The following is a 72,089-nucleotide window of genomic DNA, read 5'->3' as shown; positions in this document are numbered from 1 at the left end:
AAGAATTTAATTTTGTTGGTCTTACAATTATACAGAAATAGAATGCTGTGATTTGTTGGTGTAAATATTGACTGTGATGGTATTATGTTGTGTACGTTGTTGATGTTACAGTTATACAGAAATATATGTGCACAAAAATTTTGGTACTCGTTATCAATGTGGTTTGGATGTTTTCTGTTTGTGACTGTTTTTATTTACTGTGTAATCAATAGCATGCTTGTTTACATACCTCTTAAACCACAGTGTTTGTGATTTTTTAGATGAAGAAAAAAACCAAAACCACAATTCTTGTCTCAGTTGCATCTGTCCTCCTTGTGGGGGTTGCATTGTTAAGGGAATTGCGGCGTAGACGTAGATGGCTGCCTAGGGTGCCTTATGTTAATCATGCAGCCGAGAGAGAGGAATACATAAATAGTATTCTACATGGAAGTGAGAGACATTGTGTGAATCAAATTAGGATGATGCCTATAGCTTTCCACCACTTATGTCACATCCTCACTGAGGGGGAGCACGTACGCCCGACTATTCACATGTCTGTTACGGAGCAAGTGTTCATTTTCTTACACATTATTGGTCATAATGTGAGGTTTCGTGTAATGGGTAGTCGGATCTATAGATCAACTGAGACTGTTCATAGATACTTCAAGGTTGTCCTTAAGGGGGTCCTAAAATTATATAGAGCTCTAATAAGACTGCGTAATGAAGATACACCCCCAGAGATAAGGAATAGCAGAAGGTTCTACCCATATTTTAAGGTAAATATTGCGACTTGTGTATTTTTGTAAATTGTGAAGATTTGTGTAATTTTAAACCATTATGTCTGTCAAAAATTAGTATTTTGTTGGAGTAATAGATGGTACACATGTTCATGCATCTGTGCCACCTGAAATACAAGGAAGATTTCGTGGTCGCAAATATGGAACCATGCAAAATGTGTAAGCTGTCATTAATTTTGACTTAAAGTTCACTTATGTATTGGCTGGATGGGAAGGCAGTGCACATGATTCACGTGTGTTAAATGATGCATTTGGTAAGCCAAGGGGATTTTCAATTCCCGAAGGTATTATACGATTACTTCACCTTTTAGGTTTATTAGTTTAATAAATATTGTGCGTTTTCCTAAGCATAGTAGTGATTTGGTTTTATTTTTGAATATATGTAGGTAAATATTATCTTGGTGATGTTGGATATGGTAATAAAAATGGAATATTGTCACCTTATTGGAGTGTGTGGTATCACTTGAAATAGTTTAGTGATCGTCCTCCTGAGAATGAGCAAGAATTGTTCAACCTCCTACACTCTTCATTGAGAACTATCATTGAGCGAGGGTTTGGAGTGTTGAAGAAACGTTTTCGAGTATTGGATGCAGAACCATTTTGGTCTTTTGAAACCCAAGTGAAAGTAGTGTTAGCATGTTGTGTGGTTCATAATCACATTATGGGGGTTGAACCAAATGACCATATTATGGAAGATGCAATGAACCAAGTAGAGTCTAGTGACCCCCAACAAGAAACACAGTCACGTCGGGAGTCCATTGAAGACAGTGGACTGTGGAATGCTAAGAGAGATGAGATATGCCGAGCTATGTGGTCTGATTATACGAGGAGTGGAGAGTAGTACTTTATTTAGATTTCTATGATTGTAATATGTGTTTTTTTTTTTTTTTTTTTTTATAAAGACAATGTATTTACTATAGACTTCTGGTGGTGTAATGAAAAAGTATTTTTAGCATTACATTGTTATTTGATGGTATTACATTGTTATTTCCAGTGTTAGCATGTTTCATTATGTTGTGCACATCTATAAGCGTGGTTGTATGTGCGTTTGATTTGTTGCTCATATTCCAAGCAATGTGGTTGTATGTGCGTTTGATTTGTTGCTCATATTCCAAGCGTAATTGCTAAATGCTACTCTCATTTTTAAATGCTACTCTCACTATACAATTTTCATATGTAGTAATGTCAAAGGGCAAAAAGAAGGTGAGCAGCAACAAGCAGTTCAGGTGGCTGCTATCCATGCACTTAATGATGCTTAGGATACTTGTGCAGGAGGCTGCAAAAGGCAACAAGCCGTCTAGCACTTTCAAGGCAGGCTTCTTTGCACTTGTAACGAAGGAGATAACTACCCAATTTGGGGTTGAGTGCCACCCCTCTTATGTTGAAAATCGGATGCAGACTCTAAGGACTATGTGGTCCACTATTCAGACTATTAGAAAGAAGAATGGCTTTGGCTGGGATGATAACCTAAAAATGATAACATACGATGCGAAGACATACCAAGAAGAAATCATGGTATGGCTTCCAACTATATTTTCTTAATATAAATGATAATATATGTTTTTGCCTTTTATAATCTATGAATTGAGAACAAAACAAGGCTGCTCAAGTACCTTCTTTATATGAAATTTTATAGTGTCATTCTTTTTAGGATTCCATTGCTTTTATAAGGTTTTTCAAATATAACTTTCATGTGTGGATCTATTGTAAAATCTAGTCTTAGCATTTGTACATTGTATTTTCTGTTGTACTTTGATGGGCCACAAACTGAATAACCCCTTGTGATAGAAATTAATTAATTAATTAGCCAAGTTATTAATTAATCAATTTATCATGCAAATGCGTGGTAGCACAAAAAAATCACCAACAAACTAAATATGCAACAGAAAATAAATAACACGGTGATTTGTTTACGAATAGGGAAAACCTAATGGCAAAAACCCCACCGGGTGATTTTCAGGTCACCACTCTTGAAACTCCACTATTATCACAACAAGCGGTTACAAGTAAAGGAATCTAAGTACTTTACCAACTTACAGTTGAACTCTTACCCCAATACCCAATTGGACTTGTTCTGTAGTGACAGTTCCCCTTTCGATACACAACTCCCAGTACGTGACTAACCAATTGCGCGGATCCTAGTATGCGACTTCAATCACCAACTAAGAAGGTTGTTGGTTGCAAAGTTCTTCAGTTCATCCACACGATGAAGATTAAAAAGATGCTTGGTCACAAAACCCTACGGTGCACATACACAACAACTTCTTCAAAAGAAGGAGATGAACTAGGGCAAGAACTTAGTCTCCGGTCACAATTTGCTTGAACAGATTTTGCTCAAAACTTGTGCAACTTGTGAACACTTTGACGGCCCTTAAACCGATCCTCTTATATGTCTAGGGTTAGGAGAAAAGAAAGCCCAAAGACACATTCATGGATCCCAAGAAAATCATATTGGAATTCTGACAATCTTAAATCTCGATAGATAGCAGCTGTCGAGCACACCGAATGAATAACAGCTTCCTTAAGCTCGATAGATGCAGCTGTCAAGCTTTAATGATTTTGCACTCTGAACTTGTTTTCTTGAACAGATTTGAAGGCTTCAATACTTGATCTTGAAATAAGGTTTCTTGAAGTATTTAAAACGTCCTAGATCTACCCAAATACAAGTAAAGTGCGTTTTGTCAAAGGATAAGCCAATTACATAAAATCATGACATATGTTCTTAACATGTGAAACACATATGTCCTAACAATCTCCCCCTTTGGCAATCCGTGACAAAACCACAACAAACAAATGAACATATGAGAGAAGTCATAAATCACTCAACTCATATTCACTTGAAATCTATCCTAGCACAAACTCTTGAAAAACTTTGCTAGAAAAGAGTTTATGGCAAGTAGACTTTGACAACTTGTATTTCTGAAACATTTTAAACAAAACACATCAAGGTATCATTGTGTGAAACAGAAATAATAGATTGCATACAAGTATAAGAAACATGTGTTTAAAGGGAGAAAAGAAACAACACATGAAGGGGTAGGTGAAAGAAAAATATACATCAATATAAAGAAAGAGATAAGTACAATGTATATCTATAAATGGTCACAAGACCTTATGTACAAGAGTAATGTATCTAAAAAGAAAGAAAAGAAAAGATACATACTATCCTCACTACATCCCTCAAAAAGTATCAACACTCCCCCTAACAAAATGGCCCTATACTAACTCTCCCCCTAAGATGGACTACTCTCATACCAAAACTACTCCCCCTTTTTGTCACGAATGACAAAGGGTAAGAGTGTCAAGTAGACATCTCATCGGTAGAGCTATCATCTCCATCAGCATCATCGAAAGCATCATCGTCATCACCATCATCATCATCATCATCCTCAGAAGCAGAAGCCACGGGAAAAGGTGGTGAAGGAGTAGCCTCAGGAGCAAAACCACCCATGGACGCCTGTCATCGTGCAATACGACCAACACGAACGTTCACCTGATACAACTCCGTAGAGAGTGTATCGAGGCGAGCATCCATGCGCTGCAGCTGCGCCATGATATCTCCTAAAGACACATCGCCCGAAGAAGAAAGAGGAGTCAATGTCGATGGAGCCGAACGGGATGGAGTTGAACGGGAGGAAGAAGCTGCTAAATCCAACTGTCGCGACCAAAGGTGGGCCTCACTACGTTTAACGGTAGCGTAATCTATGGCACACATGACGGTAAAATGGTAGAAAGAGGGAAAAGGAACGGAAAAATGGCATAGAATCCTCGTGATAGTGGAAGGAAAGATAAACTTATCACGAGACGCCGAATCTAGATGAACATCTATAATAGATAAAATGAAATGAGAAGGAAAGTCTATGGTAAGATGCTCAAGAAGAGACAACAAAAATCGAGCATGAGGCTCTGTGATGGAGTTATAGTGAGAGAGTGGATGCAAAACAAAAGTCATCACCATGTTCATGAATCTAGGACCTTTAGCAAAAGGTCGACATGGTGTAAAAAGACGCTCACCCCAAGTAGAAGGGCGCTCACAGAAAGCAGACATGAGCTCATCCCTCGACACAGTCCTCAGACACTCATAACTAGGATAATCAGGAAACTCTATCCTAGGAACCCGAAGCACATCCCAACAAGTTGCGGTGTGATAGGAATGTGCATACCTCGAACGCGAGTGAAGAAAAGAGGTACTAACCGATCAATCTCGTGCATGTTGGAGTAGAATTCCTAGATAAGCACGAGAGGACAGGTGACCGGGACGTCACACAGTAACTCCCATCCCCTACTTTGAATGACAAAGGGAAGGTCGGTGTTTGCAAAATCCGTCAAAATGACTTGGCGTTCCGAATGAATGCCTCGTCTAGAAAAGTTCTCCGAAAATGCCTTAAAGACATCATCATCATGGAATCGGATATGAGATAAGGTAGGATCAAACGAAGAAGAAGCACCGGAACGAAGAAGGTTCTGGGCTAGAGTGGATTTACACTTAGGTGCCATAGGCACGACTAATGTAAACTAACAAAGAGGGAGAAAAAGAATGATAATCAGAAAAGTCCCAAACAGTTTCAAATATATCAAATATATTGAAAAGAAGTACGTATGCATGGAAAATGCATGGACATGTGACATACAAAGGAAATTGTATCATGGGCTCAGCCCAATCCAAACCTATCAGCACACAAACATATAGCACACATCTAAATGCATGGCAATACCATTATAATGCTAATGTGATGCAATGTATGAGGTCTTAAACACATTTAAGTGAAAACCCAACCCAAAATTTCAATGAAAGCTCATCAATTTTGGAAAACCCCAAAAATTTTCAAAAACCCCAAATCCTAGGTTTCAAAACATGAAATGCATGAATGAGAAAGGATTAGAAGCTTACCAAGTGAAGAAAAACTTGAAAAACCTTGTAAAATCCTTGAGAACCAAGATTGGAGTGTTTTTGGGAGAGAAACAGAGAAGTATCGAGAGAGAGATTGATGGAAATGAGAATCGGATCGTGCAGAGGCCTTATATAGGAAAGCCAGTAAATCTCGACAGATGCAGGTATCGAGAGGTATCGAGCGATCTGTCGAGGAGGTGTCAAGGAAATGCTCGTCGACAGCTGAGGTGTCGAGGAGGTATCGAGGATCAACTCATCAAAATTAAGAATAGAAGCTCGATCGATCCACCAGGTGTAGAGAAGCTATCGAGCATACCGACCCAATCTCAATCGATCCACCAGGTATCGAGGTGCAGGCGAGATTGCGATAAGAAAAAGCTTTAGGAAGCTCGACAGATAGCCAGCTATCGAGGAGGTATCGAGGAGGTGTCGAGTCAGCTTTTAAAAACAGTTTTTCGAGATGTGAAAAACACAAACATGAATGCAATTCAACATGCAACTCAACCAGCGATCCAATCAACATATTAAGATCTCAAATGAAAATTTAAGCACATGGATCTTCAAAAACACACACACACACTAAACAAGTCTAACCAATTTTATATTTCAAAAGCAAGTCAAAACAGTTTAGTGAGCATACATTAATACATGTAAAACCTCGTGATGGCCAAATCACATTGTTACCTGCACATGTATCAAGAATAGCAAAGAATATTGTGTGTTGTGTGTGAAAAAAAAAACATCGCAAGATTGCATAAGTGTATGCATGTTATAACGATTTGAGATATGAGAAAATCTTTAACTCACACACAATCATAACTGCTCGATGGGGACTATCACCTTTGAGGTACATCCTATAACTCCCACATCTCCTAGAATACACGCTTGCAATCATATTTAAAGCATTTTTGATCTTTTTGCTTTTGATTTTTCTTTGCATATTTTTCTTTTAAGCATATCATGCATGGGCATATTAGAGAGAGAAAAGAAATACCCAATGATATTTGACATTCTAATTTTGCTATGCCTAAGCACACAAATGTCATTGACAATGCACTTTTGCTATGCCGAAGCATACATGTGTCTTATTATGATTGGCGGACAACAGTGGTGAGATGGTTATTTATGCCTTTCTCTCAGGATTTTTTAGTCTTTCCCGTCAAAAAGAGTGATATGAGTGTTAAGTATAAGAGACAACTTAATCTTACTCATCACAAACAAGAACCACAAAGCTCATTTACTTAGTTGTGCATAGAGATGCTCATCTAAACTACAAACGATACAAAGCTTAGAAGGCTTTGTTTCAATGGCCATCCAAGGTACACAAGTACCAAAATATACAAAACACACACTGTTTTTGTATTTTTTCTGATTTTTCAATTTTTTAAAAAAATTTTATAAAGAAAAACAAAACAAAGCAAAAATTGAAAAATAACCAAACAAAAACATGTTAAACAAACAAAGCATAAAAACTAGACTGACTCAAAACATGAAAGCAAAACACATAAGTAATGCACACACAAAAACAAGGAGAGAGAGAGAAAAGTGACAGAATCACTTGGAGCCCTTTTCCTTCCACACCTTGGAAGAACCTTTCCGTCTAGCAAACCCTTGAACCGACGGTGAAAGGGAAGAATTAAAACCGTTCAAGTTCGAAAGGAACATGAGGGCTTTGAGAAGATCACCAAGAGGAGCGAGAGAGGATTAAAGCTGATTCTAGTTCCTAGATACTATCATGTCATTGCTCTGTTGACTGGCAAGCCACTTGTAGCAATTTGGTCGAGTATGACCAGCAGCTCCACAATGATGACAGAGATGCTGCTTCTTTTGTTTAGGCTTTTGAGAGTTAGCCTTCTTAGCCCTAGGCTTTTTAACATCTTTCTTCTCAAACTTAGGGGGTGTTCCTAAGATAGATTTACCCTTGTCTAAATTCTCACTAGCTAATTCAGTTTTAATCTTATTGTTCTTAGTTTTAACATTATTAGCAAGAGGAACAAAAATAATAGTACAAGAAGAAACAATATTAGAGGAAGAAAGACCATACCCTAAGCCTGTTCGATCTGAAGCAGATTTCTGAATGCTTAGCATTTCAACCAGCTTTGCACTTGAAGTCCTTTCCAGTTAAGCTCTGACTTGACATAGCTCTGCTTCAAGTTTCTTAGTCTTCTCAGCTAAGAAATTGTTCTCAAACCTCAGTGCCCCAATAGTCTGATTAGCCTCATCAAACTTTGTGGAAAGCTCCCCACGGTCAAGTTCCACATCACTAAGCTTTTTGGTGGTTAGCCTATACAGTTTTTCATGCTTCTCAGAAAGCTTGTACAGTTTCTCATAGGCTGTATGGATGTCATCTTGATCGTCCATCTTCTCAAATTTGGATTCCACCAGTTCCTCTTCTTCAACCACATCTTCAACAATCACATTAGTAGGATTAGCCGTGGTCGTGAAGGCATTTAAGATTCCGTCATCCTCATTGTCGAAATCATCCTCAGGCTCAGTGTTGCTCAAGGTAACAGCAAGTGCCTTGCTCTTCCCAATGCTCTTGAGGTATGTAGGACACTCATGCTTCATGTGACCGAAGCCTTGACACCCAAAGCACTTAGGTCCTGAGGGAACAGTGTACTGACCACCTTCCTTAGCATCCTCCTTCCCTTTGTCTTGGCCTTTAAACTGAGAAGAACTGGATTGCCTGCGGTCCTTGTCGAAACCCTTCCCATTGGCGTTCTTCATAAACTTCTTGAACTGCCTAGTAATGTAGTACTTCATCTTGGAATCTTCATCATCAGAAGATTCATCTGTTTCACTGCTCTTGGCCTTTAGTGCCATGCTCTTGCTTTTACCTGACTTGCCTATTCTTGTCAACCCTAACTCGTAGGTCTGCAAGTTTCCAACCAGCTCAATCAGAGGAATCTTGTCAATATCCTTTGATTCCTCTATTGCTGTAATCTTGGCATGAAATCTCTCGGGCAGAGATCTGAGTACTTTCCTCACAATCTTGGGTTCAGGAATGGTTTCCCCAAGATTGAAGGCAGAGTTCACTATGTCCTTTAGCTTGGCATAGAACTCATCGAAAGACTCATCCTCCTCCATCTTTATCTTTTCAAAGCTTGTAGTGAGCCTCTGAAACTTTGAGTCCTTGACAGCCTTAGTACCCTCATAAGTTGTTTGGACAATGGTCCAAGCCTTCTTGGCAATTTCAGTTGAGGATATCTTTTTGAACTCCTCAGTGGTGACAGCACTGAATAATGCATTTAATGCTCTGCTGTTGAAGTTTTCCGCCTTAATCTTGGCATCATCCCAGTCGGCTAGTGCTTCTGTAGGCTTAGTCCAGCCTATCTCCACAGCTTACCACACTTTCTCATCTAAAGACTGCAAGAAAGCTCTCATGCGTATTTTCTAGTATGCACAGTTAGTGTCATCAAATAAAGGAGGTATGATTAATGACTGTCCTCTATCCATGACAAACAGGGGTCAATGGATCAACACAGAAAGATTAAACTCTAATCAGAGTGTGTCTGTTCTGATACCACTGGATAGGCCACAAACTAAATGACCCCTTGTGATAGAAATTAATTAATTAATTAGCCAAGTTATTAATTAATCAATTTATCATGCAAACACGTTGTAGCACAAACAAATCACCAACAAACTAAATATGCAGCGAAAAATAAATAACACGGTGATTTGTTTACGAATGAGGAAAACCTAACGGCAAAAACCCCATCGGGTGATTTTCATGTCACCACTCCTGAAACTCCACTATTATCACAACAAGCGGTTACAAGTAAGGGAATCTAAGTACCTTACCAACCTACAGTTGAACCCTTACCCCAATACCCAATTGGACTTGTTCTGTAGTGACAGTTCCCCTTTCGATGCACGACTCTTAGTACGTGACTAACCAATTGCGCGGATCCTAGTACGCGACTTCAATCACCAACTAAGAAGGTTGTTGGTTGCAAAGTTCTTCAATTCATCCACACGATGAAGATCAAGAAGATGTTTGGTCACAAAACCCTACGGTGCACATACACAACAACTTCTTCAAGAGAAAAAGATGAATTGGGGCAAGAACTTCGTCTCCGGTCACAATTTGCTTAAACAGATTTTGCTCAAAGCTTGTGCAAATTGTGAATACTTTGATGGCCCTTAAACTGATCCTTTTATATGTCTAGGGTTAGGAGAAAAGAAAGCCTAAAGACACATTCATGGATCCCAAGAAAATCATATTGGAATTCTGACAATCTTAAATCTCGACAGATAGCAGGTGTCGAGTAGCTGTTGAGCACACCAAATGAAGAACAGCTTCCTTAAGCTCGATAGATGCAGCTGTCGAACTTTAATGATTTTGCACTCTAAACTTGTTTTCTTGAACAGACTTGAAGGCTTCAATACTTAATCTTGAAACAAGGTTTCTTAAAGTATTTAAAACATCCTAGATCTACCCAAATATAAGTAAAGTACGTTTTGTCAAAGGATAAGCCAATTACATAAAATCATAACATATGTTCTTAACATGTGAAACACATATGTCCTAACATACTTATCTTCAAAATCATGGGTTATGTTTCCTGTTCCCTAACAGATTTTTTTGTTTATCATTGACCTAAATCATTCAATGACATCTATATTGAATTGAATATTGAATTTATGAGTGAAGTGATTATTGCATTGTTATTATACTTTCCTTTCTCCCTTACAGGCGCATCGAAAGCATGTCGAGTAACAAAAAAATTGAGATATATGATGAATTAGCTATTGTTGTGGGGAAGGGCACTGCCACGGGTGGCTTTTCTAAGTCCTATGTGGATATTGAGAATGAACCAGACAATGGGGACAATGCTAAGTTTGTTGTAGACAATGTGGAGGAAGGTGTGGTCGAGAAAGGGAAGAATGCAGTTGAGTCATCCAACACTAGGTTGGGAATTTCCAAGTCCCGCAAAAGAGGGCGTGCACCTTCTAATGCTGATGATAGTGTGCTAACTGATCTGTCTGATCAGTTGAAGGAAATAGCTGTGGCTCTGAAACAAATCAACTGGAGCCCGATGGATTACATAGCTCTTTACAATGAGGTCATGGCTATGATGACGGATGGATATAGCGAAGACATGCTCACAACTGCGTTTGACCATCTTTGTGAAAATGAGAAGGTAGCACGGGGATTTCTAGCCAAGAATGCTAGACTAAGAAAGCTGTGGTTGGATGGTTTTTTGTTCTCACAACTTTGACTTGTCTGTTTCATGTTGACTGTGATGGTAGCTTTAGGAATTAACTTTTGTTGTAGTACTGGTATTGACCTACCATTGTATTATATATGTAGTCTTTTGTATTATTGGGATGATATAATTGCCCAAATTATGTATTTGTACTGTTCAGATACCACGAGTAGGTATCATTTTTGTACACCATAGAGGTGTAATGCCAATGGTGAACGATTGATGTGACTGTTTTTATATAAATATTATGGGTATATTCAAATGATTATTTTTGATGTTGAAGTGGATGATTATTTTTGTACTGTTACAGATATGTCTAGACAATGCAGGTGCTTGAATTTGGATGATTATTTTTGATGTTGAAGTGGATGATTAGTTTTGTACTGTTACAGGTTTGTCTAGGTAATACAAGTGCTTGAATTTGTAAGGCATTTCATATTTTCCGTAAAATGATCTACAAACCAAACATGGGAATTGATTTTCCGTAAAAATCGAATTCCATTTTTCATAAAATGTTTGACCGAACCAAATATGGGAATTGATTTTCCGTAAAACGGAAAGCATTTTCCGTAAAATGTTTGAATGAACCAAACACCAGAATTGATTTTCTGTAAAACGAATTCCAAGGTAGCCAAACAGCCTAAATACATTTTCCTTTCCCGAAAATAGCATTTCTAAAAAATATTTATTTTCCGGAAAATATTTTACATGAACCAAACATAGCCTAGGTGACGAAGTTTTGCGTCACCGATTTTTTTTTATTTTAATTTCAATAGATCAAGTGACAATTTAATTTCTGCTATAGTCAGATATGGCGACGAAAATTATCTTCCCCAATTTTATTTTTTTATTAATATTCTTTACATTTACTTGCCATTACATTAACCTATTCATTTCTAACCAAATCTGTAAAAGAAAAAGAAAAAAAATCCATTCATTTCTAACCAAATCAAAAAAAAAAAAAAAAACATCATTGCAATCTAAAATGCAATAAAGATGTTCACAAAGTAATTACAACCATTAATATACAAATGATGTCTTAGCTTCCAAACTTTATAGAAAATATTTTTGAATTCAAGTAGTCCCACAAAAGCTATCTTTTTGCCACCAATCCCATATCTGCATAAGTATAAAGGATAATATCATCAATAACAAACTAGACTGAAAACCTATATCCCTGATAAGATGTACTACAACAAATAAAGATTATTATTAGTAAGAATGCAAAAAATGTCCACAGAATACCCAATAAAAAACTAGACAAAATAATCATAATACAACATCATATGAAGCCAAACTATCAAAGAAAGAAAACCCACAACATTCTCATCAAATAAAAACCAAACCCACATTACAAACCATGGAGAAATCATAAAGAATGCTGAAAAATCTCAATTTAAAACAAAACAAATAAAGTGAAATCCAAAACAAAAACCCAGCCACCATCATAAACACAAACCCAACCACCACAACAAATAAAAAATCCAGCCAACACTATTAAAAAAAAAAAACTAGCCACCACCATTTAAACAAAACCCAGCCACCACCAAAAACAAAAACCCACCACCACCATTAAACAAAACCACAGCCACCACCATTTAACAAAAAAACCCACCACCACCATTTAACAAAAAACACAGCCACCACTATTAACACAAAAACCCAGCCACTACCATAAACAAAAAACCTAGCCATTGCTTATTAGGCAAAAAAATAAAATACTAACCAAGGTGTGCTCTAGTTAGTAGATGAGCTCCTCCCACTACCACAAATGTCATTGAAACCCTTGCTCCTCAAAAATTTTATGATGCCAGCTATTTGAGTATTTTGCAAGTCTAATTTCTCCTCCTACCTTATTTTTGCATCCATGAGCTCATCTATCTTCTTCCTCTGCCTTAAGTTTGTATCTTGGAGCTCATCTATCTTCTCCACCTGCCTTAGAATATACAACACTCAAAATGAAAGACAATCTAGAGAGAGGAAAGGGATATCAAGACCAAAGGTGGAATAGAATAGTAAAGGATATAGGGACTAGTTAAATGTGACACTACCTGCTATCCTACTGGGACCAAGGCTGCACAAATCTAGTCCATGACCAAGTTAGATTTAAAAATCTCCCCTTAAACATCCATATTGGGTTGAAAAAAAAAAATACTTTTCTCTGAACCTTATGAAAAAGAAAACTAATATGCATTTAAATATATCCTTAAGAAAATACCTTAAAGAATTCAAACATTGTGAAGCAAAATGAGAGAGAAACTCTAAACCTTTCTAGCTTGGGCACTCAAATAGTCAAACCCAATTTTACCCTCAGCCCCAACCAACCCTCTTCACCACACCTAACTCATAACCTCATCCCTATAAAAATTAAAAAAAAAAAAAAAAAAAATCTCTGACTACAATATTATTATATTGTTGTCCATTAACAATTATTTTCAACTTTATCATATTACATAACTACCTCTTAATTTTTGAAAGATTAATTTAACATATCCAAAACCAAAAACCTCAACGTTAATTGAACCCCGTGCACATCATATTCTACCTTTACACCAGCTCTTAACCTTAATTTCTCAGATGGTGATTAATAGTTTTCTGTCCAAAACCATTCTTGTGCATACAACATCTAAATAACTCCTTTCCTATTCTAGCAATAACCCATCACCTTTAAGGAATCAAAAGCCAACCCACCCACCTTAATTCATGTAGGATTCAATTCAACGAGTATTGTTTGGCAACAAAATGAGAATATCTAAAGCCATTTAAACAGCCCCTATCCTATTTACCATTAACCCATCACCTTAAAGTAATGTAAAGCCATCCCACCAACCTTATGTCATGGATGATTGATTCAATTAAACAGATATTTTTTGGCAACACAGTGAGAACATAGTTCCAGCCAGGAACTAAAGTACAACAAGAATATTTAATGAAGTCTATCAAAGCAATGACAAGCCATGAACAGAAGAGCCAAAAGCCAGTACTATCCGCTCAATTCACGTGAACCATAAGAGGAGATACAAAATCAGAACACACATTTAAATCCTCTAGAATTGAAATAAAATGACCTGTCATCCTCCTTTTTTCTCAAATCTACCTTGAACAGCCCTATTTCCACTTTCCTTCAGTTACAAAATAAATTCCCTTTCCACACAAATCATGTGTGCCACTGCTATTTTGTGGTAATCAAATAGGAAGCAAGGTGAAGCAAAACCCACATTAACTTCATAGATTTTATAATGCATCTATTTATGAACTTTTGGATTGGAAGTTGTTTGATAGAGTAAACATAGCCATTCAGAAAAGAAATATATGCTAATATATTATAATATATAACGCAAGGGCTTGAGATGATCAACATACTAAATCCATCTAGGGAAGCAAGCACAATCTCCCTTGGTAGGAGGCCAAAAAACTTCTTGCCCACTCTTGAATTTGCCACTGAGCCTGTTAAAAATCCAGAGACTTTGACAACCCCAGAGAGGATCCCAGTTGCAACTTTCTCTATCATTTTGGTCAGCCTCTAAACCCTACATAAACAATCAAAGCCAAAAAAAAAAAAAAAATCTTTAAAGTTTTAATCAATACTTAGCTACTACACCCAGAGAGAGGAGAGCATCACAATTTTGCTCTTTCCAAAATCCCAATAGAATTACGTCAAACAATATGAAATTTTTAACTTCATTTTTTGGCAGTGTGTTTGAAGTAAAAGGAACATAGACCAGATTAAAATCTATAACACTTCCAAAATAAATTTTCAACTGAACTGTTTCAAAACTTTACCACCTATCTGTTACATAGCTCCCATTTTCATTTCAACAACACACACACATATATATTTATATATATTTCTACATAAAACACAATTGATCCTCTTAATTTCATAACATGACATCTAAACATGCCCTTAACCAATTAAAAAACACCAAAACAAAATTTTCATTAACCACCACAGACAATTTATTGTTGATTTGTTCTGTTCTCATTCCCATGCCTATTTATCCGCTTCAAGGTTAGGGGACTGATCTTGGAATTGGAACCCAGACCCGACCTTTTCTTCATAATCTCATTCCCAACCTCAACCTCTCTATCGTGACATCCCCGTACCACAAGATCCCCTTGATCAATTTTCATGAGAGAGAGAGAGAGCATACAAGTCTTTGTGGGAGGCTGAGAGGAGAGGAGAAAGAGGGAAAGTAATAGGGTTTTGTTTTACACAAATTTAAAAAATGGAAAAAATGTTGGGTACTAAAAAATATTTAGTGCGCGCCAAAATTTTGGCACTGCGCAAAAAGAAATCAAAAAAATTTAGTACCGCACTTTTTTTTTTCTTTTTTCAAAAATTTCAGTAAGTAGGGATGGCCATTCATATTGAGTAACGGATATCCAACTCTACCTGATTCAAATATTTTGTATAATATCCAATTCTTAATGGGTAGAGGGCTAAATTGCATGGGTACGGATATGGATATCGGTATGGATACAGATACGGAGATACAACGTTTCTTGAAAATCTTAAGATACGATACATCAAGGATACGTGTATTAATTACTTATTAAATATATATTTTATATATTGCTAAGCATTTATTTTTAATATATTGTTAAGCACATATCAATTTTTAAAAAAATAATGGATATAAAGTGAATCTATGAACATTAAATGTTGTGTAGAATATAAACCAAGATCCAAAAGAGTATATAAAATATAGGATAAATTGCAAATTACACTCCTAAAGTTTGGAGGTGATTGGATTTTACACATTGAAATTTAAGAATTTGGATTTTACCCCTTAAAATTTGGGGTGTTTAGATTTTATACCCTGACGTTTCAGAACTTGAATTTTACCCCTTAAAGTTTGGGGGTTTTTACATTTTACACCCCCAAATTTTGAAACTTTAGGGTGTAAAATCCAAACACCTCAAAACTTTAGGAAGTAAAATCCAAACACTTCTAACATATAAGGGATAAAGTCCAAATTCTGAAACCTCAGGGTGTAAAATCCAAATATCACCAAATTACAAGAGATAAAATCCAAATTCTGAAACTTGAGGATATAAAAAATCCAATCACTCCCAAATTTTAGAGGTGTAATTTGCAATGTATCCTAAAATATAATTAAATAAGTATTCAATATTGAAACCAATCTATAAAGCATATAAATAAAAATTCTTTCAAGTTTGGGCTATCTCTCACTATCGAGATTGGGTTACAGTGGTATCTAAGTCATATTAGAGATGCATCCTAGATGTATTGGCACTTTAAAAATAAAAAATAAATAAAAAATTGATCGGCCAAGTATCTTAGAGGTCTTCGGTATGATACATATTAGATATGGGTATGTGGACAAAAAATGGAGTATACGTGCATTAGAGGTAGAAGGTAATTGGATAGGGTTTGGATATTATCCAAATTTTTCTGGTAGGGTTTCAATATTACCCATTTTCCCATTAATACCCATTTAACTAATTAAATCTAACCCAAACCTAACTCAACCAAATTATTATGGGTAAACCCCAATCCAGCCAATTACCCAATAATCAAAATTATAAAATTGCCCCTAAAATTTGAAAATGACCAAAGTACTCCTAAAGTCCTCTAAAATTGCCGAAATGCACCTTAAACCTACAAAATGACCGAAATACCCCTGAAACCTTGAAAATTACCAAAATACCCCTAAAACTTAAAAGAGAAACAAAATATCCCTGAAACCTAGAAAATTACCAAAATACCCCCAAACCTAAAAAATTATTGAAATATCTCCAAAACCTTTAAATTACCAAAATCCCCCCCTAAACTTAAAAAAAATGACCGAAATACTCCAAAACATAAAATTACCAAAACAACCCTAAAACCTAAAAATGACCAAACTATCTCAGAAACTAAAAAATTATGAAAATACCTTCCTAAACCTAAAAAATAACCAAAATATCATCGAAACCTTAAAATGACCAAAATACCTCTAAAAGTTAAAAAATGTCCAAAATATCCCTAAAACCTAAAAATTTACCAAAATACCCCTAAACCTAAAAAATAATCGAAATATCCACGAAACCTAAAAAATGACTGAAATACCCCTGAAACCTAAAAATTACCAAAATACCCCTACACCTAAAAAAATGACCAAAATACCCCAAAACCTAAAAATTTCCAAAATACCCCTAAAACCTAAATATGATCAACATGTCATGGAAACTAAAAAATTACTTTAATGACTAATCTTGTGCTTAAGTCTTGTATTATTTGTATTGAGGATAGAGAGTTATTCGCTGATTTGGTGTTGTTAGATATGCATGATTTTGATGTCATTTTGGGCATGGATTGGTTGGCTTCTTATTGTGCTAGTGTGCATTGCTTTGAGAAAGAGGTGGTGTTTAGGCCTCCAGGTGAATCAAAATTTTTATTTAAGGCTTCATGTTTGCCTTTTATACCTCATGTGATATCATGCATACAAGCAAACCGCTTGCTTAGAAAGGGATGCCAAGGATTCCTTGCTAGTGTAGTGGATTTACAAAGTAGAGAATTGGAGATAGGAGACATTCCCATTGTGAGGGAAATTTCGGATGTTTTTCCTAATGACCTACCTAGTTTTCCCCCAGATCATGAGATCGAGTTCTCTATTGATCTCCTTCCAAGTATTGCACCTATTTCTAAGGCACCATATAGAATGGCACGCATAAAGTTGAAAGAACTTAAGGAGCAATTGGTAGAATTGCTGGACAAGGGGTTTATTCGCCCTAGTGCCTTACCTGGGGAGCTCCAATTTTATTTGTCAAGAAAAAGGATTGTTCTATGAAGTTATGTATTGATTACCGTGAGCTTAATAGAGTCACCATTAAGAATAAATCTCCTTTGCCTCGTATCGATGACCTATTTGATCAATTGCAAGGAGCACAAGTCTTTTCTAAGATTGATCTTCGTTTTGGTTACCATCGGTTGAAGATTAAGGGTGAGGTTATTCCAAAGACGGCCTTTCGGACTAGATATGGTCATTATGAATTTTTGGTGATGTCGTTTGGATTAACTAATGCCCTTGCTGTTTTATGGATTTGATGAATAGGGTATTTCATGAGTACTTGGATCGATTTGTCATTGTGTTCATTGATGATATTTTGATTTATTCTAAGAGTCAAGAAGAGCATAAAGAACACTTGAGGATTGTTTTACAGATTCTAAGAGAAAGGAAGATGTATGCTAAGCTGAAGAATTGTGAATTTTGGTTGAATCAAGTAGTGTTCTTAGGTCATGTGATATCTAAGGATGGAATTACAGTAGATCCTAATAAGATAGAAGCGGTGGTTAATTAGGATAGGCCCACAAATGCAAGTGAAGTTAGAAGTTTCTTAGGCCTTGCTGGTTACTATAGAAGATTTGTTGAGGGATTTTCCCGTATTACAGCTCCTTTGACACAATTAACTCGGAAGAATGTTAAATTCGAGTGGAACTAAGAATGTGAGAAAAGCTTCGAAGAGCTAAAGAGGAGAGTGGTCACAACTCTAGTGTTAATTATCCCTTCAGGTACAGGGGGTTTTGTCATTTATAGTAATGCTTCTCATAAGGGACTGGGTTGTTTGTTGATGCAAAATTAGAAGATTGTGGCTTATGCCTCTCGTCAGTTAAAAAAATTATGAGAAAAATTACCCCACTCATGACTTGGAGTTGGCTGCAGTTGTTTTTGCTTTGAAAATTTGGAGACATTACTTGTATGGGGAAATATGCGAGATTTTCACTGATCATAAAAGTTTAAAGTATTTCTTTACCCAAAAGGAGTTAAATATAAGGCAACGGAGATGGTTTGAATTGGTTAGGGATTATGATTGCTCTATTAACTATCATCCTGGTAAGGTTAATGTTGTAGCTGATGCTCTTAGTAGAAAGCCTTCAAGTTTTTCTGCTGTTTTGCTAACCACTTGAAAGGAAATTATTCGAGATCGTGAAAGGATGGAGATTGAGGTTGTTATTGGCCATTTTGAGGCCTACCTGGCTAGTTTGAGTGTTCAACCAACTTTGGTGGAAAGAATAAAACTGTCACAGGCCGATGACCCACATTTAAAGAAAATTATGGATAAGGTGCGTAGTGGAAAGAAATCTGAATTTTCTATCTCTAAGGATGGAGTTTTGAGATTTGGGAGTAGACTTCGTGTGCCAAATGATCCATTGATTAAAAAGGAGATTCTAGAGGAGGCTCACTACTCCCCATATACAATACATCCGGGTAGTACAAAGATGTACCATGATCTTCGTGAAAACTTTTGGTGGAATAATATGAAAAGGGAGATTGCCCACTTTGTAGAGCAATGTTTGACTTGTCAGCAGGTTAAGGTGTTGCACCAATGACCCTCGAGTTTGTTGTAACCATTTCCTATTCCCCAATGGAAGTGGGAGAAAATTACTATGGATTTGGTTTCAGGATTGCCAAGGTCTCCTAAGGGTCATGATGCTATTTGGGTGATTGTTGATAGAATGACAAAATCAGCTCGTTTTCTCCCTATTCAAATGAACTACTCCCTTGATCAGTTAGCTTAGCTCTATGGTGATGAGATTGTGAGGCTTCATGGAGTATCTACTTCTATTGTTTTAGATAGAGATCCAAGGTTTACTTCTCATTTTTGGGGTGGTGTGCAAAAGGCCTTGGGTACTAGATTGAATATTAGCACAGCTTTCCACCCTCAGACAGATGGATAGTTTGAAATGACTATTCAAACTCTAGAAGATGTGTTGAGAGCATGTGTTTTGGATTTTAAAGGGAGTTGGGCTAGTCACTTAACTTTGGTGGAGTTTGCTTATAGTAATAGTTACCATTCAAGTATTAAAGCAGCACCTTATGAGGCTTTGTATGGGAGAAAGTGTAGATCCCCAATCTGTTGGGATGAGGTTGGAGAATGAAAAATCTTGGGGCTAGAGATTATTCAGAGGACTTGTGAGAAGGTAAATATGATTCGTGATCGATTACGAGCAGCCCAAAGTAGACAAAAGAGTTATTATGACATTAAAAGGAAGGCTTTAGAACTTGAAATTGGAGATAAAGTTTTCCTATGGGTTGCACCAATGAAAGGTGTAATGAGATTTGGCAAAAAAGGTAAGTTAAGCCCTAGGTTTGTAGGGTCTTTTGAGGTCTTGGAGAGAGTGGGCGAAGTTGCATATAGAATTGCCCTACCACCGGCCCTGTTGGAATTCATAATGTTTTCCATGAGTCTATGCTAAGGAAATACATCCTTGAGCCTTCACATGTTTTGAGCTATGAGCCTCTTCAGATTAGAGATGATTTATCATATGAAGAAGTTCCGGTAAAGATTTTGGATCGTAAGGAGCAAGTGCTACGCAATCGAACAATATCATGGGTAAAGGTGCTTTGGAAGAATCTTTCACTGAAAGAGGCATCTTAAGAGCGTGAGAATGATATGTTGTCGAGATACCCAAGCCTTTTTCAAGATCAAGGTACATAAAATTTCGAGGACGAAATTTTTATAAAAGGGGAAGAATGTAACGTCCCAGTCAACGAAAAATAAAAAATAAAAAAAAGGGAGAGAAGTCAGATTTTATGGGTCACATGTGCCTCCCAACTACCCCACCTACCCCACCCATTCCCATCACACATTTCACTCCACCTTATCTCCCCTCTTTGGCCAGCTCATTCACTTCACTGCTTTTCTATTTTTTCATTTTCTCTCATACACTCCTCTTTACTCTTTTATCCTCTCTCACCGGTACTTCCACACCACCATCACCACCATTTCTACCATCATTTTCCGGCGAGATCACTGGAAAATTCTTTGAGAACCTATAAACACCTTCACATCCTTTTTTGAGGTAAAAATCTCTAATCTTTGGTGGGTTTTACACTTTTGCTTGATGTTATTTTTATCTAAGCTTTAATAATGATACCCATGTGATTTATGAGTATTGAAAGTGATATTTATGTGTTTGTAGGTATGAGTTTTGTATTGGTGGAATTATTTGATGAGTGGGTATATGGTTTGTGCTAGTGATGACTACTTAAGGTTTATGTATGGTGGGAAATTTAGGGGTTTTGAGTTATAACATGTGATGGTTGGTAATCTAATTTTTTCATTGTCATTGGATTTATTTGGAGTTAGTTGAAGTCCTAAATTTCTTGTCTTGGAGGATATTTTGATTTTGCTTTCATGGGTTTCTTAATGATGTAGTGTAAATTTTATGGAAGCTAGTCATGGTGTTGGAGATGATATTAAATGGGTTAAATTTATAAATTGGAGTTTATGCCTTGTGAATCAATTTGTTGAGAAACTATGGAAGTGGAATATATTATTATTAATGAGGTTAAATACTAGGCTTGCTTAATTAAGTGCTCATTTGGCAATTCCTAAATTGTAGCTAGATACAATTTCAAGCTCTATGCTTATTGTGATAGGTTTACTTGAATTGTTTAGGTTCTAGTTAATCTCCTTGGAGCTTGGAGAATTAGGCTTTTGTAGTTGCGAGGTAAGTAGCTTTGTAATGGGATTTTTGAAAAATAAACATGTTGCATAAATGATGTTTTTGGGTTAGACACACTTTTGGAAACTACCTATGAAAATTATATTTTCCTAAAAACTATTGTGTCATAACCTTAATATATGTATGATTACATATGAAAATGCATCATATTTGGTATTGCATTTGGGGAAATGCATGAATTTTTGATACAGAAAAATGAGCATCTTTTATTTAATCTTTGATAAGGAAATCTTGGAATTCATGGTATATTAGAAAATTTAAAGATACTTATCTTGTCTTGTTATGTGGGAAATTGATAGAAAATCTTTTGTTAAGAATGAAGTTGAAAACCTTACAAACTTTGGGGAAGTTAAATTATTTAAGGTTTTTCTAAAACTATTTGGATATAAACTATGTGTTTCAAAGTAATGTAACCTGTGAGCTTTATGTGGTTTTGACACCGTGCTATGTGTGATTTCCTGGTGATCACCCGATTTGGTCTCCGTAGTCTTTGTGACAATGGAATCAAATCCAGGTCAATACCCTTTCACTTTGGATGATGCATTCTTCCCTGCTGCCCATGAGGGGAAGAGGTTCCTTGATTATGTGTGGGTGAGGCTATTGCCTTTGGGGCCAAGAGAACACATGCAAGAGAGGTCCTATTTGACACGCTCTCTTTGTTGCCCATGGGGGGAGAGAAAAACCTCGAGGGTATGGGTGAGGCTGCTGTCCATGGGGCCAAGAGTCTGCATACTTGAGAGGACAATATCATACTAGTTGTGAATTGGTGGATCCCCTGACCAGTCTATATGGTAGTGTGGTATATTTATGATAATTTACCTTATGTTAGATATTATGATTTTGGAAATTATATTGTTGGTGCTCACAGATTCTAGTATATAGTTTCAAAGTATTTACTTTGAGAAACTTTGTGTTTCATTATTCAATCATTCTTGTCATATCATATTACTATTATTAAAAATGGAACTTGCATTTCCGCCACCCCCATTAATTATGCTACTTACTAGGCTTTGTCTCATTCCATTATTTTATAAATTTTTAAGAGTAGGCAACAATCTTTTGAGACAGCTTTTTGGTGGCTAACAGTAGTTAGACTAACTACTGATGGAGGCTGAATTTTTGTAATAGAGATATTAAATGATGTACATCTTAGAATAGGCTTGACACATTTTTTTGTATATTATAGTGGTTGTGAGTTTATTCCCACTGATGGGACAAATTGATGTTATATAATTATTTATTCAGACCTCTATTCTTTTATGGCCAGTGGTCCTTGTAATTATTGCTTAGAGCTCTGACTTGTTTTGAGAGTATATTCAATGGAATTATCATGATAATTCTTGATATTGGGAGGAAAATCTACAGGTACTTTGAGATGTCTTTCTCATGCTTTGTACCCTTTGGGGTTTGGGGCATGACAATATGTGTGTGTGTTTTTAGAAGATCTCATTGTGGTGCACCAATTTCATTATTTTTCCTAACCTAAGGTGGTTGTGTAAGAGTGTGTGAGAGATGCAGCCACATAAACTAGAAGAAAAAGTAGCTTCTTTGTCTTGTGATTTTAAGAGAGAGAGAGAGAGAGAGAGGGGTAATAATATTTTTTTGGGGTTTGCATTTAGAGAGAAAGTCTTTATGCCACCATTGTAATATCTTTATTTTAAAAGTGAAAATTTGTCCTTGTCATCATTTGTGGATGCAACTATATTACCAAACTATGTAAATTCTTGTATTATATCAATGAATGCTTACTATTTATTTTGTCTTTAATGTTATTTGAATCTTGTGCACTATTTGCCGAACAACCTATTTGAGAATATGACCTTTACATAACATTCCAGATCAAAATTTGTAAGGTTGAATTTTATCAATCATCTTGTTGGCTTTATTCCGTGTCAAATTTGCTTGTATTTTAGCAATTAGTAACCCTGTATTTAGGTGGGAATCATGTAAGGGTAGTGAGTGAGAGAGTGTGAAGAAATGATCAAGATTGTGCAAGGATGCAGAGACTCGCGGGTGACTCGCGACTGGCAAGTCGCCAAAGTTGGCACACTTGTGGAGCATGCAGGGGAGCTGAAGAGTCATGCCAGCTGTTGCACTACAGGACAAAAGTCCCAGGCTGGCCAGGCCGTTAGCTCGCGGTTTGAGCTCGCGACTCAGCCCAGTCGCAAGGTCAAGTCGCCAGACCACCTTGTTTGGGAAAAACTGACTTTTTATATTCCTTCTCACCCTACCATATATATACCCTTATACCCACGATATTCAGAGAGCTTCCAGAGAGAATTTTGAGAGAGAAACCCTAGAGAAAAATAAGATTGATTCATCCACAATCTTCACATAGAGACTCTTCAAATTTCTCTACTCTCTTCCTCTCCATTGTCAAATCCTTGAGAGACACATTACCAAAACATTTTCTCACCATACCAATATTTGTGAGAAGGCCATTTGGTGTTTGGGAAGTAGTTAAGAAGGGACTAATTTCATATTGGTTGATGCTATGGTTAAGTAGCGGAATCCGGTAAGTTAAAGAAGAAATAGGTTCGGCGTAACCTCGTTGGAGTAGGAGCTTAGAAGGCTTAGGTACGTTAGGTAGATTAGGCTTGGAGGGTCTTCTGCTGTTCATGTATCCCAACTACATTCTTTAGTGGATTGTTTACCGCTTGGAGGGCGACGGAGAGGTTTTACACCAAGGGCTTTGGTTTTCTTTGATAACACATCGAGTATTGTTCTTGTGTTTGCATCTCTCTTTCCTTAATCTTTTCCATCTAATTTCTGCTGTGGATGTGATTTTATTTGGTTTACATTGTTTATTAATTTTGTTTTAAGCTTATGTTTATATTCCGCACATTAATTGTTTGACTTTAAGCTTGAATTGGTAATTTGTATATTGGGAGTCTAAACGTTCATAGTGTTTTATATATTAATTGAACTTTCAAAATTTAACTATTTAATTACTCATGGAGGTATGACCCAACAACCAATCAATAAAATAAATGTGAAAACAAGAAGTATTTAGATGTTTCCTAATACATGTTAAAGGGCACAAGAATTTCAGTACATAAATTATAGTTCTCCAAGCCAGTCATCAAAGCTTTAGCACCATTCCAATGTGGCAATATCAACTACAAGCCAGAACCTTGCAAGTTCTGACTCAACTGAGCAAGAGACTCCAAGGATCATTCAAGTCATTCCTTGTCTCTAGATGAAACAATTGAACAAATTATTGGAGGTTTTGGGTGGTCTCAGTTCATGCAAGCCATCCTCGTATCAGTGCGATCGTTCTTTGATGCATAACAAACATTCATCAGCATCTATACTGATGCTCAACCAAAATGGCATTGCACTACCTTTGATACAGCATGCAACTCAAGCTCCAATATTTGCCAACTCCCAAAAAGTTCTTGGTCTTGGGATGCACCTTCTCACAATAAAATCATATCAGAATGGAGTCTCCAATGTGCTACTTCGTTCATCACAACCCTTCCTGCTTCCTCATTCCTCATAGGCAACCTTATTGGTGGATTCATTCTTGCTACACTTGGTGACTTATGTCTTGGTAGGAAGAACTTGCTTTACCTTTCATGTCTAATAATGTCTTTTGCATCACTTATCACAGCTTTCTCGACGAATGTTTGGATGTACTCGAGCTTGAGACTCGTAAGCAGGTTTGGTTGTGCATCAATTCTAACATGCTCTCTGGTTTTGTTAACTGAGAGAGTAGGAAAACAATTGCGTGTCCAAATAGGGACGACAACATTGTTTTTGTTTCCACTCGGGTTATTAGGCTTACCAGCTATAGCCTATTTGAGCAGAGGTTCTTCATGGAGAATAATTTATCTTTGGACTTCCATTCCATCAATCTTGTATTGTATTATAGCATATTTCTTTTTGTATGAGTATTCTAGATGGCTTTTTATGCAAGGGCGTGACACAGAAGCCATAGCAGTATTGAAAAGTATTTCATGTATAAAAGGCAGGAGTCTAGGCTCATACCTATCCAGCATTCACCATAGGCAGGGAATATCAAAGGCCAATCCTGGCAAATTAATTGAACTATCTAAGAGAAGATGGGCTTTGCAACGGATATTGGCAACTATGGTACTCGGTTTTGGCATTGGAGTGGCATTCTTTGGCATGTTATTTGGGGAGGGAAATTTGTGTTTCAACGTCTATTTGAGTGTCATATTTATTGCCTCATTATTATTACCTACAAATTTACTAACCTTGTTCTTTATAGCAAGGTGGAAAAGTAAAGTCTCATTGTTTTCCTTTTGTATAATAAGTGGCATATGCAGTATAATATGTGTTGTTATAGGCAGTGGTAGAGAAGGCATGCAGATTTGGCTAGAACTGGCATCCTTCTTTTGCTCATGTTTGGCATACAAGGTGTTGATGAATTTTACAATTGAGTTGTATCCAACAAGTGTGAGGAACTTGACCACATCACTTGCTAGGCAAGGTTTTGCATTTGGTTCAGTGTTTGCTCCAATATTGACTTCAACAGGGAGGAGAAATGAGTTCCTATCATTTGGGATTGTTGGATTGACAATATTATTATGTGGGTTTTTTGCTATCATTTTGCCAGAGACAAGGGAAAAAAATCTTTGTAACACGATTGATGGACAAGAGCGTAAGGATAGCATAATTGAGTGAACTTATCTTACAGTACATATAAATGTATAACAACATGGAGACACGGCCTATTTTACATGTATACATTGTTTCTTTATATTTTCCACTACTAAAACAATAACATAAACAACAAAACCCTTGTTTTTACTAAAACTTTTTTCTTTTTATACTCTCTCTCTATCTCTTTTCGAGGGAAAATACGGAAGAAAAAAAAATACACAAGTGGTTCCTAAACTCTAGTCCATGGGTAATTTTAATCTATGAAGATTAAAAGTCACTTTTAGCCAGCAAAAAAACTTAAAAGTGATCACTTTTGTTCCTTTAGTTAACATATATGAATATCTCAATTCCAACAAGGATGTGGCCTAACTAAAAATTGACAGATAATCACTCCATTAGACACAATAGGAAGTAAAAGTGATAAAGTTAAGTTTGTTAGGGATGAAAATTGATCCTTAAAATTTTGGGAACTAAAAATCACTCATCCACTAATGTTTACAGGCAAATAATGTATTTTAACTGTAAAGTTGTGATTTACAACTATTTTGTGTTGGCTTTAATTCCGTGTCAAATTTGATTGTAATTATGTTCAATCTTATGTACCCTGTATTTTATGTGGAATTTCTTTGTAAGGGTTGTGTGTGAGAGAGAGTGTGAAAACTCAAGGCAAAATGAAGAGCAAAGAAGTTTTCGCAGTGTCTCGCAAGTAAGGCCTTCTCGCGAGATACCTGCGAAACATTTTGTTTTGCCAATTTGTCATATTTGATACACCAGGTCTCTACACACACTATATATACCCATATTACCCACATATTGGAATAGTGCTTTTTAGAGAGAAAACCCTAGCCACAACCTTTGAGAGTTAGAGATTATTATACCTACAATCCTCTACACAATCCATTGTGGTTTTTCTCAACTCCTACCTCTCCATTTCCAAATCCTTGATATGTTGATAGCCTAAACACTCACCACACCCATTCTGAGTGTAAAGTAAGGTTTTGGTGCTGCTGGGAAGCATTGAAAGAAGCCATTTGTTTGGTGGATGCAATCGAGCTGAATTGCATGATTCAGAGAGCTAAAGAAGACAAGCCTTGACGAAGTCAGTTGGTAGCAGAAGTTTGGAGGGCTCAAATACATGGGATAGACTAAACTTTGAGGGTCTTTTGTTATTCATGTACTCCAACTTATTATCTAGTGGATCAATTTACCACTTGGAGGGCGGCGGAGAGGTTTTTCGCCGAGTTCTTCGATTTCCTCTTCGATAACACATTGGCGTGTTATCTTGTATTTGTATTCTTCTTCCCTACTCTTTTAGCTTTCATTTTACTGTTGTGATTTGATGAATATGGCTTAGAGTAGTTATTTTGTTTATTCGCTCGCATTTACTCTATTCCGCACTTAGTTTAAGTTAGAGTAAAATCAACTGAGTCGTAATTTTATTTTGGGGCTCTAAACAACTCTTGTGTTTTTACACAAATTCGAGCTTTCATTAACCAATAAAAATCTAGTAGACATATACTCTGTAACACACTAAAAATTCTCTTTTATCAATTCTCACCATTTTTTTTTCCAAAAAAAGAAGACATTGAAAAGTAATTGAATGAAAAAAGAAAAATGAATTTTGAAAAAAAAAAAAAAAAGATAAAGATAAAGATTTTTTTTTTTTTTTTTTTTTTCCTTAAGGCACCATAACCATTCGATCATGTTAAAGATATGAATACTGAATTATTGGTTAAAGGCTTAAAACTCTTCTATAACTTTATTCCAATTTCATTAATTGTATCTAATCTTATTTAGAGTGTAAGGAAAATAATCATAATCCTATCTATTATGATATTCTTGAGAGTTTGACCTAAAATACTCCATTATACCATTTATAAATATCCTTCCACGAGTTTATTGCAATACATTGAATTTGATAGTATTATTAATATTCTATTGTGAATGTAAACCTTTAAGGCTGAACCATGTTAACTCCCTTTATTCTCTCACTCTTGCTACTAGTCACATTATAGGCTCATCATGTTTTATTCCTTGTCGTGGATAATGTTGAGGTTCACTCTAAGCCATTCTATTTGCTCATCATGACATATTCCTTACCATGACCTGTATGCATCTTGACAACACCATAAGCATCTTTCTCATATCTTATATATGTTCCGATTTGAATTTCTAGCGGGACTGTTTTCCACAAGACAACACTCCATAGCTTAAATTTTTGGATCAATAGTACGTAGCAGTAAATTTCTCAAAATAATCACTTCTTGGTTGGTTAAGTAGCTCAGCTTTCAGTTGTGATTTTGGGCCAAGCCAACGGGTCCTGTTAATCCATTTAACTTTAACTGAAGGGCCACGGAAGCTATGACTATATATGCATGTAAATTTAAATATTTATTGCAAAAATAAAACTATACCCATCTAAGAATATTTCCTGGATTGGCAAAAATTTGCACTATGAAAGATTTAAAAACCAAACTCAATTAAATTTAACATAATTATATTTCAGTAAATTTAGGTATAAGATAGGAGATTCTCAAAAAAAAAAAAAAAAAAAAAAAGTATACCAAAGGAAAAATATATTTCTCATAATAGACTTTACATTTTAGAACGTATTTACAAGAATGCATTCCGTTAAAATACATTTCTACCTGTGTAGTTACCCAAATGCCACTTTAGGTAAAGTGTTATTTGGCCTACCGTAAATGTTCCACTTTTATGCTCCTCCAATCCAATCATAGTATTTCATGTGTCTCAATTTTTTTTTCATATTAAATTTTTTCTATTTAATAGAAATATAAATGTATTGTGTGGAAGGTTGTAATTGATGGAATATAAATTATTGTGTACAAAATGGGACAAAAAAAAAAATTATTTTGTAAGGCAATAATGGCAACCAAATAAACTCTTTTATAACTCCAGTCTAACAAAGGTTGAGTCCTTTTGTAGTTGTACTCTAATTAAATAATGTATTATAAATCCGGTTAAAAATACTAATATTACTATTTTTGTGTATATTCTAATAAATATTATTGTTTACTCAAAAAAAAAAAAAAAATCTTTTGTATCATTTTGAGTGTTCCATTTTATATCCACCAATCACAACGTATTACATTTTTTTCTTCCATTATAAAATAATTAAAGCTTAAAATGGAAACAAATCAGAGACATGACATATTGCAGTTGGTGGCGCATAAAGCGGAACCTGAAAAGTAGAACAAAGGTTTCCATTCAATAACAACCAATATTTAAGGTATAGAAAATTTTCTATCTCAAAATTATTCGCTTTTATAAGAAGAATCCTCCTCCTATCATGGAGGGGGGGGGGGGGGGGGTGTGAATCCTACCATGTGTCCCATGCAAAGACCCACACTTCTTGTGAGAGAAAAGAGGACTCCTTCCATAGGAGGGAATAATTTCTTGCAGGTGTTCTATTTTATTCACTTCAAATTGCACCTTGTCACATATCATTTTTCCTTTCATTATTAGTCGGCAAGGTTTACTATGAAAAAAAAAAAAAACAAAACGATACATGATATCTTGTAGCATTTATTTTATTTTATTTTATTTTTTAGAATCCCATAATGTGTCAGTTGAAATTATTCCTTTTACGGGAGGAGACCTCCTTCCTCTCTCAACAACATATAACTTGTCACATTTGTTGTAAATATTAGGATAATATAGTGGAAATATACTATCATATATCTTTAATGCTACATAGTACATATAAGAATTTTTTTATTATTTATTTATGGGATACGTTAGGATAAATGTGTTCAATAAAGAATTTTTGAGTCCGTAAATTATTGAAAAAAATTGAACACATATAAAAAAATAATAATAATAATTGTGAAGGGCAGTACCTAGCTATGGTTTCATAACTTCGTTCATTTGGAAAATTTGGGGGGTATTGGAATGAATTGAGGTCAGGACCTTGTACCCTATTTAGAGAGAGCATTGTGCCTCTTCATGGAGAGAGAGATCTTTGTGAAGAGTTGTTCCTCATAAAACCAATGCAAGTCGTTATTGAGGGTTCAATATATAGCTTCGCTAATCAGATTTCTTACATATGATTTTCACCATCGCGGGATTTCATTTCTCTGGGAGAACAACACTTATTTGGCACTGAAACTAAAAGGACAAAATAAAATAAACAAAAAAAAAAGATTACTTTGTTTATGCAATGAGTTGCTCTCTATGTATTGGTGTCATGCACCATTCGTTATATCCCTTACTCTCCTTATTTGCAGCTGAAACTAGATAGAAACAACAACTACAACAACAAAACAACCCAAAGAAGAAGAAAAGAAACAAATAAGCTGCTCTATATATAGCTCCGAGGTGCCATGCATTATATGTTTATATAAATCACACCATCGTACTATCTTTGCTTTCTTGTTCATCCATGGTGTTGCAAAGAGCTTTACCCCTTGTCTCTGGCAAAACGATCACAAAGAACCCACACAACAATATTGTCAATCCAAAAATCCCAAAAGATAGAAACTCATTTCTCCTCCCTATTGAAATTAATACCGGATCAAACACTGAACCAAGCGCAACAGCTTGCCTAGCCAACGATGTGGCTGAGTTCCTCACACTTGTTGGAAACAACTCAATTGTGAATATTATCAACACATTAAATGCCAAACTTGAGCTAAAGAAAGATGCTAGTTCTAGCCCAATTTGTATGCCTTTTCTACCTTTGCCTACAATGACACAGACTATGCTGCATATGCCACTTATTGTACAAAAGGCAAACAATGAACTTTTCCTTTTCCATCTTGATATAAAGAACAAGGTCAGTAAATTTGAAGGTATTAACAATGAGGCATTAAATATGACACTCAAATAAATGCTGAAATCCAAATTTCCTACCCCAAGTAACATGCCAAAGTATACCACTCCAACGCCAAAACCAATTACCATAGCTGCTAATATCCTTTTCAAAGCCCATTTTCTCTTAAATAAGTCCTTCATGGACTTATAAGGATGAACCTTTGGTATTTCTTGCCTGTGGTGAATGTTGGATAGGTATGAGTCCAAAATTCTGTCTTCTATGGATGCAATTCTTTTCAATATTGCAATGGCTTCTTTGTCACGCCCTTGCATGAAAAGCCATCTAGGAGACTCATAGACAAAGAAATAAGTTATGATATAGTAAAAGATTGCTGGAATGGAAGTGTAGAGAAAGAGGATTCTCCATGATGAACCTCTATTAGTATATGCTACAGCTGGTAAGGATAATAACCCAAGAGCATAAGAGAAAAAGGCCGTTGTCCCTACTTGGCTACGCAGCCTTTTTCCAATTCTTTCTGTTATCAAAATAAGAGTGCATGTTATAACTGATGAACGGCTAAGTCCACTTACAAATCTCAAGCTCGAGTACATCCAAATGTTTGTTGAGAAGGCTGAGAGAAGCGCGGTCACGGACATTATTAGGCTTGAGAGGTAAAGCAAATTCTTTCTACCAAGACAAAAGTCACCAAGTATAGCAAGAGTGAAGCCACCAATTAGGCTGCCAATGTAGAAGGATGAAGCAGGAAGGGATGTGATGAATGAACTAGCACATTCAAGACCCCAGTCTGATATGATTGAGTAATGAGAAGGTTCATCCCAAGACCAAGAATTTCTTGGGAGTTTACAAATATTGGATTTTGGGTTGCATGATGTATCAAAGGTATTGCAATGCCATTTTGGTACAGCATCAGCATAGATGCTAATGAATGTTTGTTGTGCATCAAAAAACGCTGGTACTGATACGAGGATAGCTTGCATGAACTGTGAACACCCAAAACGTCCTATAATTTGTTCAATTGTTTCATCTAGAGACATTGAGGGGAGGACTACTTGGTTAGAATTTGACACTTCCATATTGGAATAGTTGTGCTAATGCTTAGATGACTATTGCATGCAGAAATATCGTTTAAGTACTGGTGGTCTTAAGCCCTTAACTTCTAGGCTTCTAGCAGTCTGTATTTGAATGACTGGTTGCTAGGCCTGCGTGCATAGTAAGCAGTAGAGAAGAGTTATGCTTTTTAGTTAGAAAATAAGGAAGCGTGAGAATACTATTAGCTCAAAGAAAAGAAATCCGGTCCTGTCTGTCCCCCAATTTGACAGAATTCTCCACAGTTTATGAAAATAAGAGGAGGGGTGAAAGCCACCGTCCATTTGTGCAGAATATTTTCACTGTTGAACTACAAACTATGAAGGACCTAAAAGAATGGCCAAATATATGAGTAAAGCAAGAAAGAATAATACAATTTTTTTTTTTTTGTTTAATTTGCACCTTTTCAAATCTAAATATTTTATATAATATCATAATCATTACTTACATTTTTTTTCTTTCCTATTTTTCTTTGAGCATAAGTTTATTGTTCTTTAAATAATAGTTTAAGATTGGTGTGGACCGAAAACAAATGACACCAGAGTGTCCCATGATCAAGAAAATAACTTGATAAAAAACCTTACCATTTTTAATTCATTTTCTAACTTAATTCTAGAATTATCTCAAAAAATATTAAAGGGAAAGTTATATATATATATATATATATATATATATGAGGAACAAACGCATACACATACAAAAGAGAGAGAAAGGAGTTATAATACAAAGACATAACACAATTCCACTCAAAAGCCATGGTAACTTTTAAGGGAAGGTGAGTCAAGTTATACTATACACAATACAATATGTTAAGCAACGTATCTAAATGTTTACAATTTAAAATATCTAGAAGAAGCTAGTTATGGTCATTTTACAATAGATTATCAGCACTAATTGAATGCACTCGAATAAATAGTGAATTATGGATTCTCTAACATGGAACCGCCACCTGTATATGGAAATATTAAGAAAAAAATAACATTTTTTGGGGTATGACATAGATAGATATGATTAATGATTTTTCTTGGGTCATTACACATACAAATTTTGTCTAAGATAAATACATGTTTTCCACAAATGGAGCCAAATGAAGATTCAGACGATTATAGGTCCAAACTCGATTAAGGCACCTACAAAGAGTGAAAGAAAGAAAATCTAAAACAGAAGCTTCTGTTTTCTAGGTTTTATTTTGGGCAGACTAAATATTGGGCTCAACATGACAAGTGGAACATGTCTTAATTTGATGGCCTGCTCAGCCCATCCCTAACAAATCCATCAAATCTCTTTTCTTTCTTTTTCCCTGGTGACCAAAAGACACAGTTCTCTTACCAATTGCAATCTATTGAGTCTATCTTGAAGATTACAGGATATAAAGTAAAAGAGACCTCTCTTCCCTAACACCCTAACATTTGGGAGTGCTCTTTAGTCGTTACTTTAATACTTTAGTAATTTCCAAATAAATGCAAAGCAAGTATGAGAAAATACACTATAATGATGTGAAAGGCTCACTCCATAGGAATGACATTTTCAAAATGTTAATTATTGTTGCACACAGTTTTTGAAATCGAGATTGTGTTTGGAAAAAAAAATTTCAGTGATAATTGTAGATCAGTGAAATAGTGTTTTGTGTTTTGAAAATACGATTTTAATTTGTACGTAAATACTATGTTGGATAATCATTATACTTTTAAAAATTCATGTTCATCTCGATGGCAAATGTGCTTACTAGTTTTCATTCCACCAAGGTTAAGTTGTTTGTTGAGTTATATATTGATCCTAGTTAATTAATTCAATTACCAAAAATTGATTAATTAGTCAAATTACATGCAAATTAGATTAAGGCACAAGCAAATCACCAAACTAAATTAAGTGAAGTAGAAAATAAGCTTGACACGGCAATTTGATCATGATGGGGAAAACCCTTGTAGGCAAAAAACTCACCAAGTGAATTTCAGGTTACCACTCCTGAAGAATCTACTAATCAAGAAACAAGTGGTTACAAGTGCAAGGAATTTTACCCCAACTAAATTGTCCCAAAGTATCAACCTATAGTAGAACCTACTGACCTATGCCAGTATCAACTCCAATGCCCAATTCAACTTGTTTTTGTACAGATTTCTCATTTGCACAGATTCGAGTACGTGACTAACACCACAACAATTGTTGCTTGTTGTAGTTTAGCAGAGTTGTTCAATCCATGCTTAAAGATCTAGAAGTATCCGGCACAAAACCCTAAGGCGCACAAAAAGTCGCAACAACTCCTATTAAAAGTGTATGTCTCTCTGTGTATGTATATGATGACGATTATAAAATAGCTTTTTTATGCTCTAGAACCCCAATACATGAAACCCTAATACACGAAACCCTAGGAAGCCTTGTCATCATGGGTAGAAAATTGATATTGGAATTTAAAATAATCGAAACTCGATAGATCAAGAGGTGTCGAACTATCTATCGAGGTTCATTAAATCTTGATAGAACGGTAGCTATCAAGGAGGTATTGAGATGTGTAGTTCTAGCTTTTCTTGAGTAGTTCTTTGAGTGTTCTTGTATCTTTAATAATACCTCTTGTAGAATAACTTCTTGATTTTCTTGAACACACTAAAAATTAAGACTCAAATAGATAAAAAGTGTGTTTTAATCTCAAATATACTTAACACATAAAAATAGGACCCTTACATTGTTTATACAATTCCAGCTAATAATTTTATTTATTATGTTCTCTTCAACTTTACACACATATCGTTACCATGGTGATTACGGTTTCAATATATTGCTACTACAATAATGGGTGGCTCTGACTGAGAGTGAGTGCCATCTTTAAGAAAATGTCAAACGTTTTGTGTCATTCCAAATATTTCTATTTTCTTTTATTAAATACTTTAAGGATTTGTTTGATTTTCCACTCTTTCAGAAACTATTCGGTCCTCCATAGGAATTTACTTAACAAAAATGCGTGTCATTTAATGGATAACACTTATAAGCATCGCACTTGGGGGTTTGGTTAGTTAATATTTTCAGCTTGTTTGGACGGAGGGGTAATAAAAGGGAGTAAATAAGAGTTAGCTGAAGTATAATGTAATCAACAACAACAACAACAACAACAACAACAACAAAAAAAAAAAAAAAGAAGAGACAAACTATCATAGGATAATTAGTTGGTACTCCAAATCAATGAATAAGTATAATGTAATCAACAAAAACAAAAACTTTAGTAGCACCATATCTATACGTTGTTCATTTATATATTCACATTTTAAAGGCCTTTTGACATGAGGGAAATTAAAATAAAATTCTTCCCATTCATATTTTTATTTTTTCCTTGGGCATGAATCACACCAGTCGGCAGAAAATGATTCATGACAAAGCTGGCATGGTATAAAGGGAAGTCCAAATTTGATCCGCCGCTAAAAAACCTTAGTTAGGAATATTTGCCAGCCCATTTTCAAATTCATGAATGTATTGGGAACATTTTATTTAATATTTTGTTGAAAACTTTTTGTTCAAAATACTTTAAATAAAAATTAAAAGTTGAATAAAATATTATTTATTATCGATTAATGCCTTAGTCAAATAATAAATAATATTTTAAAGTACTATAGCAACATAAAAGTAAATTGGGACCTGCAATAGGCAAAAAGCATCCTTCTTTGTACAAGAATCATAAGGTAGGATTCCCAAACAGTTACTTTACCTAACTTGTTGGACAAAAAGAAAAAGGTTATACCGACATTAAGACTCACAAATCCGTATTTACGTAAGACTTACAAATAATACATAATTTAAGCAATAAGCCAACTGATAACTACTAGCTCCCAAACGCAAATTTACGATTCTAGCAAGGGATAGAGACAAGTTGCTTTCTTAAATTCAATATTTAATCAATCTAGCCTCTGGGATTTCTTTGGCGCACATGCTACTCGCTCGAAAACAAAAAACAAAGTCGTGAGTCACAGTTATGCAAAGACTGATAATATTCTCCCTTTCATTTCTTTTTACATATATATATATATATATATATATTTTTTTTTTTTTTACTTTTCAATATAAATATATATATTTTAAAGGGAAATACTAATGAATATCCTTAAGACATTGGTTAACAATCTATTTTTAGAAAAAATTTATAGAAAAAAAAAGTAATTAATGTTTTGATAGTTTTTTTCATTTTTCACAAAAATGATGTTAAAATTTTCTTAAAATGAATTGTTAACCATTACCTTAAGGGCATTCGTTAATATGACAATTTTTTTTAATCCCACAATCTTTTCCCCCACTATTTAACTATAAAAAATGATATTAAAAAAGAAAAAGTGGTGTAGATAAGAGCAAATATATTAAACGGCTTTGGTTTTTATTTATTTTTATTTATAAACAATTCCGAAAAAAAAAAAAAAAAAATGCTTTAAGCTAGTAAAATGTATATGAGGAAATTGAGGATTTACAAATCAATCCTGTGTAACTCTCTTTCATATATATATATATATATATATATAATTCCTTAAGCTAGTGGCTAAACAGCAATGATTAGCTTACCACTGCATATTTGGCAACAGATCTTTGAATTCCGTAGTTTCCACAAGATTTAGTTCTTCCTACTAATTTATTTATAAAAATAAATAAGAATATTTACTTACCTATAAGTTACAATCCTGTATGTGTTTTATTTCTTTTGAAAAAATAAATATATGGATCCTACAATGATAATATAATTGAGCAGCACCAACATATAGTCCTAAAGTACCCAAAACAGAATAATAATGACCAATATGCAGTCCTTACTCCTCACAATAATTTGAGAGGATTTACAACAACAAAAATTTCCAAATGGTACCAAAGCCAGATTTTTAAGTCTGTGTTTTAACTTTACTAGCTTATCTTAACAAATATTATAACTCGATGGGGATTTTTAAATAATGACTAAGCCCCCCTGTTCCTAATTTCAGGTCATTTAAAAATTTTAAATAATATCCCTCAAAAATTATTTAAATGATATGATATTTTGTACACTGTTAAATCTAATAAATAAAATTTTAATCATGAAATGAATCTTTTGAAATGGAGAATATCCTATATTGTAAGTAGGACTGTCCAAACACATCCGAAAATCCGACCCACCTAAAGAAATCAACCAAATCCGATCCGACTACTCCGGTGGTCAGTGGCAGGCCTTCACCGCTAGAAAACCACTCCAGCAAGTTGGTTTTGGTTTCCCTCCCACAAAACCCAAAAAACCCAAACTGATCGAAAAATATCTAGATTCTGGTGAAAAAAATTTCCAAATCCAAGCAAAAAAACCTAGATTCCAGTGAGATATCAGGTAGATCCGATGAGATTTTGACTAGATCTGGCAAAATCTCATCAAATCCGATGAGATTTTCACTAGATTTGGGTTTTCCTCATCATTTTCTCTGAACAATAACTCTGACTAACCCGTCCACCACCTGCTGAAGGTTTGATCTACCCAATCCAACCAGTCCATCGGTCGACAATGGGTGAGATTTTCGGCCACCCAATTCCGTCGGGTAGTTACGGGTTGGGCACAAACCTGACCCAGACCGACCCATGGACAACCTTAATTGCAAGAGTCATTACTAACTCTAACAAGATAACGATGCTCTGTTCTTGAAGTAATTTGCAAATTTGTTATTATGTGTGTTAACGTGTAATAGGGCTGTGGGCTTTAGGCCTACCTTGTTTGCTTGTATAGTACACATACTTGTACTACACACATACTTGTATTACATACTCTGCCTCCTATATAAAGACACTCATGTATATTTTATTCTTTGAGAAATACAATAATATTCATTCAGTATTTCTAACATGGTATTAGAGCCACTGCTCTAATCCTCTAGTGTGCCGCTCTAAAGCAGTCTTGTCTTCTTGGGTGTCATCCACTACAGTCGTCGTTGTCAACGCTGCCTCCACTGCGACTACAGTACATCAAAGACCACTGCCTTGCCGCTACCACCGCTTTTGCTTCTCCGATCAAACCATAGATTGCACCATCAGAAAGTACTCTCTTCGATCTGCTCGCTTGTGAAAAATTGTCTTCGTCGGACTTGTCATGCACCTCCACTTGCCCCTACAAGTCTTGGTGGTACCATCATATGCCTCCACGAGCTTGCACGTGCCAAAACCCTATCTACTGACGTCATCGATTATGTCATCTATGCCACGTCAGCCTTAGTAATGTCATCAAGCCACGTCATCACTGCCACATCATCATCATTTAGTCCGCTTACATCAGCATTAGTCACCTGCTTGCGTCATCTTGTTGATGTCAACACCGTTGACTTCGTTGACCACACCGTTGATCGTTGACTTTGATTTTTTGCAGTCCAAGTGCTCTTTACCCAGTTTTTTGTGTAGATTTCATTTTCGTATATTTTTCTTCTAAATGAAGAATAAGGACAAATCTTCTTTTTTATTACAACAATCGTTGTTGATAATCCAACAAACAATTTTTACAATTTTTGCAAATGTTTTGGCCATAATATTGAAACTTGCTATCAACGCAACAAATTAGCTATTTCCATTTCTACTACTACTATTGCTAACACTGAGCATATGCAACTAATGGCTCCCATCTCCACAAAGTCCAAGTCTTCCAGATCCACTATCACCATTTCCACAGTTGACCTTCAAAACATCATTGCTAATACCGTTCGTATGATTGGTAACGCATCTTATTCCTCTTCTCTCTCAGTTTCATCTAGTATGTCTCCTTCCTCTTGGCTTATGGATTATGTTTGTTGCAACCGCATTACACCTCACTCATCCTTATTTTCTTAACTTAACATGCACCTGCTTGCTCACTCCCAAGTGCAAGAGATCGTAGCAATATAATTCTCGGAGTACCGAGATCGAACCATAAGGAGTAGGGTAAATTCAAAGACAATATAATTAAATAACAATTTGGATGAAGAAGAAAAATATTTTTTCTTGGTTATTGTTAACAAGAATAATAATAAATACTGATTTAAATCAATAATGTAAATACTAGGGCATTGGGGTGTTTCCCTATATTGATATGAAATTCTTTGTGATCTAAGAAAATATCTATTTCATAATTGATTGTTCTTATACAATTAAAAACTTATGATTCGGTTGAACTGAGATAATTCAAGAATGCATGATAACCTCGATTAATAATGCAGTTAGAAAAGTTTTCAGAAAAACCCATTCACTTTAAAACTTGATTTCTATTTGAAACTATTAGAAATTCATCTAAACAATAAGAAAAACATGATTGAACTTATTGAAAGTATGGAAGAACTAATACATCAAAAGAAATCAAGTTTTAAAGTGAATGGGTTTTTCTGAAAACTTTTCTAACCGCATTATTAATCGAGGTTATCATGTGTTCTTGAATTGTCTCAGTTCAACCGAATCATAAGTTTTTAATTGTATAAGAACAATCAATTATGAAATAGATATTTTCTTAGATCACAAAGAATTTCATATCAATATAAGGAAACACCTTGATGCCCTAGTATTTACATTATTGATTTAAATAAGTTTTTATTATTATTCTTGTTAACAATAACCAAAAAAAAGTATTTTTCTTCTTCATCCAAATTGTTATTTAATTATATTGTCTTTGAATTTACCCTGCTCCTTGGTTCGACCTCGGTACTCCGAGAATTATATTGCTACGATCTCCTACACTTGGGAGTGAGCAAGCAATTTTGGCGCCGTTGCCGGGGAGCTACTGTGTGTTCAGAGGCAATTTTTGGGAGCAAAGCACAACCAGTGGAAATTCTTCTATTGGTAACTTCGTTCCATTTTTTCCCCTTTTTTTATTTTATTTTTTTATTTTTCTGTTTGTTTTTAATTTATTTTATTTGATTGGCATTCATTGTTGCATGAGCATTTGGGTTAGAAACAAGAGAGGCAGATTAGAAAATTTTGAAACTTACTTTGGTAATCTTTTTGACACACCTTTGCCTTCACCTTCTTCATCAATTATGGGTGATGAAACACGTAATAATCATGAGGAGAATAGAAGAACTATGTATGAATTTTTGCATCCTACACAAAATTCTGTTCCTTCATGCATCATGTTTCCACCTAATGCACCACATGTAGAACTGAAACAAGGTTTATTAGCAATACTTCCTAACTTTAGGGGACAAGAAAATGAAAATCCTTATGTCCATGTTAGAGCTTTTGAAGAGGTAATTAGTAGTTTCTATGCACAAAATGTTATTGAGACTGCTAAGTTACGTTTCTTTCCTTTTTCACTTAAGGATAAGGCAAGAAGTTGGCTTTACACCTTGAAACCTAGGTCTATAAGTAGTTGGGGGGAGATGGCCAAAGAGTTTTTTAGGAAACATTTTCCTCCCCACAAAGTCCAGCAAGTAAAAAGAAGGATAGCTAGTTTTGTCCAAGGAGAAGATGAGACCTTATACCAAGCTTGGGAAAGGTACAAAGATCTTTTCAATTTTTGCCCAACTCATGGGTATGAAGATTGGAGGTTGGTTAGCTATTTTTATGAAGGACTTACACCTAGGGACCGACAGTTTATTCAACTCTCATGCGGAGGGGACTTTTTACAAAAAGAACCCGAAGATGCAATGGATTATCTTGATGAGATAGCTGAAAACTCTAACACATGGACTGGACCTAGCTTAATGGACTCCACTGATAGGACTAGAACTAACACTGCCACTTCTAGTGGAAGTGTTTTCAAGTTGAGGGAAGATGATAACATAAGTGCAAAAATCAGCATGTTAACTAAAGAAATTGAGGCACTCAAAATGAAAGGAAGTAAGAGTATTAGTGCTACCTTTAGAGAGGACCCAATGGAGGTGTGTAAAATCTGTCATGAGATAAACCATGCTACAAATGAATGTGCATCACTTTCATCATTCTTAAATGTGCCAGAAGAACAAGTACATGCATTTAATTCATACTGGCCAAATAATTCTTCATATTCTAACAATTATAACCCAAATATGCGAAACCATCCGTATTTGAGTTATAAGAGTGACAATGTGTTGAATCCTCCTGCTCCAAGGAATTTTAATTCACCACATGCATCATCATCATCCTCATCTAGACCTTCCTTGGAGGATGCACTTAGTACTTTCATTCAAAGGCAAAGTGAGCAAAATCAAAAGTTTGAATCCATGCTCACTAGGCTAGATGAAGAGGTAAGAGAGACCAAGAGTCATATAACTAGGCTTACAAATTCATTGAGTGGGATAGAGAGAGGGAAGCTTCCTTCCCAAACTCAACCTAATCCCATCAATCAAAATCTAAAAATTGGCTCTAAAGATAAACATGAGGAAGTAAAAGCTGTGACCATTTTGAGAAGTGGTAAAAAGATTGATAAAAGTTCTCCTTTAGTAACAAAGAAATCTAAGGAGACCCCAGTTGAAAAAGAGAAGGATGAAACTGAGTCACTTGGATTTGGTGAAATTGAAACTGCCTAATCCCTCCACCATTTCCACAAGCCTTAAAATTACCTAGGAAATTGGACACCACATCTGAGATATTAGAGCATTTGCATCAAGTCAAGATAAATTTGCCATTATTGCATGTTATCAAGCAAGTGCTTGCATATGCCAAGGTAATTAAGGACCTATGCACCATCAAGAGAAAGCATCATGTGAAGAAGACCGCATTCCTAACAGAACAGGTAAGTGCAGTTATCCAACATAAGACCCCACCAAAGTATAAGGATCCAAGTTGTCCAACAATCTCTTGTACTATTGGAGATTACATCATGGAGCATGCATTGCTAGATCTTGGGGCAGGTGTTAATTTGATCCCTTTCAGTGTATATCAAAAACTTGGACTTGGGGAGTTAAAACCTACTTCAATAACTTTACAGTTGGCTGACCGCTCTGTAAGGGAGCCGAAAGGGATTGTTGAGGATGTGTTGGTAAAAATTGAACAATTTTATTATCCTGTTGATTTTATTGTTCTAGATTACCAACCTATTTTACATCCTAATGTTCATACCCCTATTATTTTGGGTAGACCTTTTCTTGCCACAGCTAATGCTTTAATTAATTGCAGGAATGGGAGAATGCAACTCACTTTTAGTTCCATGACTTTGGAGCTAAACATATTTCATGTGGCTAAACAACCACATGAGGATGATGACTGTGCTTATGTGAACCTCATTGGGGTGGTGGTTCAAGAAGAGTTTAATAAGAATTGTTTTTCTGATCCTCTTGGAACTCTTCTTAATAATTCTGTTGGTTCTTATGATTTAGAATGTGATATTCATGTATTTGAAAATTTTCTTTGTTGGATTCCTCACAGGTTTTGGAAGAACAACAGAAGATGGCAATTAATAAAGGGTGGAAGCCTTGCTTTGAGGAGCTACTAGAAAATGAAAAAAAGCTCGTGCATCCAAGTGAAGAGGCACCACAACTGGAGCTTAAGCCGCTGCCCGGTGGTCTTAAATATGCATATTTAGGCCCAGGTAAGTTAAAACCTAGATGTGATGGCCCTTTCATTGTAAGGGAAGTGTTTAATCAAAGAGTTGTAGTAGTTGAGGACCCTAGAGATGGTAGGATTTTGAAAATAAATGAACAAAGGTTAAAACCATTCTTAGGGGGAGTTATACCAGAGGAGGAGACTATGTCACTGAAGGTTCCTTCCTATTGGGATGCTACGTGAACTCTGAAAGAGCCTTATGAAGTTGTACCATATTTGTTTTAATTTTCTTTTAGCCTTTTGTTTTGTTTTTTTTGTTTTTGTTTTTTTTTTTTTTTGTGAGCTAACATTTGCAAGTGTGAAAGAAATTTAAAAAAAAAAAAAAAAAAAAAAAAAGTAAATGCTTAAGGTAAACTTCTTCCCTTTATACTTGAATTTATTTTAGCTTTGATACATTGAGGACAATGCAATATTTTAGTTGGGGGGAGAGGTTTAAACTTTTTGCTACACCTTGCATTATTTTTCTTTCTTTCTGTTCCAAAAAAAAAAAACCTTGACTTTGAATGCAGAAGAGTTATAAGCTTTATTTTTATGTCATGTGATAGAATGAATAATGTTGAGTTGGTTATACTATTTGCTATATTAAGACTCTTTCATGAAAAGCACAATTGGAAACTTTTGAGCACAATAGCCAGGTTAGTGGATGGTTGGATGTTGGATATGCATGGATCATGAACAAGCTAGATATAAGCTAAAACTCAACCCATATAGAGAGTTTTTGAGCCTTACTTTTCTTTGTGAGAGTATATCTTTGTTTGAACTCTTAAATTTCTCTCATATGCTTTAGTTTTTGTAAAAGATCTCTATATTTTTTTTTGGTTGACTACTGGAAACATTATAGGGAGATATACCATGATCTTACTTATTTTTGTCCTTAGGCATGTTGGTTTATGTGGAATTTTAGGAGATGAGAGCTTAAGGCCATCAATATTTTGTCACCATCTAGCCTTGTGTCAATTGGATTTTTGCTAAGAGAGATACGCCCAAACTACTGATCAGTGCTCAAATTAGATTTTTCCTTTTCAGATTCTGCTTCTTTGATTTCTTTCCTTATTTGAAGCTTCCAATCATGGTAGACGATCCAAGCACTCCAGCTGCACCTCCTTAGACATTTAAGCATGGTCCTTTAGTTCCACTTTAATTCTAGTTTGGCCTCCATTCTTTCACAAATTCCTATAAACTCATTTTTCTCACATAATTTCCTGAAAGTAGAAAATTACACACAATGAATAGCATTTTATTCAAGAAATTGTGTAAAGATAAATAATTTGGACTAATGCAAATCATGGCTTAATTATACAAATTAAGCATAGTAATAAGGAGATAACGCCCATATAAATATATAACAAGTATACATTTTAAGGCGTTATCACACCCCCCAACTTAAATCTTGCTAGTCCCTAGCAATCCACAAAGCACCCATGTCTACTAAAAGTGAAAAAATTAAAACTAAAATACAAGCCACTTTCGTAGGCTACACGACTGCACTTCCCATGTGCAGCAAATATTTGAACCCCTAGGTCACCCTCGTGGATGAGTTTACTCTCGTGAGGGTTTGCAGTGACTCTACCCACAAAAGTCAAAGGTTTCCTGAAAATTCCTACAGCAAATGTTAGTCTACTTTATCATTATATCATACAAATGAACTTTCAATTTTTTGAGTTGGGATACTATTCATCATATTAAAGAGCTTTCACTAGCTTCACTTTTGGAGTGTGTGTGTGCATAGCCCGTCCAATCAAACCGGCTTTTCCAAACATGCATAGACCAAGAATAATCTAGATTAGAGCCTCTACTCCAAAACCTCTCTTAAGTCATCAACACTCTGAAAGAACACACATAGAAGTAATGGTTTCTCTCTTCAAATCACATGTGAACAAAAAGGAAAGAAGAAGTTTTAAGAATATCACATGTGTATACAAAAACAGCCGCTAAAACAACGGAAAAAGATCTCTTGGAAAGGATGTTGAATTCCTGGAAACATAAGGTTAATATCATTCTCATCCCTAGTTTTTATCCCAAACACATACCAGCCGTGCACCTTTAGGATCAAGTAGGTCTTTAAACTCAGTGGTAGTATAATCTTATGGCTAGGTAAAGGCAAACTGCTTTCTTTGAAATATGAGGTATATAAATCAAATGCAGAAAATTCAAGCCAAACCCAACTCATAGCAGTAGCAACCAACTTGAATCAAAATAACCTTTACTCAACCATATAAGCCTTTTGAAATACATGAAAGATGTGTAAGACACCAATGATTTATTGATTGATTATGTATGTCTCCTCTTTCTTTTCTTTTTTTTTTTTTTCTTCTTTTTGAATTTTTTTTTTTTTTTTTTTGAAGAAAAGAGAGACAATGGTGGTATCTAAGCACATCAATTGCTCAAAACTTAAACCCCCATGAGTATATAGGCTGAATATTTGTTTAGCTGGTGACAAAAGATTGATGACCTTAAGCTCTCATCTCCTAAAATTCCACATAAACCAGCATGCCTAAGGACAAAAATAAGTAAGATCATGGTATATCTCCCTATAATGTTTCCAGTAGTCAACCAAAAAAAAAATATAGAGATCTTTTACAAAAACTGAAGCATATGAGAGAAATTTAAGAGTTCAAACAAAGATATACTCTCACAAAGAAAAGTAAGGCTCAAAAACTCTCTATATGGGTTGAGTTTCAGCTTATATCTAGCTTGTTCATCCAAAATTGCTTGCTCACTCCCAAGTGCAGGAGACCGTAGCAATATAATTCTCGGAGTACTGAGGTCGAACCACAAGGAGCAGGGTAAATTCAAAGACAATATAATTAAATAACAATTTGGGTGAAGAAGAAAAATATTTTTGCTTGGTGATTGTTAATAAGAATAATAATAAAAACTTATTTAAATCAATAATGTAAATATTAGGGCATCGGGGTGTTTCCCTATATCGATATGAAATTCTTTGTGATCTAAGAAAATATCTATTTCATAATTGATTGTTCTTATACAATTAAAAACTTATGATTCGGTTGAACTGAGACAATTTAAGAACGCAGGATAACCTCGATTAATAATGCAGTTAGAAAAGTTTTCAGAAAAACCCATTCACTTTAAAACTTGATTTCTATTTGAAACTATTAGAAATTCCTCTAAACAATAAGAAAAACATGATTGAACTTATTGAAATTATGGAAGAACTAATACATCAAAAGAAATCTAATTGAACAATCAAATATGTTGTTGATAAAATCCTAGAAAGAATCACATTGAATATTCATACCGTATAGAAGAAACATAACACCTAGTCCTAGCAAAGAGTTTAGGCTGCCATTAGAGAAAATAAAAATACAAGGTTTTCTCTCCAAAATTCGTTCTCCACAGCCTCCCTTCAAAACCCTAGTGTCTAAGTGTCCAAAGAAAATAAAACATATACTATTTTAATTTCCGTCCAGGTTTATAGCGGTAACTTGTGAGTTAATTTTGGCCTTCAAAATTTGAGAATTTCGAAAAACTCAAAACAGGAACGTTCTAGATATTTAAGTCACGGTTCCAACCCATCTAGCCTTGTGTCAATTGGATTTTTGAGGAGAGAGATACGCCCAAAATACTGATCAGTGCTCAAATTAGATTTTTTCTTTTCCGATTCTGCTTCTTTGATTTCTTTCCTTATTTGAAGCTTCCAATCATGGTAGACGATCCAAGCACTCCAGTTGCACCTCCTTAGACATTTAAGCATGGTCCTTTAGTTCCACTTTAATTCTAGTTTGGCCTCCATTCTCTCACAAATTCCTGTAAACTCATCTTTCTCACATAATTTCCTGAAAGTAGAAAATTACACACAATAAATAGCATTTTATTCAAGAAATTATGTAAAGGTAAATAGTTTGGACTAATGCAAATCATGGCTTAATTATACAAATTAAGCATAGTAATAAGGAGATAACGCCCATATAAATATATAACAAGTATACATTTTAAGGCGTTATCAGCACCACACCCTTTTAATATTCGCACAGCTAATGGTTCCACAATGTTTGGTCATAATATAGGTTCTATCTCGACGTCCAATCTCTCGGTTCCTAGGGTCTTTAATGTTCCTAACTTTTCTTACAATTTATTTTCTATGAAACAATTAGCTGAGTTGGGTTATCGCATTACCTTTGATTATTCTAGGTGTATTATGTAGGATCCGAGGACAAGACAGAAGCTTGAGACTGGTCCCAGAGTTGGACATATGTTTCCCATGGACAACCTTCGTCATCCAACTGTTGCTCCTGTTTCTATTGCTGTTACAACTACTGCAGTTTCCTCTATTCCTTCCCTTACACTTTGGCATGTCCGACTTGGTTATGTATCTTCCTCTCGGGTACAACACTTGGCTACTAGAGGTTTGTTAGGTTCAGCATTCACAGAAAATTTTGATTGTGTTTCATGTCAGTTAGAAAAACAACTAGCTTTTCCTTTCAACACTAGTGAATCAATGTCTACTGATATCTTTGACCTAATTCATTCTGATGTTTGGGGACTTTTCTCTGTCTCTAGTATTGGTGAATCTTGATATTTTGTTGTCTTTATTGATGATTATTCTCGCTATAGTTGGAATTTTCAAATTAAACATCATTCAGAATTGTTACAAGTATATTCTAATTTTGTAAAATTGGTTGAAACTCAATTTTCCAAACATATCACAATTTTTCGATCTAATAATGCTCTTGAATACACTTAATATACTTTCTAAGCTATTTTGCATTCTTATGGCACTGTTCATCAACTAACTTGTCTAAGTACCTCTCAATAAAATGGTAGAGCCAAACGAAAACTTTGTCATATTCTTGACAATGTCCATGCTCTCCTTCTCTTCACCAAAGTTCCTACTTCTTTTTGGGGCAAAGCTGTTTTTCATGCTATTAATCGCATTCTCAGTCCTGTTATCCAAAATCAAACTCCATATGAGCATCTTTTTAGGTCACCTCCAAACTATCACCATCTTCACTCCTTCGATTCTACCTATTTCGTTCTTCTTCAGCCACATAAACATAACAAACTTGAGCCTTGGTCTAGACTTTGTTATTTTCTTGGTTATAGCAAAACTCAAAAGAGGTATCGATATTATGATTTTGTCTCTCATTGTCTCCGTATCTCCTGCAATGTTGTCTTTTGGGAACATCACTTTTTTGTGGAGCTCTCTCACTTTTGTGCCTCCCTATCTACCTCCTCTGTCTTAGATCTTTTTCCAAATGAGCCACATATTCCTTCTATAGTTACTCTTGATCCTCCTATAGACTTCTCTATCCAACCATTAGATATTTTTTATATCTCTCCTAGATCACCCTCTAATGAACAAGTGGAAGATGAACAGGTTGAAGATGAACCACCCAACCCTAATCTTGGATCCCCTGCTCCTGCTCCCCCTGAAGATCTTGCACAAGACATTCCACCTTGTCACTCAACTCGGGTAAGATCCATTCTTGCACATTTACTTGACTATCATTATTATACTGCTCTTGCTACACTGCGCGAGTCTCACACCTATCGTGAGGCCTTCACTGACCCTTTATGGCAAATTGTATTGAAAGAGGAACTTAATGCATTATATAAAAACCATACTTGGGATTTTGTGACTCTCCCTCCTGGGAAATTTGTGGTTAGTTGTAAGTGGGTCTACAAGATCAAAACTTTCTTTGATGGGTCCATTGAACAATATAAAACTCGTCTTGTTGCAAAAGGTTTTACACAGAAGTATGAGATTGATTATGAAGGGACCTTTGCTCCGGTTGCTCGTATCTCATCTATTCATGCCCTCTTAGCTGTTGTTACTGCCAATAAATGGGACCATTTTTAGATGGATGTCAAAAATGTCTTTCTTAATGGGGATTTTAGTGAAGAAGTTTATATGCAACCTCCTCATGGTCTCTCTGTTGAATCAAACAAGGTTTGTCACCTTTAACATGCTCTTTATGGCCTTAAACAAGCTTGAAGAGCTTGGTTTGCCAAGTTCAGCTCCACCATTTTTCACTTGGGTTACATTGTCAGTCCTTATGATTTTGCCTTATTTCTTCGTCGCACTGACAAAAGAACAATTTTGCTTATCCTATATGTGAATGATATGATCATAACTGGTGATGACCCGAGTGACATTCAAGAACTCAAGAATTTTCTCAATTAGTAATTTAAGATGAAAGATTTTAGACATCTCAGTTACTTCTTGGGTCTTGAAATCACTCATTCCATAGAGGGTCTTTATTTTACTCAGGCCAAGTATGCTTTTGAACTTTTGTCTCAAGCTAGACTCACTAATAGTAAGATTGTTGATACTTCAGTTGAACTTAATGCGCATCTAACTCCTTTATGGGGGGGAAACCATTGTCTAATCCCTTTCTTTACAGAAGATTCGTTGGCGGCTTAGTTTATCTCACTATCACTCGTCCAGAAATTTCCTATGCTGTTCACTAGGTGAGCTAGTATCTGTCTGCTCCACAATCGACTCACTATGCTACTGTTCTGCGCATTTTTCGATACTTGAAGGGCACTCTCTTCTATGGCCTTTTCTACTTTGTTTAGTCTCCTCCTGTTCTCCATACATTCTTTGATGCTGATTGGACAAGAGATCCCATTGATCGTAGGTCCACCGCTGGTTATTGCTTTCTTTTTTGTTCTTCTCTTATTTCTTGGCAAAGTAAGAAACAAACCCTTGTAGCCCGCTCCAATACTAAAGCAGAATATCATGCCTTTGCTGATACCACATCTGAGTTCCTTTGGCTACGATGGCTCTTAAGGACTTAGGTGTGTCCACATCCTTTGCTACTCTTTTTTATTGTGACAGCCAGAGTGCCACTCATATTGCTCACAATGATGTCTTCCATGAACAGACTAAACACATAGAAATTGATTATCATTTTATCTGTTATCATCTTGTTCATAGTGCTCTTGCTGTTCTCAGTCTCCTCTAAAGATTAACTTGCAGATTTCTTCATCAAGTCACATCTTAAGGGACGCCTTCATGATTTGGTTGACAACCTCAAGTTTGTCTCACACCTACCTTGAGGTAATTTGCAAATGTGCTATTATGTGTGTTAACATGTAATAGGGCAGTGGGCTTTAGACCCGCTTTGTTTGCTTGTATAGCACACATACTTGTACTACAATCGTACTAAACACTCTACCTCTTATATAAAGGCACTCATGTATATTTTATTCTCTGAGAAATACAATAATATTCATTTAGTATTTCTAACAATGTGTGTTTGCATATATTCAAGATGACTACAAAATAGGATAATAACATCTCACTTTAGTAATGGATTATAATTCTCATACATCCACTATTTTTCTTTTTCTTTTTTCACATCTACTTTATTTGTCAAAATATATAGACAACGTAGATATTTCTGTAACAATAATGAATATGAATATATGTGATATAATAATGTAAACTAGTGTGATTGAAGCAATTATTGTGTGAGGTGTGGGCATATCATCACGGACGAGTTGTTTTTATTGACTTTGTATCTTTGACATTTCATGCTATGTACGTGAAGTTGGAAGTAGAAGTGACAAATTCTCTTTACGACCTAAAACATCTATAAAAGACTTCACTCATTCACGGACCTCTCATTCACACTCTACCTTTGCATAAACTTAGTTCCAAATGGCCAATTCAACTCCACTTCTCTCCCATCCCAACTCGGCCGAGTCAGAAAGCAACCCTCCACCTCTAGAGAAACACCATCCATCCCTTGATTCCTCCATTGAAAGGTATATAGGAGATTTTGGGTGGGCCCAATTCTTCCAAATCCTACTTTTATCCTTTGCATGGCTATTTGACGCACAACAAACATTCATTAGTGTCTTCACTGATGCATACCCAACGTGGCACTGTACTAGTCATCAATTTGGTTGCAACTCAGTCTCCAATATATGCTATATTCCAAAAAATTCATGGGCATGGGATTGGCCTTCCTATACATCAATCATATCGGAATGGAACTTACAGTGTTCTTCTTCCATTATCACTGGCTTGCCCGCATCATCTTTCTTCATGGGTTGCGTAGTGGGTGGACTCGTTCTTGCCACACTTGCTGATTCCTCGCTTGGTCGCAAAAACATGCTCTTTCTCTCATGCCTAACTATGTCTCTATCTTCTTTGCTTACTGTCTTCTCCACCAACATATGGGCTTACTCAGCTTTAAGATTGGTTTGTGGGTTTGGCCGTGCAACAATTGGAACTTGTGCACTTGTGTTAACAATTGAGCTTGTGGGAAAAAGGTGGCGAGGTCAAGTGGGTGTGATAGGATTCTTTTTTTTCACAATAGGGTTTTTATCACTACCAGCTATAGCATATTGGAATAAAGGCTCATCTTGGAGATCTCTTTATTTATGGACTTCTATACCCGGAATCTTGTATTCTATGTTAGTTCACTTCTTTGTTTGTGAGTCACCCAGATGGCTATTTGTTCATGGACGTAAAGAAGAAGCAGTGACCATATTGAAAAGCATTGCACCACCAAGCCATAGTGGTGGTTCAACCTTGAGCTTCTCTGAGGTTTCGTTTGAGCAAGAAACGTGGCATAATGGGAATGTTTACTCAGCTATCACAATGTTGGTGCAGAAAAAATGGGCCTTTAAAAGGTTGTCACCGGTTATGGTGATAGCTTTTGGGATTGGAATGGTGTACTATGGCATGCCATTAGGCCTAGGAAACTTGCCATTCAATCTCTACTTGAGTGTCACATTCAATGCCTTATCTGAGATACCAACTTCATTGTTCACTATCTTGCTTATAGGTAAGTTGAACAGAAAATTTTCTGTGCTTGCTTTCACCACCATTAGTGGGATTTTCAGTATCATGTGTGCTTTAAAAGGTAAGGAGTGGACAAGATTGCAGATTGGGCTTGAGCTAGTATCTTTCTTTAGTGCTTGTTCTGCGTTCAGTATATTACTCATATTCACAATAGAGTTGTTCCCTACTTCTGTGAGGAACTCAGCTACTTCGTTGGTGAGACAAGCACTTGTGTTTGGTGGTGTATTTAGTCCGATGCTAGTGGCTGCTGAGAGAATAAATGGAATTTCATCCTATATGGTGTTTGGGTTGGTTATAGGGTGTTGTGGACTGTTTGCAGCATGTTTACCAGAGACAAGGGGTAGAGCACTTTGTGATACTATGGATGAGGAAGAACACAGAGAAAGTAGCCTGTAATGTTGTGGGTGATGTCTTAGCTTAACTTTTGGTTTTCTCAAAGAATGAAAAAATAATTGTAAACCAATCTCTAGAACAATAATAGAATTCATTGTTATCCATCTACTAGTGATGATGGAAGCAGTTTGAAAATGAAAAATTATCCTGTCTAGAACGGGCCTCTAGCTAGATTGGTAAGATTTTAAAAATATTTTTGGAGAAATTATCATTTTGGTCCCAAAGTTTGCCATATGTGTCAAGTTGTCTTTAATATTTTGAAATTGTATCAGTCTGGTTTCTAACTTTTTGATGTCTCAAAATTATCTATATCATTAAATAATTAAATAATAAATGGAAAAAGCTAGCCTAACTAACTGTGATACTCCATCAAATAATGCTAGAACCTAGAAGTACTACATACTTACCACAAGTCCTGCATTTTACAAACTGATGTGACATGTTGCCACATCAACTATTTAACCACTAAATTACCATGACATATCTAGTTTTAGAAACTAAATAACAAATACAATTAAAATAAATAAATAAATAACTTAACCAGTAAAATCACCCCAATCTCACTGTCATCTAAATCCAATTAAATTTGTGGGTTCTAGTTAACACAACCGGTAAAATTTCTAATAATTGAATAAAAGATCTAAAATTCAATCCTCGTCTACACTAAAAACCGATTGATGTCTTAATCTGATAATAAAAAGTTATTATCAGGAACGAACAACATATGTTGAAACTCTCTTTTAAAAAAAATCCAATTAAATTTCCTTCTCACCGTCAAGACAATTCTTAATTTACTCACTAGGTAATCAGATTTTGACTGTTCGTATCATCCTCCATCCTCACATATGATCACAGCATCATTGAGTAATCCCCATTTCACCAACGCCACCACACCTCTATAACCAAAGACTGGCCATGAGATGATGAGAAGTAAAGGAGGAATACATCTATCTCTCTTTCCTATTATATTATATCATCCAATCAACTTAAATGGATCCCATTTACTCAATCTTAGATAATTTTTGGAAAACTGCCCAATTGTCATTTAGATTAAAATCAAAATATTCCATGAAAATTAGGGTGGACAAAATACGGTGTTGATAGTACGGGTTTTGATTTTATTTTTTAAAAGATGGGTACCCAGCAGTTTTACCCATTAATACTCATTTAATTTGGCTAACAATAATTTTTTACCCATTTAACACATTAATTGGGTGTATAAAGATTTACTTTTTAAAAATGGGTAATTTAATTAAAATATGCAGGTCATGAGCGAGATAATTAGTATTGAATCTTTTCTTCCACCCTACTACTAGCACAGATCCAGCAGCAATTGCATGTTTGGGGAAGTACCAATTTATGGATATGCAACTTCAAGTTTAGTACAACGGAAAGATGTGTATCTTTGAAACTATATTAAAGAAATAATAATTAGGTAAGGAAGACAACCACATACATTATTATTACTAGTGCTTAACCCGCGCAATGTGTGGGATCATTTTATGTAATAGAAAACAATCAACATAACAATACATTAAAATTCGTCAAGTGCATGTTGTACAGCCCCTCATTTGTCCTATAATTGCAGAAATTCTATCTATAAAATACAATACAAAATATCACTCCCTTCATATGTTACAGTAGTTTTCATCTAGAAACAAAATATCAAGCACATGATATATATCAAGCACACTAACCACAAACTAAAGGTCTTTTATGTTATTTTTATTTATTATTATTATTATTTTTTTTAATAAGCCTTGGGTTTATAGAGACAAAACATAACCTTAATTAACAGCACATACTTTGAAAACATTATGTTTTTTTACTCCTCATTCTCTAATGACAATTGCTCTTTTGGTTTCCATGTTAATATGTCAAGCATATCACACCAATACTTGTGTGATCCAAACTCATTTAAGTAAAACAGCTTCAAATTGTTAATTACAATGGACAAAATTAGTATCAATCAATAAATAAACAAAACCACTAATAAGATTTTAGATGAAAAATATGAAACAATTCTCACAAAATCTAAAGTTATATATTACAACGTCCTTAAAATAAAATTAAAAAAAAAATAATAATTCCAGCAAACATACACAAAATAAAATAATAGATGCAAGAAACCATTGTTTGCAAGGGACTAAACTTAATTTTGTGGTGGGTATATATTACAAAGAAATTTGTTGGTAATTTTCTTGCATTCAACTCTATATACCTGCAAATAAAAATACAACCTAAATAAAATCACATACTTTCATGCAACAATAATTGCACAGTTCCAATGCTATTTTTTTTTTTAATAAAAACTGACACGCACACACCAAATAGAAAGGAGGAAACCAAAAAATTAAAACAATAATAAATAAAAAAGAAATTGACATTCCCTCACTTCCCCACTCTTTGTCTGTACTGAATCTAATTTAAGGAGATGACAGACATCATCAAATAATTTGCCACCAACAACAACTGTTTCAAAGGGGAACCCAATCTGGAATTCTTGGAAATTATTTTTAGCATTGCCACTAATCAGCTAATATCAGTCAGTTACATTCAAACTAACTAAATTCATACATGCACTAAGGAATTAAACCTAGTATGTAAACATTATAAACTGAAAAATCAATGAATTAAACCAAGGAAAATGACCAACCTGGCATCAACACATGATTTAGAAAAAATGATAATTGAAATCTTATAAGTTATAACTAGAGCAGATTTGGTTCAAGGTTTTTCTGAAGGTTGTGGGTTTGAGAGAATATAGTTATTGATCCTCAAGAAGCTTACATGATAGTAATGATTACATTGTCCTTATTAGCTTTAATATGAATATCACGATCAACATACTCTTGTAAAAGCTCAAGCTCATCAACATTGAGAAACGACAATGAAACTCCTAAGTCCTACTTGAAGCTCCATCAAGGCAATGTACTTTTGCAACGGGACTTGATATTGTCAGATGTTTTGCATCAATTTCTTCTCCTGGGATTAGTAAAATACAAAAGAGGGTCAGCGAAAATTTCAAACTATGAGAACAATGAATCAAATAAAACAATGCTATAAGCCAATATCACTAATACAACCTGAAGTTGTTGAGACAAAATTATTGGAGGCAGAAGACTGTGCACATAATGAGCATCCCTCTCTTTCTCAGAGAAAGCAAGTCCTTTGTTGTACTGGGGATCCCTAAGCAAAGAATAACCACTGCACCACAACCATACACACCTCACAAACTTTAGTTCAGAATTTAGAAAGTTACATGTCAGAGATTATGGTATAGTTCTGAAAAGCGATAAAAACAGAGTCCCCTGTTATCTCAAAGTAGCATTTTTGGCTTCTGAACTTCATTTATATTAACATATATTAATTTATATGTTTTATCCAAGTAAATTATTTTTTGGCATCAACCAAGTGGGGCCTCAGTTTCTTAACTGAACCCAGATCAGAATGCACCATATCTTTTAAGAAAATGACAGGAAACTCAGATAATTTTTTTTTTTTGAAGGTTAATAATTATTCCAACAGCGTAAGATCAATAGGATGCAAAAGAAGAAAAAAAGAGTGTAATAAACATGTGATCACAAAAAGAACCCTTCATTTTAAGTATTCAGGAACTTTCAGATTCTAAAAGGCCAAAAAACTACACTACAAATCATATAAAAAACAAAACAAAAACTCTCCCCTTTTACAATCAAACATCCCTATTCACCCATGTAGCAGTCCCCTCCCCTCCCCTTTTCCCTTTCTGACTTTCTGTTACTTTAAGTATGTTGTGAGAAGACCTGTAGTTTCTTGTTTCTCAATCTTTTCTAATTGTCTTTGTTCATTATCTAATACATACAAATAAGTGAAAGGACCAACTGTAACAAATAAATTATTAAGACCTCCTTTACTCAAAGAAAAAAAAATCTCAATCTATAAAACACAAATAGGCATTCATAGTATACATACTGCATCTGCATTAATAGGCATTGATCAAAACAATATCAAGTGATTCAATGTGTATTAATAATTGATGAAAGTTTTTAAATAATAATAACTCACATAAATCAAAAGTCCTAAACTTGCAGAAATTATATCTATAAAATACAATACAAAATATCACTCCCTTCATATGTTACAATAGTTTTCATTTAGAAACAAAATATTAAGCACATGATATATATGAAGCAAACAAACCACAAACTAAAGGTCTTTTATGTTACTTTTTTTTTTTTTTTTAAGCCTTGGGTTTATAGAGACAAAACATAACCTTAATTCACAACACATACTTTGAAAACATTCTGTTTTTTTACTCCTCATTCTCCAATGACAATTGCTCTTTTGGTTTCCATGTTAACCAAAACATAGCAAATAATCCAGGAAACCATAATTCCACTTAGAAAAAATTATAAATTATCCTACAATGTAAAGTGTTAGATTTAAAAGTAGCAAAGGTGAAAATCCCTAACATTACCCAAGAGCGAAAATCCCTAATGTTACCCAAACCAAAATACATCGATGATGATTTGAGACAAAGCATCCAAAGAAAGAGAATAAATCCATCTATCCTTCAATAGGTATCGAAGGAAAACCCTAGACAGTTCAGCAGGAGGGGAAAATTTTAAATATAGAAATTCAAATAGGAAAAGCACCGGTGAGAAGTTACAGGAATTGAAAATAGTGGTTGAAGTGGGAAATAGTGTGCTTACCTTCTAGATATACTACTGCAAAGAAGGGATGGGTGCAGTAAAAACAATCAGAGTAGCAGGGATGGGGAAAAGGACGCATAGAGCATATGGCAATTAGAAGGGAAGCAATAGGGTAGAGAATGAACAATGACAAATAGTTATTCTAGAAGAATTAACATTAAACAAATATGAAAATTTCAAGCACAGAGAAATTGATTTTGAAACCTAAAAGGAACAGAGCTGCAGATATAAAGGGAAGGAACCAAATTGATTGAAATAAAGAGAGCATGCGTAAGTAATTGGGGGAAAAAAATGAACTCAACTGACTCATACCTATTCTTGGAATTCATTATCTTATTCTTTATAGGACCTAGATTAAGGAAAAAGGTCCAATTTACTTTTTTATTACCACTTGACTTCTAAAGCTTACATCTTTGTCTAGAAAGTATCTAAAAGAAACTACATTTTAACCTAGAAATCGTAGATAAATAAACATGAACAAATTTAACCCAAATAATCAAAACAGAATCACTTATAACTCAAATACCATAATGAGAACCAAATATAACCTAAAGACCCAAACAAATATCAAAGCCTGATCAAAATGTCAAACTGAAAAGCGAAGAGAAAAACTTAATTTGAATAAAAAAATCGCAACCAATCCAAACAAAATATCAAACCCCAAAAGATTTAGTTTAGGGGTTTTGAGAATTGAGAGAGGCAGAGAAAACGGCTTCAACGCGGAGGAAGAGGCAAAGAAGAAGAAAAGATTTATCGGGAGTGGGTAGTTTTGGGATTTTTGTGTAAATCGAGCTTTCAAACGTTGTAATGATCGGGATTTTGGTTGGATTTAACCGTAAACTTGGTAGAATCAATGCTGAGTTCACCGTTCTGCCTCTTTCTCTGCTTCTTTCCCCGTTTCCTCCTCGCCTCTCTCTGTCTTTCATCACCTCTCAATTTCTATTTCCGTCTATGCTTTAATTGTAACTAGTTTTTTTTTTTTTTGTTATTTATAATAACAGGCTTTTAAACGGTGTGTAGCAATACCAAACAACATAATTTATTGCTTTTTAAAGCAAAACATGGCTGAATTTTGGATAGGTACTTTTCTTATTTGTCACCACCTCCTTAATCACAGGAACCCACTTTCTCTTAGCTTCTGCTATTATATATATAAGGGAAACTTATCCCGAAATCACAGAGAAGTTTCAAAACAGAATTAAAACAACAAAAACTCATAGAGAGAAAGAGAGGGAGAGAGAGAAGAACGTACCTGGAAAACTCAAAAGGGGATAGCGATGGTCGGCCAACCGAATCTCCAGTGTGGCGCAAGTTTTTTTTTTTTTTTTTTTTTTCTCCTAGCAGAGTTTGATGTCAAGAGATCGCCTCTATCGCAGTATGGCTAGGGTTTTTTTAGAGAGAGAAAATGTTAAGAAGACTGATGTGAAGAGGCTAGGTTTTTTTCCTTTTTCCCTTTCTCTGTATCACAGTATTGGCAAGAGTTTTTTTTTTAGAGAGAGAAAATGTTAAGTAGTCTGAAAAGATCGGTAGATATTTTTTAATTTCTATTTTTTTTTTCTTTTAACAGTTTTTTTTTTTTTAATATAAGCAATTATAGCCAAACGGTGTTAATTTTTTGAAAACAATATAATATATCTGTAGAGAGGGAAAATTCCCGACCTATCACAAGCTGACACGTCACATTACCAAGTTCACAAAATACAGCCAATTACAAAGCACCATGTACTGCTGCTAGGTTTTGCTATCACTATTCAGAAGTCAACAGAAATTTGCCAAGTGTCATGCAAAAACTAATCACACATCAGCACACGTGTAAGCGATGACACAAACAGCTTCGCACGTGTAAGTGATGACACAAACAGCTTCGCACGTGTAAGCGATGACACAAGCAACCTCGCACGTGTAAGCGATGACTTAAGCGGACCAATCAGGCTGTGACATGTGTCACCAATCAAGCTCCGCCATGTGTCGCTCACCCACCCCCAAACTCCTATAAATAGAAGCCTTCCTGAGACATTTAGGGGGACCCGAATTGAGAAGTGAGAAAGCTCTGTGAAGATCAAGCCTCAAAGCCTTCAAGAACTTCAAGAACTTCAACCCCAAAATCGGAGAACATTCGAAGCAGAATCATCCAGATCATTTGCCTAGATCCTAAAGTTTGCGGGAATCAAGCCAAAAGTGTCCGAAAACATCAACAAATCACAAATCAGTGAAGCTCAACGGATTCAAGCCTCTAAAGCACCGAAGAACTTCCACCACAAACCTTCGAAGACGAAGAACGCACAAAGAACACGAAGAACGTGAAGAACAAAGGATTTCTAAACAAGCTCATAGCCAGAGATTCATTGTAATTCTGTTTTAGCAATCTTCGATCCATCCCTCAACCAAATTGAAAGATATTTTGTGTTCAAGTCAAAACCACATTACCACAAATCCAATCAATAAGTCTTGCAAGGAGATCGAATCAGAGGATCACTCTTTTGTAATTTCAGAGAATTGTAACACACAATCATAAATACAAATTCGCATTTGTGAAACTATTTCACTTGTTTGATTTATTTCAAACCGAGAAATTTAGTCGCATACAGTATCGCTTTTTCAAAGTGGAACATGGCTGAATTTTAGATAGTGACTTATCCTATTTGTCACCACCTCCTTAAATGTAGGAACTCACTTTCTCTCAACTTCTGCTATTATATATATATATATATATATATATATATTATTATTGTTAGATTGCGAATTACTTTGTCTTTCTATATTCGAAAAAATGTCTTTTATCAAACCATTATGTACCTATTATTAAATCAATTTTTTTGAGTTTTCAAATGACGTCATATCTACTTAACAGTAATATGTGTCATAAATTGTGGTTTCTTTTTTCTTCGTAAATATTTAATTTAATGTTTGTCGTGATTAATGATAAAATTTTTAGGCACTTTAAAAATGAGATGATTCATAATTTTTTTGTGTTTTATAAATATATTCTTTATTTGACCTATATCATTATTCTTTATAATGAAAAGCACATGTCTTACATATGAAACCCAACTTAGTTGTTAAAAAAAAAAAAGAAAAAAAAAAAAGCAGATAGTCTCAACTCTCAGGCCATTGTTCTATTGCTGGATTTTAAGGGTTTGACTAGTGAGTTTCCTGATAAATCAGTTTCAATTCCATGTTTAAAATGAAATCCAACCAAGCTGTAAGCGACTAAATTTCTAGTTCGAAATAAATCAAACAAGTAAAATAGTTTCACAAATGCGAATTTGTATTGATGATTGTGTAGTACAATTCTCTGTGATTACAAAAGAGTTATCCTCTGATTCGATCTCCTTAAAAGATTTGTTGATTGGATTTGTAGTAATGTGATTTTGATTCGAACACCCAATGTACTTCAATTTGGCTGAAGAATGGATTGAAGATCTTTGGAACAGAATTACAATGAATCTCTGGCTATGAGCTTGTTAGAAATCTTTTGTTCTTCGTGTTCTTTTGTGTTCTTCGTGTGTTCTTCGTGTGTTCTTCGTCTTCGAAGGTTTGTGGTGGAAGTTCTTCGGTGCTTTAGAGGCTTGAATCCGTGGAGCTTCGCTGATTTGTGGTTGTTTGAGGTTTCTAGAGGCTTTTGAGCTTGATTCCAGTGAACTTTGAGATCTAGGCAGATAGTTTGGATGATTCTGCTTTGAATGTTCTTTGTATTTGAAGATTTGTGGTGGAAGTTCTTCGAGGCTTTGGAGGCTTGAATCCGTAGAACTTCACTGATTTGTGATTTGATGATGTTTTCGGACCTTTGAGCTTGATTCCCGTGAACTTTAGGATCTAGGCAGATGATCTGGATGATTCTGCTTCGAATGTTCTTTGATTTTGGGGTTGAAGTTCTTGAAGTTCCTGGAGGCTTCAGGGCTTGATTCCAGCAGAGCTTTTTCACTTCTGAATCCTGGTCCTCCTAAATGTCTCAGGAAGGCTTCTATTTATAGGAGTTTTGGGGTGGGTGAGCGACACGTGGCGGAGCTTGATTGGTGACACATGTCACAGCTTGATTGGTCCGCTTGAGTCATCGCTTACACATGCGAAGTTGCTTGAGTCATCGCTTACACGTGCGAGGCTGCTTGAGTCATCGCTTACACGTGCGAGGCTGCTTGAGTCATCGCTTACACGTGCGAGGCTGCTTGAGTCATCGCTTACACGTGCGCTGCTGCGTGATTGGCTCTTGCATGACACTTGGCAAATTTCTGTTGGCTTCTGAATAGTGATAGCAAAACCTAGCAGCAATACATGGTGTTCTGTAATTGGCTGTATTTTGTGGACTTGGTAATGTGATGTGTCAGCTTGTGATAGGTCGGGAATTTTCCCTCTCTACAAATGCCCCCTCGAGACTCGTTCACACACACGATCTCGGAGTGTGGTGTGGGAATGAGTTTCGAAAAATGGATTTCTGGTACTTGACTCTTTAAGTGAAGTAGTTGAAGGTAGTGGAGCTGTTGAAGGTGGTGGAGCTGTTGAAGGTGGTGGAGCTTTCAGAAGGATAAGATTAAGTTGAAGTACTTTCAGAAGAGTATTTTGGATCGTTGGCGGCGATCACAAGATGTTGAAGATGGGGAAGATGAGAGAATGGTGGCTGGATACAGTATGCAGGGTTATGGAACTAACCTCGTGTTCTTAAGAACTCCTGGTGAAGTTATTTCAGAAGATCACGCTTTGGATTACAACGAGGACAGGTGGGAAAGTGGTTGAATGCGCCTGCATAATTGTATCACTCAAGTTAAGTTGAAGTAATTTCAGAAGCTTATGTATTCTGGGTATGCTGGTAGTGGCAACGAAGAAGATGGAAATGAAGCAAAGCAAATGAGCAAAGCATACACCACCATGGTGCTGGCCCTGTATGCTGGGACCCTTCTGGTGTAGATGTTTATGGGAAGTACAACTTTGAATATGGGACTGACTGTGTGTTGCATGGGGTCCGACAGCAAGTAATCGAATGCGCCTGTGTAATAGGACCATGCTGACGGACGTTATGTTGAAGTAATTTCAGAAGAGTATCTTCTGAAATCCTTCAAGCTGATTTTAAGTTGGAGTAATTTCAGAAAATGAGTTTTGAGGTACCAGCAACGATGACCTTTGGGTCCCATAGTAGTGGGGACATGGAATAAAGTTTTGATGACCATTTACCGGCACCAAAAGCTGAATTCTGATGAGCTGGCGCCTTGGAGGTTGTTTTAAGTGTTGGATGGACAACAATTTGTAGGATACCCCAACACTTTTTACCATCTTCATCTACTGCCTCTTGTTGGAAAAGCACAGAAAAATGAAAGATGGAACCAACTTGTGATTCTGGTCTTAGAAACCAGCCAAGTTGTTGTTTGTTCCGAACCACTGCTGCTGCTGGAAGACCAAGCAATTGGAAAGAGACTACAGGAGCCCTGAGGTTAGGAACAAGTGTGTCTGCCGGACTTGGATTTCCTGGCCAACCAAGTCCAAGGAAACGTGGAACCGCAATGCAGACCTTGTTATGAGTAATTTTATGGACAAAGATGGTTGTTAAGTGGAGAAACAAAGTTTGTTTGGATCTCAAAACTGCAATGATGTTGTAAATAGGGTTTCGACCGACCCATGGGAAGGTTGATCTCAAACCGATTATGAAGCAAAATCGGTTGCTAGGTGTTGAGAATGATGAGGTCATAGTGAGAAATGGTTGTGAAAAGGAGGATTTGAAAATCTGAAAGAGGCAAATCTTCATTTCATGATTCAGTGTTTTTTTTTTTTTTTGGATGAGTTTTTGATGAACCCGGCCCTCCTATTTATAGTAGAGAGATGAAGAATGGTAGGTAGGTAGTTAAGAATGGTGGTTGAGAATTTTTGGTGAGAATGGTAGATGGGAACGGTAGGTGGGAACGGTAGGTGGAAATGGTAGGTGGGAATGGTAGGCACCGAACGGGAATGGTAAGTTGAAGACTGGTAGGCACCGAACGGGAATAGCAGATTGAACTAATGACCTAGTGTAATTTTAAGACACATTTGTGAGAGTTCATTTGTACTTTGAAAGGCAAGTCTTGATGAAATCTGGAGAATAACCTTGCGGGGATCCCAATTAAATGGGTGAATCTCAAATTTTGTTCTTGAGGACCTAAGCTTTGATCACTTGGAATTGAGTCATTTTTGCAATTTTCAAGTCTCAAATGACGGAACGGACTCCAAAATCGAAATGTACTCGAAAAATTGATCAAGATAGGTCCATCTAAAAAATTTTGATGTTTGGTCAACATTTGCGCAAAAGTCAATTTTTTTGGAAATTGGACGTTTGCATAATTTCTGAGCTTCGAATGAAGAAACGGGTCCCAAAATCGGAATGTACTCGAAAAATTGAGTGGCACAGGCCTGTTTTTGAAAATTTTGATTTTCTGGTCAAGGTCAAAAGGTCTGCTTGGTCAAAGCATTTTTTTTTTTTTTTTTTTTTTTTTCAGGCGGTTCGGATCCGGGTCAAACCGGGTAGGTCCGGGTCAAACCGGGTCAGGCCGTAGTGGGTGGTGACGTCACGGATGACGTCACTGCTCTTGGACGCGTGTGGCACGTGTGGAGGATGACGTCATCCATGACGTCATCGGACTCGTGTGGCACGTGCGAACTCAGGCAGATCTTGATCGGCGCGTGGGATTTGAAGGCCGCGCCGCCGAATCTTTTGGCGGCGCGTGGCGGCGCGTGCTTGGGCTTTTGGGCCTGAAATTTTTGGGTTTTGTTGATCTAAGGCCGTATAACAACATGGTCTAGTCAGTTTTCCAAAATCATGGGCAGATTTGCGCAGACTTGAAGGATTAGGCTGCGGTTCGTCGCTAGTCTGTGGCGGCGCGTGGCAGCGCGTGGTAGCTCCGGTGACCTTGATTTTTCAGGGTTTTGTTAATTGAAGTCCGTTTAAGGTCCCTGTGTGGTCAGTTTTGTGAAATGAGGTCTGGATTTTCACAAATCTGAAAGGGAAAGCCGCGGGTTTTTGTTGGACTATGGCCTTTTGGTCTAATTTTGTGGTGGCTTCGTTGCTGCAGATCTTTCTGAGTGTTGTTCATCAAAGTCCATAGAAGATTTCTGTGGGTTGATTTTTTTGTAAAAGCTTGTCAGAAATTGTAGAAATTTAGAACGGGAGACTGCAGCCATTGTTGGCCATATTGCCACCTTGGTCTACTTTGGCGGTGGCCATCCTGACAGGACGTTGCATTTCAATATTCGGTGCAGTTTTCTTTGAGTTTGAGTGCATTCAAGTTGCAAAGGTTGACTTCAAGCATTATCTGTTTAGTGGTAGTATTTAATAGCTTACCTACTCTCCTTTTTCTTTTTGTCTTATACCTGAGAAGTTTTCTATATAAAGCCACTCGGGTGTTCATTAATTTGTACAAGCAGCTTGCAGTGGGTAGTATCTTTTAAGTGTAGAGAAATATATATATATATATATATATATATTTTATGCTTTGTTTGTACTAACATTTTTTTTTTTTTTTTTTGACAGGCTAGTGATTGAAACTGAAGCACACTTTTTTTTTTTTTTTTAATTTTTTATTTTAAGACGTGTTATGAGATTTTCTTTTGACAAATTCCTTGTTGTTGCTTGTTTTTGTTATGTAGCATGCTTTCCTTGGCAATTAAACTGCACCAACACTTGTCTTTTCAACACAGCCATTTCAAGAGTCTTTGCAACGTAGCCGCATCAAGAGTTTTTACCACGAAGCCACGCCAGCATCTGTCCTTGTATTGAAGCCGTGCCAACATTCAACTTTGTCATGGAGCAATGTCAACACTTCATTCGTGCCAACATTCATCTTTGTCATAAAGCTGCCTCAACATTTCCTTCGCCGAAGCTGTGACAACATTCATGAAGCCACGTCGAAACTTCATTTGCACAGAAGTCATGTCAACATTCATGAAGCCATGTCAACACTCCACATTGCCATTGAAGCTATGTCAACACTTTATTCGCACCGAAACTGTGCCAACGTTCATCTTTGTCATAAAGCAATTTTTCAGAGGCAACATCGCTCAGACATCAAGGGCGTATAGCACTGTAGCCAGACATCAAGAATTTTTACCATGAAGCCATGCTAACGTTTATCTTTGCCATGAAACCATGTCAACACTTCATTTTTTGCCATGAAGCCACGACAACACTTCATTTGTGCCAAAGCCATGAAGCCACGTCAACACTCCATTTTCGCCGAAGCCGTGCCAACGTTCATTTTTGCCATGAAGCCACGACAACACTTCACATTAGCACTTGCACTCGCATTGAAGTCGCACCAAATTTTTTTTTAGAGGCAACATAACTCAAACATCAAGGGTGCATAACATTTGAAGACGCCAAAGCATGCTACCAAGAATTTTGATATTGCACGAACATGCTCGTAGAGGAGAGATGATGCCACACCGACTTCAGATATATAATTTATCATCATTCCGGAGGAAATTGACGTCATCCAGATTTCAGAGACATGATGTGAAATGACACCACTCAGAAGGGAGATGATGTGGTTCTAATTTCAGAGCTATGAAGTGGCACAACCTAGAAGAGAGACGATGTAGCCTAGACTTGGAAAGTACAAGGAGATGCCCCCAGGAGATAAATGATGCAAAGTATATCTCAGAGATGTGGGAGGATGGCCACAGAAAATGAGCAATGCCATGAAGACTTCATTTCTTGCAAAAGAAGTTGGAGATTTTGTTTTATTCTACAACCAAGCATCAACTTATATTCATCATCATTTCAAAGAAAGTTAAGCAACGTCAACTCCTTAGAGTCTTCATTTTCTACTACAACGATCTTTGATCATCCTATTGAACAATCATCTGTCTTTAAGCAATGTCTTGCCAACCAAAGGGACCTTAAAAGCGCATTGATGACTGTTGGAAAACTTCTCAAGTTAGACTGGCCATCCTTCTTCTTTTCCTGTGACTGAACTTAGTGACAAGTACTAAGCTGCCTACGTACCCCGGAGAGGGATCAAGTCATCACGTAGTTCAACAAATTTTATTTTATTTTATTTTTTTTGGATGATTTCCCTTTTTTTTTTTATGATCTTTTTTTTTTTTTTTTTTTTTTTGGTTTTTTTTTTTTTTTGTTTTTTTTTTTTTTGCAATAATTTTTTTTTTAGTGCGTGACTGAACTCAGCAAAAGATACTAAGTTGCCTACGTACCCCGGAGAGGGATCAAGTCATCACGTAGTTCAAAAGTTTTTTTTGTTTTTTTTTTTTTTTTTGTTTTTCTTATGTGTTTTTTTTTTTTTTTTTTTTTTGCAAAAAGGGGGGCGCAGTGTGTAATAGTGGGTATCACCACTGATCGAACCCGAGATGGCCTCAAGGGTGACACGGGCGTCCAACCGCTACGCCACACTCGCAATTGTTGACATGGAGTGAGATTAATTTCTCTTTATTGGTACGCTTTGAAGGGTAATGGGAAGACATCATGTACTCTTGCAGCGCTACAGTGGGTAGTTTAAGCTCTTACCGAGGAGCAATACATGGTTTTCAAGCATAGAAGCGTTTAAGGAACTTCCCATTGATGGGGCCGATCCTTACACCATCATTATCAATCAACTTGTAAGCTCCATTGGTGTAGACTTCTTGCACAACATAAGGTCCATCCCATTTTGAAGTGAACTTATTGCCTGTACGATGAGTTGTGATGATAGGTCTTCGAACGGCGAGGACTAAGTCACCAACTTGGAATGATCGTGGTTTGACCCTTTTATTGAATGCGCTTGAAAGACGAGCTTGATAGCATTCAAGGCGTTGTTGGGCCTCAAGCCTTTTTTCATCAAGTGCCTCTAATTCTTGCAACCTGAGCTTGGCATTTTCTTCTCCAGTCAATCCTTCTTGAATGGCAATCCGTAATGATGGGATTTGGCGTTCTAAAGGAAGGACGGCTTCAACTCCGTAGACAAGAGAATATGGCGTTGCTTGAGTAGGCGTTCGAAATGTTGTTCGATATGCCCATAATGCTTCTCCGATTCTTTCATGCCAGTCTCGCTTTGTCTTGGATACCACTTTTTTCAACAAACTGCCAAGTGTTTTGTTAAACGCTTCAGCTAGTCCATTTGCCGGGGCATTGTACATGGAAGAGTTGTATTGTTTAAATTCAAACTTCTCGCATAGCTCTGTCATCAGCCTATTGTAGAATGGTTTGCCATTATCAGTTATGATATACCGAGGGACACCATACCGATAGATCAAATGAGTTCGAATGAAATTGACCACCGTTTCTTTCTTCACTTCCCTAAGGGGTACAGCTTCCGCCCATTTTGAGAAGTAGTCAGTTGTGGCCAAGATGTACAAGTGGCCACCGGATGACTTTGGTAATGGCCCTATCGCATCAAGACCCCATGCATCAAAAGGCCAAGAAGCTACAGTTGGGTGTAGAGGTTCTGGCGGTTGATGGATGAAGTTTGCGTGATATTGACAAGCTTCGCACTTCTTAGCGCATTCCATGGAATCTTGCACCATTGTAGGCCAATAGTAACCCATTCGTTTGATCCTATAGTGTAACTTAGGACCTGACTGATGTGCGCCGCATATGCCAGAATGAGCCTCCTCTAAGGCTTGTTTAGCCTCCTCCTCTCCTAAGCAACGGAGAAACAATCCATCAAATGAACGGCGGAAGAGAGTGTCTTTATAGTAAATGAATCGAGCAGCCCTCCGCCGAATTTCAGTTCTGTGGCGTTTATCATCCGGGAGTCTTCCATGTTGAAGGTATTCAATGATCACTTGTCGCCAATCTTCTTTTTCGACAAGGCATACAGAAATGATGTTGGCTTGCTCTTCTTCTTCTTCTTCAACCACGAGAGGTACCACCCACCTTTGGGAAATAGCGACTTTGGTTGTCTCTTCTTGGGATAATGCTAAGGCAGTAGCCAAATTAGCTAAAGCATCGGCCTGTCTATTCTCCTTCCTTGGTATATGCTCCAATGTGATGGCCTCAAAGTTTGCTAGTAATTTCTTCGCATATTTGCAATAGGGGATGAGGTCTTCTTTCTTGACGTCATATTGCTCCAAGATTTGGTTGATAATTAATTTGGAATCCCCAAAGATCTCAAGCTGAGTTATGCCCATCTCAATGGCCATTTGTAGACCAATAATCAATGCTTGATATTCAGCTACATTGTTAGAGCAAAGTTCGCTTAATGAGAACGAGTACAGAAGTATTTGTCTTTGTGGAGAAACAAACACTACACCTGCCCCCGCTCCTTCTCGACGTGCAGCCCCATCGAAAAGCATAATCCATGGTGGCATTTCTTCAATGTAAAACACATCTTCATCCGGGAAATCATCGGAGAACTCCCAATCAGATGGAACTGGGTGATCAGCTAAGAAATCTGCCAATGCTTGTCCTTTGACAGCTTTTTGTGGAATGTATGCAAGGTCATATTGTTGTAGCAAGACTGCCCATCGAGCTATACGACCTGAAACCACTGGCCTGGAGAGGACATATTTGATCGGATCCGCCTTTGCTATCAAACGGACTGTATATGCTTGCATGTAGTGCTCCAGTTTGTCTATGGCAAAGAAAAGAACGAGGCACATCTTTTCGATAGGAGAATAATTTAATTCAGCCCCATTGAGAGTTCGACTTAGATAATAAAGGGCTCTTTCTTTCCCCTCTTTATTTTCCTGCGCCATAAGAGCACCTAGAGACTTTTCTTGGGCCGCAATATACAGCACCAAAGGCTTTCCTGGGATAGGAGCACCTAAAACTGGAGGATTAAGTAAGTATCTTTTGATGCGTGCAAAAGCATTGCTGCAAGCCTCATCCCATTCAAAGTGCACATCCTTCTTCATCAATCTATTGAAAGGTTGACATCGACCAGCCAAATTCGAGATAAATCGTCGTATGTAGGCCAGTTTTCCCTGCAAGCCTCTAAGTTCTCGCAGATTCTTGGGCTCTGGCATTTTCTGGATTGCTTCAATTTTGGACTGGTCAATTTCAATACCGCGGTGCCTCACAATGAAACCAAGAAATTTTCCAGATGTTACGCCAAAAGCGCATTTGCGGGGGTTCATCTTAAGCTGATACTTTCTCAAACGGGTGAACACGGATCGTAGATCTGCCAGATGGTCTTCCCTCCTTTTTGTTTTAACCACCAAATCATCGACATAACACTCCACGTATTTATGAAGTACATTATCAAAGATCTTCTGCATGGCCCGTTGATAAGTAGCACCAGCATTCTTTAGTCCAAAAGGCATCACTTTGTAACAGTAAATTCCCTTAGGGGTACGGAAAGCTGTAAGCTGCTCATCCTTAGGATTCATTCGAATTTGGTTGTAACCCGAAGATCCATCCATGAAAGATAAAGCTTCATGTCCGGTAGTGGCATCAACCATGACCTCAGTGATGGGTAATGGAAAATCATCTTTGGGACATGCATTGTTCAAATCACGAAAGTCAACGCACACTCGGATTTGTCCATTCTTCTTCTTGACAGGGACGATGTTAGCAATCCATTCCGGGTACTGCACTTCACGAATGAAGCCTGCTTCAATGAGCTTATTGACCTCGGTTTCTATTTGAGGGATAAGCTCTGGCCGAAACCGTCTTTGAGCTTGTTTGACTGGGCGCACGCCTTTCTTTACTGCCAAATGGTGTAGAGCAATACTCGGATTGAGCCCAGGCATTTCCTTGTAAGTCCAAGCGAACACATCTTTGTACTCTACTAGGAGCTTGAGGTATTCTTCTTCTTCTTCAGGGGTAAGAAGCGCACTGATGAAAGTTGGCCGGGGTTCTTCAACAGTTCCTAAATTGATCTCTTTAAGTTCATCAACTGTAGCTTGTCCTCCATCTTCCAAGGCTGGAGGAGCTTCATCGACCTCTTCATTGGTTGCTTCGGCATCTAACAGTGTACCCTCTTCTATTGTAATATGAAACGAGGATGATACCTCTTCAATCTCCTCATCATGGACGGGTGACTGACTTGTATGTACAATCGTTCGTCTTTTGACTTTGAGCGATCCTTCAGTGTTGATCTCCAAGGTACAGTTACGTTTCATGCGTGAAGGAATGCTACTGCGGATCTCATCATTGGCTTTCTTCTCCCCTTGAACGTCAAAGTTTATTGAACTTTGAGAATGACTATCAATAGGCCTTTTCGTTGCCCCCAATCGATCAAAGACTGATTTACAAGCAAGAGTGTCCCGATTTGGTGTTAAACAAGTTGTATTTAACCTGTCGAACACTGTGATTCGTGATGACAAGGCCTCGATGCGATCAAACACTGAGACATGGGGTGAAGAATGGTTTTCTCTTTGATTTGAACTTTCGCCGACCTCCACCGTTATGTATTGGGAACTCGAAGGATCGCTTCTTTTCTTGATCCATATCTGAGCTGGTTGTTTGGGAGTATAACCTAATCCGGTCTTTGGGATATGAATTTCATGCCCTTCAAGCCGCATTTTCCTTTGTGTTTTGCTAAGGCCATGCATCTTTTCTCCGGTGGCTTCTGGAATTAGCTTCCCTAAGTCTTCTTGTTTTGAGAAATCGTAGCCTGCTTTGGCTAACAGCCTATATGCCTTTGGGTCGAACCATTCTTTCGTCCGCTCACTTGGTAGAATACCATGCTCTATCGGACTTTGCGAAGATCTCACGAATCCATTTAATGGCTTCGAGGGCAAAGGGTTTGTGGATGAAGTTAAAGGCATGACATGATTTTCTTTCAATATGGCTACATCCTCCATCGTGAGCTTTGCAGGTCTTCCCCTGTCTTTTGTAGATTGAAGGCATTCTGCGAATGGTGATTGTCCATTTTTGCGATGTGATAATGGTATATACCGGAGGAAGGGCTCTGGGCCTTTCTTTGGGGAAGAAATGTCCTTTTTGGCGATGAATTTAACATGCTCCTTTTCATCCTGTTTACTTTTCATAGACGGGATCTCAACTGGAAGAACCTCGCTAGAAATGTCTTCTTTTGCATAGAATTTTGCATCAGCAAAATGAGCTTCGGTTTCTGCAAAAGGCTTTAAATCGGCATCGACCTTTTTTATTCCATTTTGAAAGAACTTGAAGCATTGATGCAAAGTTGATGGCACTATTCCATTTTCATGGATCCAAGGACGTCCTAACAACATGTTGTAGGTCGTCCTAGTATCAATGACGTGGAACAAGACGTTGCTTTTCAATTCCCCAATGGATAATTCTAGGTGGATCACGCCGATTGCACGTTGTCCTCCTTGATTAAAACCTTGGATGACCAAACGACTGTGTGATAATTCTTCCATAGTAAAACCCAGTCGTTTCATGGTCATTTTTGGAAGTATGTTAACGGCTGAACCTCCATCCACAAGGATACGCTCGATCCTTTGTTCACGAGCATAACCAGAGACATAGAGTGGGCGATTGTGGGGCTTAGAGCCTAACAATAGATCCTCATCAGTGAAAGTTAAATCTGGAGAGCATGCGTAACATCCCTGTGTTTGTTGAAGCGTATTGGTATGAGGGGCGTATATCTCTGGCTCCTCAAGAGCTTGGGTGAGCACTTCTTTTGGTGATGTGGAGGATTGCAAGGGTTCAACTTCATCGACCTGAGATTGGAGTTCCTCCAAGGATGACATGGTCTCTTTTGGATCACCATGGTCAACGTCCTCTTTTTCGTCCTGGGTTTCGCAACGAGAAATTGTGTGGACGGCCTCGGCTGAGTCATTTTGAAAGAATTTTCTGGGGAAGAATTCTTCCAATGTGATGAGCTTTCGAGATTTTTGGAGTCGTGCTGAATCTTCATACACTTTTGTTCCCAGTTTCCCTTGCCTCTTATCACTCATTCTTTTTGACCAAGGCTGAATCTGGTTTTGTGCTCTTCTGGACTCTCGGGTGATCAAATGAAGAGGGAATGCTCGTTTCTTCTTCCATCTCTTGCGAGTAACTATCGTCCAACCTTCTTCCTCATCCATCGTTGACCTTTTATCATCATTTGAATTATAATCAGGTGCTTTTTGTGAGAGCTGAACTTGAACCGGTTCCAAAGAACCAAAATGGATGAGCGTGGTATTTGCCCCTTGCTTAGTAGTTGGAGACATGGAACTAGGTAACCCACAAGAAAATGTGACAAGGTTTGACTGAGCAACATCATTAAAATCCAAGTCGATTTTCCTTTCCTTGGCCAGCTTCATGATGAGTTCTTTAAGAACAAAGCATTTTTGGATTGGATGACTTATGATGCGATGATACTTACAATAGTTCGGGTCATTAACTTTTCTCATCTCTTCCGGTCGTTTGCATTCTGGCAATTCAATTAATTTCAATTTGAGCAGTTGTTCTAACATTTCAGGCATATCAGCGTCTAGGAAAGGATAGACTTTTTGTTCCCACTCCTTAAGTGATGAGCGACGCGTCTCACGCTGTTGACCTCCTTCGGGCCTCTTTTCATTGGCCTTCACATTTCTTGTTGAAATTTTGACTGGGGCAGGATCGACATTCATTGAGTCTTTGATATTACTTTTTGCATTCCTGTCGTTTTTCCTTATTTCCCGTCTTTCTTTCCTTTCTTCAGGTACGGGAGGTTTCGTATTCCCATGGCTGGAAATACTTAATTCCATGTCATGCGCACGAGTTGCCAACTCTTCAAATGTTCGAGGCTTTACTCCTTGAAGGATGTAAAGAAGTCCCCAATGCATGCCTTGGATGCACATCTCTATAGCAGATATTTCAGTAAGTCTATCCTTGCAATCTAGACTCAAGGAACGCCACCGATTGATATAATCAACGACGGGCTCATCCTTCCACTGTTTAGTATTGGTAAGCTCCATCATGCTTACCGTGCGTCGTGTGCTGTAGAATCGATTAAGAAACTCCCTTTCAAGTTGTTCCCAGCTATCGATTGACTCGGGCTCTATGTCTGTATACCAATCAAAGGCATTCCCCTTTAGTGAACGGACAAAC

The 72,089-nt window shown here is 36.5% G+C and overlaps 4 protein-coding genes and 3 long non-coding RNA genes across 9 annotated transcripts in view; 3 read left to right on the top strand and 4 right to left on the bottom strand.

The window, feature by feature from the left end:
- Positions 1-11,836: 11,836 nt before the first annotated feature.
- Positions 11,837-14,406, bottom strand: LOC126720338 (uncharacterized). 2 transcript variants are annotated; one of them, XR_007653354.1, is made up of 3 exons: positions 14,244-14,406; positions 12,607-12,816; positions 11,837-11,999 (listed from the first exon to the last, which is right to left on the bottom strand). It is a non-coding gene; the product is annotated as an uncharacterized LOC126720338 (long non-coding RNA). The 2 variants fall into 2 exon arrangements; XR_007653353.1 differs by lacking the exon at positions 14,244-14,406 and having other exon boundaries at positions 12,607-13,204.
- Positions 14,407-20,540: 6,134 nt separating this feature from the next.
- Positions 20,541-22,234, top strand: LOC126724339 (uncharacterized). The gene is made up of 2 exons (XR_007654936.1): positions 20,541-20,691; positions 21,845-22,234. It is a non-coding gene; the product is annotated as an uncharacterized LOC126724339 (long non-coding RNA).
- An 8,055-nt stretch (positions 22,235-30,289) lies between these two features.
- LOC126720337 (organic cation/carnitine transporter 2-like) lies at positions 30,290-31,939 on the bottom strand. The gene has a single exon (XM_050422673.1). The coding sequence runs from the start codon at positions 31,852-31,854 to the stop codon at positions 30,352-30,354; it is 1,503 nt and encodes a 500-aa protein (XP_050278630.1). The 5' UTR covers positions 31,855-31,939; the 3' UTR covers positions 30,290-30,351.
- A 7,901-nt stretch (positions 31,940-39,840) lies between these two features.
- LOC126720239 (uncharacterized) lies at positions 39,841-41,310 on the top strand. Its single transcript, XM_050422556.1, has one exon. The coding sequence runs from the start codon at positions 39,841-39,843 to the stop codon at positions 41,308-41,310; it is 1,470 nt and encodes a 489-aa protein (XP_050278513.1).
- An 8,635-nt stretch (positions 41,311-49,945) lies between these two features.
- Positions 49,946-51,589, top strand: LOC126724338 (organic cation/carnitine transporter 3-like). The gene has a single exon (XM_050428921.1). It carries the CDS (start codon positions 49,956-49,958, stop codon positions 51,501-51,503), a length of 1,548 nt encoding a protein of 515 aa, XP_050284878.1. The 5' UTR covers positions 49,946-49,955; the 3' UTR covers positions 51,504-51,589.
- A 2,644-nt stretch (positions 51,590-54,233) lies between these two features.
- On the bottom strand, positions 54,234-57,656 carry LOC126720336 (uncharacterized). 2 transcript variants are annotated; one of them, XR_007653352.1, is made up of 3 exons: positions 57,447-57,656; positions 54,587-54,707; positions 54,234-54,485 (listed from the first exon to the last, which is right to left on the bottom strand). It is a non-coding gene; the product is annotated as an uncharacterized LOC126720336 (long non-coding RNA). The 2 variants fall into 2 exon arrangements; XR_007653351.1 differs by lacking the exon at positions 57,447-57,656 and having other exon boundaries at positions 54,587-55,233.
- An 8,036-nt stretch (positions 57,657-65,692) lies between these two features.
- The window catches only part of LOC126720238 (uncharacterized), a 7,254-nt gene continuing 857 nt past the window's right edge, over positions 65,693-72,089 (bottom strand). The window contains exon 1 of the mRNA XM_050422555.1: positions 65,693-72,089. This exon is cut by the window's right edge and continues 857 nt beyond it. Coding sequence (XP_050278512.1) covers positions 65,693-72,089 — 6,397 coding nt within the window.

This window comes from Quercus robur, chromosome 4 (assembly GCF_932294415.1).
Source record: "Quercus robur chromosome 4, dhQueRobu3.1, whole genome shotgun sequence".
In the NCBI taxonomy this organism is placed as follows: Eukaryota; Viridiplantae; Streptophyta; class Magnoliopsida; order Fagales; family Fagaceae; genus Quercus; species Quercus robur.
The sequence above is the reverse complement of the archived record's forward strand: the minus strand, read 5'-3'. Positions and strand labels throughout refer to the sequence as shown.

Coding starts and splice junctions, on each gene's coding strand:
- LOC126720337 (XM_050422673.1), bottom strand. CDS start 31,854: ATGGAAGTGTCAAATTCTAACCAAGTAGTCCTCCCCTCAATGTCTCTA.
- LOC126720239 (XM_050422556.1), top strand. CDS start 39,841: ATGGGTGATGAAACACGTAATAATCATGAGGAGAATAGAAGAACTATG.
- LOC126724338 (XM_050428921.1), top strand. CDS start 49,956: ATGGCCAATTCAACTCCACTTCTCTCCCATCCCAACTCGGCCGAGTCA.